This window comes from Phacochoerus africanus, chromosome 4 (assembly GCF_016906955.1).
Source record: "Phacochoerus africanus isolate WHEZ1 chromosome 4, ROS_Pafr_v1, whole genome shotgun sequence".
Classification (NCBI taxonomy): Eukaryota; Metazoa; Chordata; class Mammalia; order Artiodactyla; family Suidae; genus Phacochoerus; species Phacochoerus africanus.
In genome coordinates this window covers 146050619-146122707 of record NC_062547.1, presented here as the reverse complement: position 1 = coordinate 146122707, position 72089 = coordinate 146050619, and positions in this window count along the sequence as shown.

Genomic DNA, 72089 nt, shown 5'->3' with positions numbered 1-72089 from the left:
AAGAATACTATATCTGGAAATATTATCTTTTTAAACTTGAAGAATAATCAAAGACTTTGCCAGGTAAACAAAAGCTGAGTGAATTCATCACCATTACATTTGCATTATGAAAAATGCTTAATAAATTCATTCAAGTTTAAATAAAAGGATGTTAGAGAGCAACCACAAAAGCATATGAAATCATAAAACAAATATAAATGTAAATATAGAGACAACATGAAAATAATGCACTACAGTAATGGAATTGAGAAAACCACTTTTAATTCTAGCATCTAGCTTAGAAGTTGATCAAAAAAAGTATAAAAAACTAATTTAAAAAATACGTAAATTAATCCACAATATAAACATGTAATTTGTGACATCAATAGCATAAATTGGAGAGGGAGAAGGAAATACTAGTTTCTGTATGCTACTGAAATTGTTATCCACCTAAAATAAATTATTATAACTGTAAGACGTTTTAGGCGATCCCCATAGTAACCACAAAGAAATCTATAGAAGATGCATGAAAGGTCATGAGAAAGGTATCAAAGCATGAATTAAAAAGTAAATCAATAAAACACAAAGAAAAGCAGCAGAAGTATAAAAGAGGGGTCGAAAAAGCTATTAGATAGAAAACAGTTAACAAAATGTCAATAATAATGCCTCACCTATCAGTAATTACTTTACACCTAAATGGTTTTAATTCCTCAATCAAAAGACATACAGTGGTTGAATGTATGAAAAAACAAAAACAAACAAATGAAAAATCCAATCATATACTGTTTACAAAAGTCTCACTTCTAAGTCAAACATAGAATGAAATTGAAAGAATGAAAAAAAATGAATGCCAACTGTATTCAACGCAAACTGTAACCTTAAGAGACTAGGGGTGGCCGTGCTTATACCAGCCAAAATAGATTTTAAGTCAAAAACTCATAAATGAAGAGGGACATTATATAACAAAAACAGTCAATTCACAGAGAAGATATACCGATTATGTGTGTGTGTGTATATATATATATGCATTATATATTAATACATCTTATCATATATTATTACTATATCATATATCATGTATTAATAAATCATATATTAATATATTATTATTTAATTAATATTGTTTTATTTCATATATAATATATACTATATATATTAATGCATATGTATGTCATTAATTGTCAAAGCACAAAATGTATGAAGCAAACATATCCAGAATGGAAGGGAGAAATAGACTGACATACGTAATAACAGTAGGAGATTTCAATATCACACTTACAATAGTGGACGTATCATCCAGAAAGAAAATCAATAAGAAAACAGAGGATGTGAACAACACTGTATACCAAGTGGACTTGACAGACATGTACAGAACACTTCCACTCAATAGAGGCAGGGTATGCCTTCTCAAACGCACATAAAACATTCTAAAGAATAAATAACATCAGATCACAAAAAAAGGTTTTAACAAATTTTAGGAAATTAAAATCATACTAAGTATCTTTTATGACCACACTGGAATAAAACTAAAAATAGATACCTGAAGGAAAACTGGAAATTTCACAAGTATGTAAAAACTTAACACAGAAGACTTGGATAAGCAATGTGTTAAAAAAGAAATCAAGAGAATTATAAAATACCTTGAGTCTAATGAGAATGGATGCATAACATGCCAAAACTCATGCTATGTGTCAAAAACAGTACTAAGGGAAGTTTACGGTATTAAATTCTATATTTAAAAAGAATAAATATATCATTAAGCAACATAACATCACACTTAAAAAAATTAGAAAAAAGAACAGGAGTTCCTGTTGTGGTGCAGTGGTTAACGAATCTGACTAGGAACCATGAGGTTGTGGGTTTGATCCCTGGCCTTGCTCAGTGGGTTAAGGATCTGGTGTTGATGTGAGCTGTGGTTGTAGATTGCAGATGCGGCTCAGATCTGGCATTGCTGTGGCTCTGGTGTAGGCTGGTGGCAACAGCTCTGATTAGACCCCTATCCTGGGAACCTCCATATGCCACAGGAGTGGCCCTAGAAAAGGCAAAAAGACAAAAAAAAACAAACAAACAAACAAAAAAAACCAAACTAAACCCGTTAGCACAAAGAAACAAAGATTAGAACAAAAATAAAATAGCCAAAAAAAATTGAAAATATCAACAAACTAGGACTTAATATTTTTAAATTAACAAAACTGACAAAATTTTAGCTAGGCTAAGGAAAAAAAGAATACTCAAATTAACAAAATAAGAAATGAAAGAAAAGATATTACAACTGGTGCCACAGAAATAAAAAGGATCATGAGAGGCTGCTATGAATATTCATGTACCAAAAAAATGGATAACCTAGCAGAATGGACAAACTCCTAGAAACACACAACCTACTAAGAGAGATTCATGAAGAAACAGAAAACATTAACAGACCAAAAACAAATAAGAAAATTGAGTCAGTAACCAAAATCCTCCCAACAAAGAAAAGCCAAGGACCAGATGGCTTCACTAGTGAATTCTGCCAGACATTTCAAGAAGAATTAATGCCACTTCTTGTCAAACTTTTTCATGAAATTGAGAAATGAAGAGTTCTCAACTCAGTTTATGAGGTCAGCTTTCGTTTGACATCTAAGTCAAAAAAAAAGACACTATAGGCCAATACCCTTGATGAACATAGATGTAAAAATCCTCAACAAAATACTAGCAAACTGAACTCAACAGCACATTAAAAGGATAATATACCATAATCAAGTGGGATATATCCCTGGGATAAGAACTGTTCAACATATGAAAATTAATTAATGAGATATATATTATCAGATCAAAGGATAAAAATCATATGATCATCTCAATAGATGTAGGAAAAAATGTGTAAAAAGATTCAAAATTCTTTCCTGATAAAAATGGTCAACAAACTAGGTATAGACAGAATGTACATCAACACTATAAAGGTCACAAATGATAAGCCCACAGCCAATATCATCTTGAACAGCAAACACTGAAGGTTTTTCCTCTATATCAGTAACAAGTCAAGAATGCCCACTCCCACCACTCCTTCTGAACATAGCACTTGAGGTTCTAGCTAAATCAACCAAGCAAGAAAATAAATAAATAAATAAACACCAACCAAATCGAAAAGGAATAACTAAAATTATCTCTGTTTACAGAAGACATAATCCTATAAACAGAAAGCCCTAAAAATTCCACTGTTATAACCAATAAATTCAGCAACAATGCAGGACACAAAAACAACATATAAAAATCAGTTGCCTTTCCATATACTGACAACAAACTCAAAATTGAAATCAGAAGATGTCCTCATCTAAAGGAGCATCAGAAATAATGTAATACTTGGAAACCACAAGTCTATTGGGGGAGGAGGAGGGAGGGGGAGGGAGGGGGTGGATTGGGAGCTGGTGATTAATGGATGCAAACTATTGCCTTTGGAATGGATTAGCAATGAGATCCTGCTGTGTAGTATTGGGAATTATGTCTAGTCACTTATGATGGAGCATGATAATGTGAGAAAATAGAATGTGTACATGTATGTGTAACTGGGTCACCATGCTGTATAGTAGAAAAAAAATGTTAAAAAAGTGGAAGTATAAATAGTTAATAAATATATTAGAAAACAAAAAAAATGAAAAGACTACACTGTATTTTTAATTGCAAAACCATGTCTTTCACATTATTAATTTTCTTACCTGAGATTTTTTTTCTATTTACGACAATACTGCATCTTTTTTATTCACCGTATACTTGTATGTAAAGTCCAAAATAGAATTTTAAAAATGTGTTTTTTCCTTGTAGTAAATCTATTTCAAAGGAAGGCAGCTATGATGGATCTCAGACCTATCCTTTTATTTTGAATTGCAGTATAATTTTGAAAGTATGGTGATTCCTTTTGGCTTCTCCTTGCACAGGGTAGTCCATGTTTACCCAGGACTGACCTAAAGTAGATTTTCCAAATTTACTTTGAGACATTAAAAAAATAAAAAATAATAATAAAAATAATGTAATATTTAGAAATAAACTCACCAAAGACACTGAAACCTTGTACACTGAAAACTCCAAGGCATCAATGAAGTAAATTAAAAGAGATACAAATAAATGGAATGATATTTCACATTCATAAATTGGTAGACTTAATATCGTTAAAATGTCCATACTACCCAATGGTATCTACACATGCAATACAATCCATATCAGAATCCCAATAGCAATTTTGCAGAAATAGAAAAAAGAATCTAAAATTTATATGAAACCACATGGAGCTCTGAATACCTGAAACAATCCTGAGAAACAACAAAGTGGCAGCCATCACATTTCCTGACTGCAGAACATATTACTGAGTTATAGGAATCAAAACAGTATGATATCTGCATAAAGACAGGCATGTAGACCAAAGGAACAGACAAAAGAGCTAACTAATTCATGGAATATAGTAAGACGAAATATGTTGCAGCCACTATAAAAAAATCATGTAAATATTTATTGGCATGGAAAGGCATCCATAGTATTTAACTGGAAAACAGAGTATAAAAATTTACAATAAATCTATAGATAATTTCATCTTTGTTTAAAAAGATATATATAGAAATCCATATTTATGGAAGGTCTGGAATTATAAATACAAAAATATCAATACTAGTTTGAATGGTACATGATGAATACTTTTTTCCCTTCTGTATGCTTTATTGCACTTCTTTGTTTTAATGAACATACATTACTATGAAACTGGGCTTACATATGTGTGGAGGAGGAACAGAATAATGTTGAGGAAACTAACAGTCATGGTTTCGTGTGCATAAGATGATCACAACTTGAAAGACTGAAAGAGGAGTATTATGAAAACCTCTTTGAAATCCTGCCTTTCATTCTTTTCAGCTCTACTTCCCACTCCCCTCTGCCTGCACTGATGCCTCCATGGAGCCCTAAATCTCTGGGATCCTGAACCTCTCAGTCCTCAGAATATCTGTGGCATTTAATATTTGTACATCTTATAAGCACTATCTGTTGCCATCTGTTACCTTGAGTTAACTCTCTCTTCTATACCTGTTTGGCTTCTTAAACTGGTCTGTAAGTTCCTTGAAGACATGTTTTCATGCCTGACGTGAGGTTGACTCCATTGCTTAGAGATTTTCAATAATATTCATTCTACTCATGTGACACATTTCAATTCACATCGAATTATTCTTTGTCCTTTAACTAGTTGTTGGTCTGTGCATATCCATGGCCATGTTCATGTGTTCCCTCATCCTAGAAACTGCCCTCCTCTCTCCTGTCTGCTGGAAAGATTTCTAACGAGCCTTCAAATCCAGCTCAAACGTTGCCATCTTCTCTCCCTGACTTCCCCATCTTGCACTCTTGTCTCTGCTCTCAAGTTCTGTATAACATTCATCATACTGCATTTTAGTTTTATCCTTGGGTGCATGTGTCCTTCACTAGACAAATCTGCTCTGTGAGGGCAAGGTGAGTGCTTTCACATTCCATGCCTCATTTACAGCCAGTATTCAATAAATGTGTGTTGAACTGAATGTGAGTGGAAAGCGACAGACACTCAGAGAGATAAGCGAGCCATGCTTTAGACCCGCCCTTTGCCTCTCTAAGATGTGATTCTCTATATCCTCAGCAATAAATTTAGAGGATGAAGGAGTTCTGATTTGGATGACTTTCAGGAGCAATAATAAACATCCTAGTTTTCACAGTGTCCCTTTTCTTTGGTGTGGTGAGTCTTGATCTGAACTGACAGAGTATCAGACATACTCTTATTAAAATATCTATATCAAAATCTGTGCCAATACCAATGTCATTCTCAAAAAATCTGCTGTTTTAAAGTAACGACTTCCTCCCATTAGTAGAGATCATTGAAAATAAACATTAATGAAAACAACACTTAAAACATGCTCAGAAGATCTGGAGGCATAAAAACACACAAACTGAGCGGCCAGCAGGTGTCCTAATAACTATCATTTCACCGAGATATGTTTATTAGACATCTGTGGATTGCTAAGTGCTGTCAAAACTCTTTCAGGAAGAAGCACTGTTGCCATGTCCCTCCTGGGAAGGACTATGCCAGGAGCAATATTGCTCATGTCATTAGTGTGTGGTGAGCAGATGCTGTGATTCCTCTTTTAGAGGTTCACGGGGAAGTCACTCTGCAATGGTAAAGAGTCCCCATTCTCATTACTGGAAATGCCAAGCAGGGAGGGAAGTGGGTCCGGGCGTCCCTCATGTTCCTTGAGATGACATCATCGGCAGTTTCTGGCCTTTGTCAGGCAATGACCATTTTAACTCCCCTTCTTCTGTGCTGAGCCACATGTCATATGACTGTAAGTGGCACATTTACAGAGCAGAAAGCTTTCTCTACTTCACTCTCATTTCTCTGCTATAGAAAATAATGACCCTTACTTTGGTCTGCATCTTATAATCAACCTTTAATTGAATTTTCTGAATCGTGTCAGCAGCCACTTTGGCCACTTTGTCTCTTTGTCTTTACGCCAGAAAAAAATAAAATGCAGCAGGATGGCAATGTATTTCACTGCTGCAGAGAAAACTGATTCTAAAAGACCCATCAATCTCAGGATCACAGTCAGTCCTCTTATGATATTTAATTCTTTAAAATACAATGAAAATTCTCCAAACTTTTCCTAAAGAGTTTATGTTAGCAGTAAGTATTTTGTCCAGAAGCTTTCCCAAAACTAATTGCTAGACAAAAGATAATATGATCCCTTCTTGAGCAGTTACAGCATCTTAGAATTTGAGGGTTGAAGGCAACTTAGAAATACCCTTAATCAATTATTTCACTTCAAACATGAGGAGAAGGCAATGAGGCAGTCTAAAGAGCCTTCCCACCACCTCTCCATCAGTCAGTGACAGGACTCGGTCTGGAGTGTGCACCTCCTAACTCTCAGCAGAGGCACAGGTTTAATTAGGGTTTTGTGCCAAAGGGGAGAAATCGGATGGAATTCCTAAATCAGTAGAATCATGCATGATATGATCTGATTTTAATTCACAATGCAAACACAATAAACCCATACAGCCAAGAATGAATAAACCCTCTGGCTTCCAAAGAAAAACCACTCACGTTACAATAAATCCTAAGATTTAAGGGTCAAGTTTAGAATATTGGTATGGTGCATATGTTTTGATCAAGTAAATGATTAATCACACTCCATCAGAGTTTGTTATCTATATGATGTATAAAACAACTACTCAATTCAGTAAGCCTGGACAAATCAAGTGAGAAAACAATTCCCAATTGCTCTGTTCAAAAGAATTAAATGCAATATATAACTAGATGGTGTCAGAAATTTTAAAAAGCAAAGGAGAAATGGGAACATAGGATCAGAATCCTACTATAGGAAACCACAGACATAGGCAGGTTTCTAGAAAGGAAACCATCTAGACATTATTTTAGAGGCATGTTTTCACCACGCCCCCTTAATCATTCCTCTCCGAAAATGTGGGCTCTTGGCTTGGACACTTATATAACTAGACCCACTCCCCTAAGACAGGTGACTGTACCAGAACCAAGCTGGGACAATCAGTACCATCGTCTTGGAGTTTAGAACTGGGACTAGAAGAGTCAGTCTCATTATATGAATAAAACCCTAAAAGCCACAAGAGAAGTTATTGTCTTCGGGTAGGCTGAGCAGAGAGGGAGCTAGGTTGACGGAGAGTGAGCAGATTTACAAGCAAATGTGAGTTTATGATTGCGACCAATGTTCTAAGACAAATACGCAGTATCCTGTGATAGAGCATAATGGAGTGAGGGCTTTCACAGAGATGGTCAGAGAAAGCATCTCAGGGGGCGGTGATTTTTAACGTAAGACCCAATGGAGGAGGAGTCAGGCATGCACGGAGAGAGGCGAAAAGTGTTTTAGGTAAAGTATATAACAAGTGCAAAGGCCATAAAGGGGGAAGCTTAGCACTTTTTTGGGGCACGAAAGAGACCAGTGTGATTGGAGCCAAGTTCCTTAGGGGGATGGAGGGTGATTTTTCAGGTAGCTTTCAGCTAGGGTAACCATCTAGTTAGGGTAACCATTAGGTAGGGTAACCATCTGATCCTATTTGTCCTGAAGAGTCTGAGTTTGCACCTGTTGCCCAAACATAATTATTCATAGCATTCCTTTTACTCTCAAAATGCCCCAGTTTGGACCATGAATTATATAGTCACCGTATAATATCCTACCAAATGGTAGGAATTCATGATTTCTTCCAGTCAAAGAGAAACCATTGCAATTTCTTGGCTGAGAAGTGTCAAGATTAGATTTATATTTCTGAGAATTCATCATAGTGAAGAATATGCATTATAAATCATGAAGCAGAAACTATGGATAACTGGGCTTTGGTCTGGCATGGCACTGGTTTCTGTCCTATTCCAATTTCCCGTGTGTACTCAAGCAAGAGTTCCTGGATAGGTTTGTGAAAAGACATGTTGAGAGGCTTAAAACAGTGCATGAGTCTAGCAGCCCCCAGGGGGAGAAGAGGATACAAAACACTCAGGCCACACCAAGACAGAAAAGAAAGTATTCAGGAGCCTGGAATGACTTAAGTAGTTGTCTCAGCTTGCCTCTCTGTAGGAACATTCTCAAGACAATTACATAAGAATGTTCACTCACTTGCATTCCTTAAAAATAATTCCTCTGAGAAAAAAATGCAAGCATAATCCCAAAGCCAAATCAGAGATGAAAGAAAAGATGAGGTGAGAAGCCAGGAAAGAATTCCACATATAGCTGTTGAGCTCTGAATACAATCAAAGATAATTTTGAAATACCTGAAACAGGGGTGCCTTAGACAGGAAGCTTGCCTGGTAATCATCAGTCCCCACAAACAAACATAGTCACAAAGCAAGAAAGATTAACAAATTAAAAACTACTGCTGGGGAGTTCCCATTGTGGCTCACTGGTTAACGAATCTGAGTAGGAACCATGACATTGCGGGTTCGATCCTGGCCTCACTCAGGGGGTTAAGGATCCGGCATTGCTGTGAGCTGTGGTGTAGGTTGAAGACATGGCTTGGATCCTGCATTGCTGTGGCTGTGGTGTAGACTTGCGGCTATAGCTTTGATTAGACTCCTAGCCTGGGAACCTCCATATGCCGTGGGAGTGGCCCCAGAAAAGGCAAAAAGACAAAAAAAAAAAAAAAAAAGCTTTTGCTGGCTTTCAATACCAGAAAGGCTGAATTAAGATAAAGCTGTCTACCTCTTTGCAGTGAGAGACCCCTCTCCATGATACCCACCTGTCTTGGGTGCTTATGAAGAGTGATGAGGAGTTGGTTGGGCAAATGAACATTGCTAAGAGCTCTGTAGGCTTATCTTTAAAGAAGCCAGAAGGTCAAATCAAGTGTGATGGCTATTTACACAGGAAGTAAAGGTCTAACACTGTGGTTGTTTGTAAAAGTATCTCCCCGTTATGGTGTTCCAAATCATGGTCTCTTTTCCTACATCCAATTTATAGGTTTGAATTATCTTAGACACACGCCTTTTCCCTCGCTCAACCTCTCCACTCTTATATTCCTTCCACCCTGTCCCTCAACAAAAGACACAGTATACAGTTTCCTCAAACTTAGCTAAAAGCCTGTTTACTTCATCAGGAACAGTTTTATTTTAAAATGTAGCATATTCCTATGGGATGAAGTGAGAAAAACAGAAATAGTAGTATTTCCATGGTATAAGCTAATATGTGTGTGTGTGTGTGCATACATACACACATATATGTGAATATATATATTTTTCACTGAAAAATGGTGACCTAAAATTGTGATATTATACAAATACTGTTCAACTCAATTAAATAAAGCATGTACTAAGATGCCTTTCACAGCACATGAATTAGGCTAGGCTCCCTGGGAAGAACCTAAAAAATATTCTGTGTCCTTGAGACTGTGGTATATTGGGGGAAAGTGTCTACAAGAAAGAGGGGTGGGGGAAGCATATGTATGTGAGCCCCCAAAGAGATAAAGAAATTGAAGCAGTGTTTGTCACAGTGTGAACCAAACATCACCTGCATGAGAAGCAGGAGGGGTGTTTGCACAAATGCAGATCCTCAGACACCCATCAATCTAGTCAATCAGATGCTCTGGGGCTGGGGCCAAGAATGTAAATGACATTATATCAGTGTCCTGATAAAAGCCCTCTGAACAAAATGCGAATAAAAGCTCACAATGTCATACACGATCTGTCACCTGCTAATTCTCCTAGGTGACCCCCTACCCTGCCCCCTAGGTCCACTCCACCACCCCAAATGCACACATCTCACGCTTTCAGCAGCTTCCAGGTACACAGTATTCTTTCCATCCTCAAATGACAAGCTTCCCCTAGATCATCCTCTGAATGACACATCTTATTTCCTCTTCAGAAAGTTCTCCATCATCACCTTAGCTGGTGCAGCCACCTCATTTCCACCACCACTTTCTATACCACGAATTTACATTATTTTCTTTATAGTACTGTGCTCATTTTTTATTGTTGTGGTAACAAAGTACCACAAACCTGGCTCAAGACATGGCAAAGAGCGATTTGATCATTCTGTAGCAGCCCAATGTGTCTTTATGGACTACGATCACTCTGCAAGCTAGGTTGCATTTCTTTATGAAGGTTTTAGAGGAGAATCCACTTTCCTCCTTTTTCCAGTCTGAGAGGACATCCATCCACAATCCTTGGTTCATGGTCCCTTTCCTTCATCTTTGAAGCCAGCAGTGTTATAGCTCTCTGACCTTTCTTCTGTGTTCATAGCCCCCTCTGTAGCCAGGAAAGGTTTTCACCTTTTCAAGGCTCACATTCAGACCCCCAGATTAAGGCAGGATAGACTCCCCATCTTAAGGTCCTCAGCTATAATGACAGAAAAAAAGTCCACTGTGGCACTCAGGGTAACGCATTCACAGATCCTAGGCATTAGGACATGGGTATCTTTGGGAGCCATTATTCACCCTACTACAAATACTTAAGGCTACCTGAAATTACCTTATTTAAGGAGTTCCTGTTGTGGCTCAGAGGTAATGAACCCAACTAGTATCTGTAAGGATGTGGGTTCTATTCCTGGCCTTGCTCAGTGAGTTAACAATCCAGTGTTGCCATGAGGTGCTGTGAGCTGTGATGTAGGTCACAGATGCAGCTCGGTTCCTGCACTGCTGTGGCTGTAGCATAGACCAGCAGCTGCAGCTCGATTTGACCCCTAACCTGAGAACCTCCATATTTCCATACACCACAGGTGTGGCCCTTAAAAAGAAAACACCTTATTTATTTGTTTCTTTATGCACTTACTATTTTTATTATTCTGCTAAAACTAAAGCTCATCCTAAATACAGACTGCCTAGAGACTAGCATTTGGTAGATGTGCAGTAAATACTGATTGAATACAGTTTAATACCAAAGTCCTGAAAGTTTATTATTTTATATATGCTCTTTTATTTCTTAATCACGTTGCTAGAGGTTACGGAGTCATACTTATCAAGTCTACCCATTTAGTCTAATTTTCTATTGGACTAAATCTCTGATGTAGTCTTATCTATAGTACACGGATGGGGCACCGAGTCTATTTGTATTGCGTTCTAGAAGGGCCTCACCTTTCTTAGAAAGCACATGTAATGGAGAAATGCTTTATGTCTAACAAAAACTCTTTTATGGCTGCTGAAGCTCTTTTCCTCTACTATGGCTTTGAAGAACAAAGAATATACTATTGTCTCAATCACTTCAAGTGATGCAAAATCAAATGATTACAGAGGGGTGTACAGGTGGTAGGAATGAGTGAAGGTAGAAGGGTGAAAGACGATGTACAGTGGTGAAGATTGTGTGTTCTGTAAAAGCCACGCTGAGTTGAAAGGAAAAAGAATTCTCTGTTGCTACAGCTTACTTTTGAAGTGAAAAAAAAAAAATCCGAATTTTCATGTGAAATGTACCAATGCTTAAAATAACGTGCAAGTAAGAATTCTTCAGCTTCAAGCCATTAAGGAGTAGCACATCTCACTAACAGCAACTAAAAATACAAACACACACACACACTTGCACACACATGCACACACAGGCACACCAATCCTTTGAAAGCAGTGAAAACGCCAATGCAGTCGAGCCTTGTGAGATCAATATTTCAGAAAAAGGACACTCACTGAGGTGTGGTGCAAATACTGCATACCACGTTTCTGCTGGAAGAATTTACCATTCTTGCAGAAAATGAGAATCTGAGTAGCCAAAAATCAGAAGGCAGCAACTATACACAGGTAGACAAATCATCAGTGTTTTGGCAGTTTCCCAGGACTGGGAAAACAAAAATTGAAGTTTGAGGCTGCCACAGCTGTAAGTATGAGAGGAAATAAGATGCCTGAGAGGAGGGAGGGTAGAGAGACATAAGACTAAAACCCAGGAGGTTTTTCCCTTGAAACATTTACTAGTGCTTACGCTGTCTTTACATCTAACACAAAATCAGTTTACTGACACACTGAAGTCTTCTTCCTCTATTAAGTCTGAAGAACAGAGAATATCCTATGCTTCCACTTGATTTCAGAAGATAGAAATCAAAAGATTACCCACAGAGACCATGCTGCTGAGGAAAATGAATGAAGATGGTTGCCTGCAGAACAATAGGGAGTGGCGGGGACTGCGGTAAGCTGGGGGTGCATGCTACCGATGAAGATGGCAAACATTTCTGCTTTTTAGGAAAAAGAATTCTACGTGTCATAAAATGAAAGATTTTTTTCAGCAGTTTTGAGTAATAAAATTGGAGTTTAGGATCCCGAGGCAGAGGGCTCATGACAAGAACCCCAAGCTGCCAGTTGGGGGCCCCTAAGACCTACTCCCTGGGAATACTTATCTTTAAACTGACCTTTAAAGGAGCTCTTTTCTGACTGTATCACATTTATATGTTCTCTTCTAGATGACAGGCATCAAAGGGGGTAAATAAATTTATCGAGATAATAAACACAAACTGAAACTTGTATATTGGTCCTAAAAATAGCTAATTAAAAACTACCAAGCCTCTCAAGAAAATTGGCTAAGACAAAAAAGGTAGTAAAACAAACCTACAGGTAAACCATATATTTGAGCTATCAGACACAGGCTGTAAAATAACTGATCAATATGTGCGAGAATATAGGTAACAAGATGGAGAATTTCACCAGAGAACTGTGCTTTAAAAAAACAAAGATATTCTAAAACTGAGAAAAAATGTGATAAATGACATTATTAAACCAGAAAGTAGTTCAGGCAAAAAATTAGACACTCACAGAAAGTGTGTATACACACACACACACACACACACACACAAACTTTAAGTTCTTAAAGCATATATGTAAACCCCCCAACAGATGTATAACTGGAGTCTCAAAGAGAAAAGAGAATGAGATATAAGAATGACTTGAAGTCAAGTGGCTTAGAATTTTCTAAATTTACTCTTAAAAAAAATACACATAGCCTTAAGAAGCTCAGCAAATTCTAGGCAGCAAATTCTCCTGACACGTAATGACTCTTGACTTTTGGAAACTCATATTCAACTGGCTCCTTCCTTCCTTCCTTTCTTCTTTTCCTCTTTCCCTCACTTCCTACTTTCCTTCTTTCCTCTTTTATTTATTTTTTTCCAGCTTTCCATCCTGCCTTTATCTGTTCAAGGTGACTCCTTTTGAACCAAAGCTTTTCTCCTAGAAACTTATAAGAAAACACCAACTTTTTTCCTTTACTATCTTTTGATATTTCATCCTGAATGTTCAGTCTTCTTGAATTTTTTCATGACTCTAACAACTTTCATTACTCTCCAAAGACACATGTTGTCTTCATTATCAAGATTATCCTAGCAACCTCCTACTCACCTCCAATACCCAGATCAAAATTCTATTCTTGAGACAAGACTTTTCTGAATGCCCTTAGCAGTAAGGATTATACGTACAACTTCCATTTCACTTATCAGGTGGTTCTGAAATGGCACGGCAGTATTTCCCTTCCCTGACATCTTTTGATCTCCTCAATGGTAAGGACTGCATCATATTAGTTAGTACAGACCCAGTATGTGCCACAATGCCCAGCACACATTATTTGCTCAACACAAGTTGGCTGAGACAAATGGAAAGGAGAAAGAACAGTGGGTTCTGAACTAACTCTGGGAAGCAAACATTCTTATTTCTCTAAATCATTCTGACATTTCTCTCTCTCCCTTCATCTCCCTCCCCTCCCTTAAGAAATGCTTTATGCATTTTCTGGGATGTAAATTTATGAAAGAATGCAAAATGATAGTGAATTTTTTTCCTATCATATCTTTAGACCATTTAAAAAGTAATTATATGAACTCACAGTGTTATTAGTTATGTTCATTGAATTGGCATTTCCATTATAAATCCATTTTTAATTACATTGGACACTTTTCATCAATATTTCTTCTGAGAGCAGCAGAATGTATAATGGCATTTGCAGAGACACATAAACCAGGCTAAATGAAAAAGTCTACACCTGTACAGTTATGCCAGCCATGACTGGAGATTTAACAAGGCCCCCGAAGAACCTCACCCACTGAAACGTGGTCTACTCTAGCAAACAACAAAGCGGAAATCAAGAGCACATTGCCTTGGTTGTACAGGTTGTTTGTATCATTCGAGACTCCTTCAGTTACCAGTGTCAGAACCCTAAGTCAAATGGCTTTAGGGGAACAAAGGGAATTTTCTGGCTCATGGACATGAAAAGGCAAGGGGAGAGTGTTGCTATATCTAGTAGCTTAAATAAAGTATGCCTTGACTTTTAGTAATACTTTTGCATAAAGAAACAGATAATAAATATTTCAGGCATTGAGAGCCTCATCTGGTCTCTCTTGCATATCTTTTTTTTTTTTTTTGGCTCTATTTGTTTTTAACAACACTTTAAATAAGTAAATAAATAAAAGTGCAAAAACAATTTTTAACTGATAAGTCATCCAAATACAGACTGAGATGTGTTTCGGCTGGGATGAATCTGGTTCATATGCTATAGTCTGCCGATCCCTAACAACGCATGGTCCACATTCAAAATTTTGTTCATTCTCACAGTAAAATCCTTCATGACCTTTGTTTTTCCATGTGTAGAACCCAATTCAGGATAATTAATGGTGTTTAGTTGGCAAATATAACTCAGGATAATGTATTACATGCATTTAGTTCTCATGTTTCTTTTAAGATAAACAGTACTAAAGGTCTCTTTTTTTACCTTCATATTTTTTGAACATCCATGTCAGTTACCTTGTTGAATATTTCTCACTTTGAACTTGTCTAATGTTTACTCACTTTTAAAGTTATACATTTTTATATGAATGCCAATGGAGGGACATTCTCAGTGTGTTATGACAGAAGGTACTTGACGTCAATTTGTCTCAATATTAGTAATATCAAATATTACCTTTGATCACTTGATGAAGGTGCTATCTGCCAGGTTTCTTCACTGTGAGGTTGCTATCTTTTCCCTTTGTAGTCAAAAAAATGTAACTTGTGGGAGGTATTTTGCATTGATGATTTTTCAACTTTCACATGTATTAGTTGTAATCCCATTATAAGAAAATCTTTCCTTATTTGTTTATTATAATATAAAATCAGATAATCTTAATTAATGGGTTATAATTCATTGCTATCATTATTTATTTTCATATTTAAAGTATTCAAGATTTGATCACTGACTATCCATTCAAGCTGGTCCCTGTGTCCTTCTGACATATGTCTTCCTTACTTTATTGATAAACTAAGACATCCCTGGCTCTTCTTCTTCTTCTTTTTTTTTTTTTTTGTCTTTTGTCATTTTTAGGGCCACACCTGCAGCATATGGAGGTTACCAGGCTAGGGGTCTAATCAGAGCTGTAGCCACCAGCCTACACCATAGCCATAGGATCCAACCTGCAACCTCATGGTTCCCAGTCAGATTCATTTCCACTGCACCAAGACGGGGACTCCATCCCTGGCTCTTCTTACCCTACTCTTGGAATCTGCCATTTTTGCAAGAAAACTGGCTCTTTTTAGTACAGAGTAGTATACAACATACATAATAAGAACACCTCTGTGGTGTCGTAAAAGCCATATGGGAAGAGTCATCTTCCACCCTTCCATCATTGTGGGTATCCAAACAGAAGCCTGATGAGGAGTCTGAACTCCTATTCCTGAACCAGCAATTCTGAAACATGGCCCCACTTGCACTGTCAAAAAGGCTGAATGAGGAACTTGGACTTCCAACCCTACCTGATATCAACCAGCTGAGGCTCTAATTTGCCCACGTGGAGTGTCAGAAGAAGCTGCTAAAGCAGAAGATTTAAATTAGATCTATAATCTCATAGCATAATACTCAAAATGTCCAAGGTTCAATAAAAATATCATATACATTACAAAGAACTAGAAAAATCCCAAGGGCAATAAAACATGCCAACACTGAGATGACAAAGTTCTAAAAATTAAGTGACATGGAATTTAAGCAACTGACTAAAAAAATGCCCCCAAGAGCAATTATGAACATGCTTCAAAGTGATGGAAAAATAGAAAATATCAAGAAAGATATAGAAAACAATATAAAGAATGAAATTAAAATTTCAGGACTTAAAAATGAAATAACCAAAATAAAAAACTTAAGGTGAGCTCAACATCAGAAGACAGAGAGAATGAGGGAATTATCAATGAATTTAAGACAAAACAATAGAAACTATCCAGGGAAAACAACTGAGAGATAACAGGCTGAAAGCTGGTGAAAAGTGCCTCAGAGACCTGTAGAACTTTAACAAAAGATCTAACATTTATGTCACTGGAGGCCCCAGAGAGATGGAGAAAGAGAGTGGAGCTGAAAAATACTCAAAGAAATAAATGGCTGAAAATTCCCAAACTTGGCAAATTACATACAGAAATAAAAAGGTGAGCAAACTCACAGTGGATACTTAATAAGATATCATTTGATGAGTAAGCATCTACTCATGTTCAAAAGACTTTAATAGGAATTCCCGTCATGGTTCAAGGGAAACAAATCTGACTACTATCCATGAGGATGCAAGTTCAACCTCTGGCCTCACTCTGTGTGTTAGGGATCCGGTGTTGCTATGAGCTGTGGTGTAGGCCAGTGGCTACAGCTCTGATCCTACCCTTAGCCTGGGGACCTCCATATGCTGCGGGTATGTCCCTAAAAAGACAAACAAACAAACAAACAAAAAAAAAAGTTAATAAAATCTGAGGACATCTATTAGTAACCATCTAATTAGGGGGCCTGTGTTAGGTTAGTAGGTCCACTGGCTGCCTTTAGATCAGATGTCAGTGGCCTCTGGCCAGAAGAGAGGGGGTCTCATGGTTCAAAGTGTGTAGATTTATGTGTAAGGGATCCCTAGAGCTTTGTTGGCCAGGGACCACATGCTATAAAATCTCCCAGAGCACCACGTCTGTTTCACATGTTTAACCTTCAATTATCGTAAATTAAAAATCAGAGCTTTTTGGTAGCCACTGTCCTGAAGCTGAACGAAGTTTCACAGGTTACTTATAATATGCTTTCTGACTGAGAAGCCCTGGACGACACTGTTCGACTCTTAGATGACTCTCCCTGTAGTTTTAATTAACAGATTGCTACCCCGTGTGATAGGCCTCACACTAACTAAAGGACAGATGTTCAAGGAGACAGGATCAAGGATGTACACAAGCTCTTTATGGGAAAACGGTGAGAAGGAGGGCAAAGAATGAAGGCAGAAATTACAAAATAAGTACTGTCTATAGTGCTTGTTAAGGGCATTGGTCACCTCTTAGTTTCAACATTTTTCACTCTCTGTGTATATTCTTGTACCATTTCCCAGATAGGTGGTTATCGATGTGAAAAGAATAACTGAGATATTATTAATGGACTTCAGTTCCAGTGCCCATGGCAACAGGGAAGCACTGCATTACTAATGTGTGAGAAGAGACTGGGAAGGAGGGAGGAGATCAAGGCTGTCCTCTGGGGTATCCTTCCATCTCCCTGGCACCTGCTGGCTTCACCTAGGACATGGAGGAAATCCACAGGATACTTCCCATAGGGCCATTACTCTCAGAGACTCAACAGACATTATTATTATGGAGGAAAATTACTCTCCTTGAGGGAATTATTTTTGTCCATTCATTGAGCGTGACTAAGAGAAAAGTTATAGAAAGAATACCAGGAGCAAAGCTGAAGCTGCTCAATTCTCCTTGGCCATTAGATAGATACCTGCCTTTTGGGGACTAAATAATCTGCTGAGAGATGGAAAGTACATTACTCGTTGAAGGGAGAATATGCCTTTCAAGTATAGCCCTCAGATTGTTCCATCATAAAAACATAATGTAGCACTCTGTAAAAAGGGGTTGCTAAAAACTAATACGAAAAAATTAACACTTATTATATATGAGATACATGTCAAGAGCTAAAGACCCACATCAGAAATTGTAAGAACTTCATATTCATGAACTTGACCATTATTATACAACCCAGTGAAGTAGTTAATATTATATCTCCCATTTTACATAAAAGTACACTAGGCCATACAGGTTATAAGATGTGGAGCTGGGATCTGAATTGGGTTCCATCATCCAAATTCTTAAACAGAACTCATGATCAAGAAAAGTTTATAAAGTCATTATTCAGGGCCAGCTCAAAATGGCTTTGAATACCAAAATAAGGAAGGATTCTGCATTTTATTCTCTGAACACTTGGGAATCACTGAAGCTTCTGAACAAAGATGTGACATCAAACTAGAGGGATTAATGATGATAGAGGGATTAATGGGAGTGCAGTGTACAGGACAGACTGAAGGGAGAAAGAGACGGTCAAAAAATTACTAAATCTACCATTTATTGAGCACTTTTAAATGCCACCTATTTTAATGAAATATATGAGGCCTGATATACATGAAAAGATATTCAACATCATGAATTATTAGAAATGCAAATCAAAATTAAAATGAGGTACCACCCTACACCAAGCAGAATGACCATCATTTAAGTCTACCAGGAATAAATGTTGGAGAGAGTAGAGAGAAAAAAGGGAACCCTCCTACACTGTTGGTGGTAATACAAGCTGGTACAGCCACTATAGAAAACAGAATGGCTATTCCTAACAAAACTAAACGTAAAACTACCATATGATCTGCAATCTCACTTTGGGGCATGTATCAGGACAAAGCCATAATTCAAAAAGATATATGTACCCTCTTGTTCATCGCAGCATTACTTACAATAGGCAAGATATGGCACCCACCAAAATGTCATGAACTTATCTACAAAACAGAGACAGACTCACAGACATAGAGAACAGACTTGGAGTTGCCAGGATGGGGCAGGATCTATTCAGTTTGAGATTAGTAGATGCAAACTATTATACACCAACAAGGTCCTACTACATAGAGTAAGAAACTATATTCATTGCCCTGTAATAAGCCATAATGGAAAACAATATCAAAAAGAATGAAATGAATCATAATGTGTTATTTCTACTATGCAGTAAAGCAATTCAGTTAATTATATAATATACTATAAGCAAGTACATATGTAAGTATGTACAAAGAAAGTATACATGTATTATATAAATCATATTATGTATTAATACATAAAATACATATGTACTATATTGTATATAATAAGCAAATTAATTCAATTATATATATATAACTGAATCAGTTATAAGTGATATAACTAAGTTAGTGATAGTGATATAATTGATTCAGATATATATACATATAACTGATTCATATATATATAAAACTGAATCACTTAGCTGCATACTAGAAATGAACTCATTGTAAGTCAACTAAACTAATAAAATAAATTTTTAAAAATACAATTAACAAATAAAGATATAAGGCCTTACATATACCAAATGTAGTGGGACAGGCTAAATGGACAAGTATAAGAATACAGCCTAAGTAAAATCAGCAGAATTAGCAAATGATTAGAAATAAGACTCAACATTTGACATTCAGTAAGATTTCAAACAGATTTAAAACTGCCCTTTTCTCTTACCTGTAACATGAAAAAAAGGATGATTTCTGCAAAACTCAAAGGCCCTGATGAAATAGGACACCAAACTGTGAAATAATCAGCCCTATTTCCTGAGAAAAGCCATCATGCAATGCAACTAGTGTTGTGGCTCAGCCTTGGCCAGGCTCAATCTGCTACAGTCACAACATGGGATTACAGCCTGTCTTTCACTGATCAGTAAACAGCATTTATTGAGAGCTCACAATGTGTATAACCCTAAACCTGCTGTATGCCTCTATCTATTCTAATAAAATACTCAGAAAGTGGTATATCTTTATTGTGAAATAGATATATGTACATTCAATAATTTATATAGCACCATGAGAATATCTTTATAAAACTTCAGAGCTCACCTCAAAATTCCCTCAAAGAGATTCTTTTTTCTTGGATCTGCACATGAATTTCACAGCATTGGGGCTTTGAACAAAAATGTTCAAAATTTTAAAACTTCATGAATAACTTGGATGTAAAAGATTTTTGAAGCCCACTGAGCTGAACATATTAGAAGATTTCATTTACTATTTTCATTTTAGGGTTGATCCTAATTTACAGGAAATGCTGGCATAATGTCAGTCTCTAGAAACTGAACTAAGTTCTCTGAAGGTTTTTGTTGCCCATCAGATCCCCAGTACCAGCTCTTTGTAGCTCACCTTCTCCTGCCACACAACTTCTCCCCAGGATTGAAAGTGTAGGAAGCAAGATGCATGTCAAGTGTGAAATTCAAATGTGGACTAAGTCCTAAAAGAAGGGGTGTCTTGGAGTTCCCATCACGGTGCAGTGGAAATGAATCCAACTAGGAACTATGAGGTTGCGGGTTCGATCCCTGGTCTCACTCAGTGGGTTAAGGATCTGGCGTTGGTGTGAGCTGTGGTGTAGGTGGCAGATGTGTCTCGGATCTGGCATTGCTGTGGCTGTGGTGTAGGCCAGCAGCAACAGCTCCCATCAGACCCCTAGCCTGGGAACCTCCATATGCCGCAGGTGTGACCCTGAAAAGACAAATAAAGAAGCGAAGATGTGTCTTGCATTAAGGATGAGAGGTTGACCAGATATGGGAGGAAGTGAGATACTGGGCTTAATTAGAAAGGAGAGTGACGTGGAAATGGCACAATAAAAGTTTTCTATGTATTAACTATGAATTATTATTCATTAACTACTAACTATACCCAGAGGTGAACACGTCGTGTTTTTATTTTACTTCCAGGGCCTTCATGACCTGTGTCTGTTGTTTGGAAGACATCAAAAAATCGGTTCTACAGTACAATGGCCTTTCTGAGGTGATACAAGCTAGTCAATTTAACATGGGCCAAAGATCAGTTGAGAAAATGCACACCATGTACAGGATACAAAAAACACTTAAAAATAGTTCTGACACTCCATGAAATTTAAATGTTCTATGTGTCACTCATCGCCTTGCAGCCATGCCAGGTACTGGACATTCAGACTCAAATAAACAAAGTCATTTCTTCCAAGGGGTCCATGCTTCTGTGCATGGATAGTAGGTAGTGCAACGAACATCTTTAACTTAGTTTTATGAAGGGGTACATGCTAGAAGGGCACAGAAGGGGAATGATATCACATTCTGGAGATCAGGAATGCTTCCTTGAATAGATACCTGTCCATCAGACTTCTACCAAAGCAATCAGAGTCTGGGACAGTCACGCAAGTCAGAAAGAGCTTCCCAGTCTTTGTAACGATTGATATTCTGGAACAAAATAAACCCAGACACGTGAAGGCTTTCTAAACTCTAAAAATTACTCTCATTTTGATGGTTTTAAGATCCCTGGAACCTTCAAAAGAACTCAAGCTTCCTTTTAAAAATAACTGTGTTACACAAACAGAAGGGATCTCCTTACCACCCAATGTCAAGGAGACACATTCCTACCCCAGTCGCTCCTATTAACTTTCTCCATTTAATTTTCTTGTAGCACGTACCACCTTCTGTAGCTCCTTTACTTATTTCCTGTCTATTTTTAACTATTTATTGTTACCTTTACTTATTTACTGTCTTACTTACTTACTGCCCACTAGAATGCAAGTACAAAAAAATCAAGGATCCCATATCTTGTTCTCTCTATCCCCAGTTTCTGGAACAGTCCCCGTCATAGAGAAGACACTAAATAGACACTTGTCAAATGAACGAATGGTTGCCTTCTTCAAGTGGAATAAAGGTTAAGAGCATCCCATGTACTTATGCCCTGGCATTTCTAGCAGCATATTAATGGACCACATTTCTTAATTTTAATGAATACTGAGTCATAAAACACCATTAAAACATCTATTCTGTCACATTAGAGCATTATTATAGTGTGAGAATCTGATGAAATGGAATCACTGCCACTGTTTTAAATAGTTTTATGATAGCAATCTACAAATCCTGTACGAGCATCATATGTCCCAACTGACAAGTTTTGTACATAGAGATGCATTTTATAGGCTTCCCAATCTTACGCTAGAACAGATAATACAGAGAAAAACAACTCAATTTATGGGATATTTGTTGAACCGTTATTATGTGTCAAACTTTGAGGTGAAAGAAGTAAATAATTATTCCATGAATGAAGGGCTTTTATAAAGCTTTTTATAAAGCAAATCTGCATCTTTTGGAAGGCCCAACAAAATGAAACAGCATTTCGATTTGTAGACCTGTCTCATGGTACATGAAGGGATTTGAACCTCAGTGAAATAATATTCAATTTTGAATTGCCCAGAGGTATCCCCATCTTCCTACTCATTATTTCAATAGTAATCATACTGATAAAACATAACAGATGATTAAAACACATCAAGGCTCAGACCACATCAGACCCTGTGTATGGAAGTTTCCTTTATCCTCATTATTACTCCATCGGTAGGTAGGTACTCTCATTATTCCCATTTTGCTGTGAAAGATCGAGGCATAAAGAATTTTGTTCTGAAAAGCCATAGATCTATTAAGAGTCAGGATTTGTCAATACTCCACCATATAGCTAAAATTTCTGGTTACTAACACTCTATAAAACTAACATACTTGTTTTTTCATTTCTTATTGATTTGAGTCCTCTCTCTTTTTTTCTTGATAAGTCTGGTTAAGGGTTTATCAATTTTGTGGATCTTTTCAAAGAACCAGCTTTTAGTTTCATTGATCTCTTCTATGGTTTTCTTCACTTCTATTCAATAAAATTAGAAATGAAAAAGGAGAAATAACAACAGACATTACAGAAATACAAACCATAAGAGACTACTATATGAAACTATATACAATAAAACGGAAAACCTAGAAGAAATGGAGAAATTCTTAGAAAAGTACAATCTTGCCAGATTAAATCAGATGAAATAGAAAAGATGAACAGACCAATCACAAGTACTGAAATTGAAACTGTGATTAAAAAACTTCCAACAAACAAAACTCCAGGACCAGATGGCTTTACAGGCGAATTCTATCAAACATTTAGAGAAGAGCTAACACCTATCCTTCTGAAACTATTCCAAAAAATTGCAGAGGAAGGGACACTCCCAAACTCATTCTATGAGACCACCACCACCCTGATACCAAAACCAGGAAAAGATACAACACAAAAAAGAAAATTGCAGGCCAATAACACTGATGAACATAGATGCAAAAATCCTCAACAAAATACTAGCAAACAGAATCCAGCAATACATTAAAAGGATTGTACATCATGGTCAAGTGGGATTTATCCCAGGGATGCAAGCGTTCTTCAATATCCTCAAATCCATCGGTGTGATACACCACATTAACAAACTGAAGAATAAAAACCATATGATCTTCTCAGTGGATGTGGGGAAAGCCTTTGACAAAATCCAACACCCATTTCTGACAAAAACCCTTCAGAAAGTGGGCATAGAGGGAACCTACCTCAACATGATAAAGGCCGTCCATGACAAACCCACAGCTAACATCATTCTTAATGGTGAAAAGCTGAAAGAATTCCCACTGAGATCAGGAATAAGACAAGGATGCCTGCTCTTGCCACTACCCTTCAACATAGTTTTGGAAGTCCTAGCCACAGCAACCAGAGAAGTAAAAGAAATAAAAGGAATCCAAATTGGAAAGGAAGAAGTAAAACTACCACTGTTTGCAGATGACATGATACTATACCTAGAGAATCCTAAAGACTCCACCAGCAAACTCTTAGAGCTCATCCATGAATTTGGCAAAGTTGCAGGGTACAAAATTAATACACAGAAATCAACTGCATTTCTATATGCTAACAATGAACGGTCAGAAAGAGAAATTAGGGAAGCAATCCCATTTACCACTGCATCCAGAAGAATAAAATACCTAGGAGTAAACCTACCTAAAGAGACAAAAGACCTGTACTTTGGAGTTCCCATGTGGCTCAGTGGTTAACAATTCTGACTAGGAACCATGAGGTTGCAGGTTCGATCCTAAGCATTGCTCAGTGGGTTAAGGATCTGGCATTGCCATGAGCTGTGGTGTAGGTTGCAGATGCGGCTCGGATCTGGCATTGCTGTGGCTGTGGCGTAGGCCGGTGGCTGCAGCTCTGATTTGACCCCTAGCCTGGGAACCTCCATATGCCGTGGGAGCAGCCCAAGAAATGGCAAAAAGACAAAAAAAAAGAGGCAAAAGACCTATACTCTGAAAATTATAAGCCACTGATGAAAGAAATCAAGGATGACACAAATAGATGGAAAGACATACCATGCTCTTGCATTGGAAGAGTCACTATTATCAAAATGACCATACTACCCAAGGCAATCTACAGATTCAGTGCAACCCCTATCAAATTACCAAGGACATTTTTTACAGAACTCGAAGAAAATATTTTAAAGTTTGTTTGGAAGCACAAAAGACCCAGGATAGCCAAAGACATCCTGAAAAAGAAAAATGGAGCTGGAAGAATCAGGATTCCAGACTTCAGACTATACTACAAAGCAACAATCATCAAAACCATACGGTACTGGCACAAAGACAGAAATATAGATCAGTGGAACAGGATAGAAAGCCCAGAATTCAACCCACGCACCTACAGCCAACTAATCTATGACAAAGGAAGCAAGACTATACAATGGAGAAAAGACAGCCTGTTCAATAGGTGATGCTGGGAAAACTGGACAGCCACATGGAAAAGAATGAAATTAGAACACTCCCTAACACCATACACACAAATAAACTCCAAATGGATTAAAGACCTAGACATAAGACCAGACACTATAAAAATCTTAGAGGAAAACATAGGCCAAACCCTCTCTGACATAAATGACAGCAACATCTTCTCAGATCCACCTCTTAGAGTCATGATGGTAAAAACAAAAATAAACAAATGGGACCTAATCAAACTTAAAAGTTTCTGCACAGCAAAGGAAACCCTAAACAAAATGAAAAGACAACACACAGAATGGGAGAAAATCTTTGCAAGTGAATCAACTGACAAGGGATTCATCTCCAAAATTTATAAACACCTTCTGCAGCTCCATACCAAAAAAAACAAACCACCCCATCAAAAAATGGGCAGAGGATCTAAACAGACAATTCTCCAAAGAAGGCATATAGATGGACAAAAAACACATGAAAAGATGTTCACCATCACTCATTATTAGAGAAATGCAAATCAAAACCACTCTGAGGTACCACTTTACACCAGCCAGAATGGCCAGCATCCAAAAGTCTACAAACAAGAAGTGCTGGAGAGGGTGTAGAGGAAAAGGAACCCTATTACACTGTTGGTGAGATTGTAAATTGGTGCAACCACTGTGGAAAACACTATGGAGATTCCTCAGAAAACTAAAAATAGAACTACCATTTGACCCAGCAATCCCACTCCTGGGCATCTATCCAGAGAAAACCATGACTCGCAAAGACACATGTACTCCGATGTTCATTGTAGCACTATCTGCAATAGCCAAGACATGGAAACAACCTAGATGTCCATTGACAGAGGAGTGGATCAAGAAGATGTGATATATATATACACAATGGAATATTACTCAGCCATTAAAAGGAATGAAACACTGGCATTTTAGCACCATGGATGGACCTAGAAATTATCATGCTAAGGAAGTCAGCCATACAATGAGACACCAACATCAAATGCTTTCACTCACGTGGAATCTGAAAAAAGGACAGACTGAACTTCTTTGCAGAACAGATGCTGACTCACAGACATTGAAAAACTTTCGGTCTCCAAAGGAGACAGTTCGGGGGGTGGGAGGATGTGCTGGGGTTGTGGGATGGAAATCCTATAAAACTGGATTGTGATGATCATTGTACAACTATAAATGTAATAAATTCCTTGAGTAATAAAAGAAAAAACTAACATACTTTCATTTTTTTTCTTTTCATTTTGCTTTCTCCTTTTTCGGGCCACACCAGGCATATGGAGATTCCCGGGATGGGGGTCAAATTTGAATTGTAGCTGCTGGCCTACATCACAGCCACAGCAATGCAGGATCTGAGCCAGGTCTGCAACTTACATCACAGCTCACAGCAATGCCAGATCTTTAACCCATTGAGCCAGGCCAGGAATCAAACCTGCTTCCTCATGGACACTAGTCAGATTTGCTTCCACTGAGCCATGACAGGAATTCCGCATTTTTCTTCTCAAATGAAAAATCTATTCATCTAGTTCTTAACGAGCTGGTTTATAATTCAGATTAATTTTGGTTATTAAGAGCAGCTTGTCTGTTTATCTACATTGTTATAGGCTTAAATGTATAAAGAATCAATGCTAATTTCTTTGCCATTGAGCTAGAATCACACTTTCATTTTCAAGGGTCCTGTGGGGAACCCTGAAGACAGAGTGAATGTGAAAATGACAGACACCACAGGGCCCTGATTGTGCCTCAAAGCAATTAAAAATCAAAGTCCTATTCACAACTCTTCTTTTGATGACTTTTCCTTACCAGCAGTTGCTGTCATACTCTTATTATATCATGAGAGAGTTAATTTCAGAAACTGTAATATGTTTTCTTCTAGCTGTTAAAGCATCCTCAGAGAAAATATTTTGTTAACCCACTTAATAGTTTCTCTCATTTGTCCTCCTCCTAGGCTCCAGTGATACTTCATACAAATAATGATATGAATGACATTGAGATCAATAATCTCCGAATGATCTGGCTTTGAGCTCAAATCTATGTGTTAAAGAGGCCATTTGTGTGTAGTGAAAAACTCAAAACCATTAGCCCTACACAGACCTTGGTTCAATGGTGGCCCTGCCTCTTACCATCTGTATGTTCTACGGTACATTTTTTTCTCCTTGGCCCTCAGTTTCTTCTTCTATTAAAAAAAATACACAAATAAATTTAAAGCTACTTCTCAAAAGGTTTTTTTTTTTAATTTTTAATTAAAGATCATGCAAGCAGGTGTTCCTGTTATGGCTCAGGGGGTTAAGAATCTTCCTGTTATCCATGAGGATGTGAGTTCGATCCCTGGGCTTGTTCAGTGGGTTAAGGATCTGGCATTGCTGCAAGGTACAGTGTAGGTCTCAGATGTGACTTGGATTCTAAGTTGCCATGGCTGTGGTGTAGACCAGAAATTGCAGCTCCCCCTAGCCTGGCAACTTCCATATATCTCTGGTGTGGCCCTTAAAAAAAAAAAAAAAAAAGAATAAAGTTCATGTAAGCACGATGTTGGCCAGTGTTGGCCATTTTTGGCTATGTCATCAAAGTGTATTACTACTTATTAAGCATAATAAGTAGTAATACACTTTGATGACATAGCCAAAAACAATCTCGGCACGAATCATTAGTGTAAAATTTCCATCACCCTGACCCTGGAGCTCGTTCACATGAAGTATTTAAGGTAGGAGGAAAGAACGGTGAGGATCCAATGAAGGTAGCTCTTTCTCTGGAAAACTCCAATTCCTCCTTTATCTACTATAGTGGCTCCAGCAATAAGATTTAGTCTCTTTGCTCCTATATCCTGTGGTCTAGGCACAGATCTCACTCAAGCAAAACCAAAGAAAGCTCCCTTGCTTGGGCTTTGAGCTACTCAGTAATTAACACATCCATTCTTGGCACTGAGGAGCGAGGAAACTCATATGTACCCAATACTGATGAGGGATGGTTGGCCAAATCTGAGATCTATGAACTGCAGCCAGCAGCTCCTTGACTAGTGAGTGATTAACAGGGGACAGTGCCGAATTTGAGCATCAAGATTCTTAGAATTTCCAATGTTTTCCCATGGGTATAGTTTATTCATACCATCAAGAAAGAATTTGTATATTGTTTCCTTAGAGGATGAGAACTTGACACATTTTTTTTTCCTATGGAACTAGAAGATAAACTATTCGGTTGTATGCATTTCTTTGTTTACAAAAAGAACTTCAAACACATCTTAATTAGAGTTTATTTGGGGAAGAGGAAAATTAAAAAATCTCCTTTTGGGCATAGTGCACCAGAAAGCAAACTGGAAGAAAAAATAATACAACATTTTAAATTGGCTTTTCTTAAACGTTTCAAATAATTCAATTCAAAAAATTCATGTTCATTTCTTTTAATCCCTACTTCTCTTTCAAAAAAATATTAGACCACAGTGCTATCTCCACTGAAGCAGGAAGCATTATCTCGTTCTGCAGCCTCTACTGGTTTCAGCAGAGCTGATGAATTAGAAAGAGGTCAGAGACTGGGCCATATTTACACAGGTAAATGTGAGAATATCTTTAGGTTCTCCAACAGTGGGGCCACAAAGTCTCCACCTCCACTTCCAGATTCAAATTGCTGCAAGGAAATGTGATCGAAATCCAAAGGCATGGGTAAACGGCAGGGAGACTAGATGACTGTGATGTGGTCAAGGGGATAGGGCCTTGCTTGCAAATCAGCAGTTTTGAGTAGTGGTGATTCTTTCTCTTCAAAGTGAGGTTAATCTTGTTAGCTGCTTACTCTCCATTGGCTTCCTTTTATGGGCAAAATAACTCATTTAAAAATGTATGGCTTATCTATTTTTAGTCCAAGCAATCATCTAGCATATAAATGTGCTGCCATAAAATATATACACACAACCATACCCAAATCCCCTTGAATTAATACAAACTATGGAGAACATACAATCCATAGCTGCTAATCGTTCCAAGTTTCACTAATTCACTGGTTTTTGAAGACTTCCTGAAAGTCTTTGTCTCATTTAAGCTGGCCCCATCCTTCTCTGCATTCTCAAAGCAATTTCATTTGGAATTTCAATGTTTGGATAATTATTGCAAACATGACGATGCACAAGCTTAACCTTACTCACCCTAAGTTGACGCCTGCTGTCCGAATGCCTCACTCTGTCTCATGTCTCGCAGAACTTCAGACATTCTACTGAAGCCACCAAAACACTAAATTCCAGAAAAACACTTCATTTTACAGGTTCATCCATTATACAACTGAGTCAATCTTTGTATCAAATGAAGTTGTATTTTCTTTGTATTTCTTTGCATTTTAATAAACTGTTTAATATATACCAGAAGTTTATGCTCTGTTGGTTGAATGCATGAAAAAATGTTAGCCTTGGGAATTTTGAATAACTTGGATACATGATACAGAGATTTCTTAAAATTAAGCTACAGGCACTTTAAATTATCAATTTAATATGCAGATGTAGCCATTTAGTAAGTTAAGTACAAGACAAAAATGATCAATAAAATCCTACTAGAACATTTCATGACCTCTTAACTCCTGCTCCCAGGACCCCTGCACCTACTCTGCCTCTGTCTTACAGGAGTTTTCCCCTCTCTGTCATCTCTGATCCGACGCAAACACCACCTCCTTCACAACAACTTCCCTGCTTGGTCTAGCTTTTGTTGTGCCTTTCCTTTGAAGGAGTCTGTTCTCATAAAAGCAGGAAGGGTCATCATAAACTTATGGATCATTTTAGTTCAATACATGCTATGGTTTACCTACTTCTTTATTTTCCAGCCTAGGAAGTTTAAATAACTACATCAGAAAACAGAAGGAGTGGAAGCAAGAAAGGATGAGAGGAAGACAAACATAGGTAATATATAACCTTTCTTTTATTTTGTTCTTTTATACAGGCACCCTGCAGCTGTTTAATAAAACCATCCCCTTGCAGTGATAAATTACTTGCAAATTACCCCAAATTGCTTCTCAAAGTTTCTAGCTGCTGATGGCAGCAATGTTTTATGGAGTTTTAAACAAGGTGATTTGGCAAAGCAGCATCAGCTCACACTCATACAGCCCTGAAAGCACTGCTTTGGTAGCAGAGAGAGACTGAGAAATGAGGTAAACGTCCCAGATACATAATTTGTCACTTTTCTGTATTTATGCTGCCTGAGTTTGCTGCAATACAAACATTTGATTGTCAAAGATATTAACTTTCATTACCGCTGAGGGGAATATTTGCCTGTATTGTTTTAGTCTAAAGAAAAAAATAATAATAAAACACTTCTATGAAGATGGCTTCTGACCACAGACTTCAGTAGGTTTTTGCTGTTTTGCTGGTTTGTTTCATATGGTGTAAAAATACTCCAGAGACAAAGGTGAGGTGAGAAGTAAGGCTTAAGTCTGTCTGTCAGTCTCTTAAACACACACACAGCCTCTTTGTTTCCAGGGTGAAAGCTTAATAGAAATTTAAATATTCGGTTATACTAAACCAAAGATGAACTGCAATCCTGTGACATTTTTGTGGAGATGCAGACACTGTATCAGTAAAATGTAAGAATTATTAGACTTAGTATCAGATAACACAGATACCTGCCTGGCCTCTTGTCATTTTGGCACTGTCCTTCCCATTTAGCAAAATACTCGGTTAGGTTTCAGGTGCAGGGATTGGGCTGCAACAGCTTGATTCAGATCAGTGTGAAGACTCGTCCCCATGTCTTTAAAGGTACATTAACAAAATATTCCCAACATTTTGGATTTCCTGGAAGCCCTGCAAGAGTAAGTGACGGCTTTCATCAGAAACTGCCTGGCTCATATATGGAAGAGGGGTCTTTTCATGTTTGGGCATCCAGTGTGAAGACAGATGATTCTCTAAGGAAAGCTCCTGTCTAATACAGTACAGATCCCCAGGAAGCAGCTTTATAAAGTCGAGCAAAAACTCTGTGAAAAGGGCTGTTGTGATTGACAGAGCTCTGTGGAAATGTGGCAGAAACTCCAGATGTCCATAATTCACAGATGCAGAACCTAGTTTTCTTGGTTTCACTGACCCCTTGCACTTCATTTATTCATTCATTCTTTCATTCACTCATGTATGCATTTAATGAATAACTCTCGGAATGGTGCCTACCATTCCATTCATTTTATCAGACACTCTAGCAATGCAGTAGGTATGTTAGATTGATTGACTGATCCAAGATGTTCTTTATGGATCTGAAGGGGTTACACCTCAACGGTGACCTGAAGCATGACCAGGTACCAGAGGGAGGAAGTTAGGATTGGTCCAGGCTGAGGCAAGAGCATGTGCATGGATTTGAGGAGGTCCTGGAGAGAAGAGTGTGACAACAAATTATACAGATAGAAAGGCACCATATAGAGCATGGAAAGTAGTCTTATATATTTTTTTCCCCTAAGAGCTGAAGAAGAAACTGCTGCTTTTTGTTTAATTTTCCTTCCTTTTAGGGCCGCATCTGTGGCACATGGAAGTTCCCAGGCTAGAGGTCAAATCTGAGCTGAAGCTGCCAGCCCACACCACAGCCACAACAACGAAGGATCCAAGCTCAGTCTGAGACCTACACTACAGCTCACAGCAATGCTGGATCCTTTACCCACTGAGTGAGTTCAGGGATCAAACCTGCATCCTCATGGATGCCAGTTTGGTTCATTTCTGTTGAACCACAATGGGAACTCCCAAAAAATTGGTGCTTTAATTTACAGCTTACTGATGAGTAATGATTTTGAACATGTTTTCATAGGTTTAGTGATCATCTGTACATCTCTTTCTGCTAAGTGTATATTTGAGACTTTGTTTTGATTATGCATTTTTTTTGTCATTTTACTATTGATTTGTAAGAGTTCTTCATATATCCTGGATATGAGCCTACTTTGTAGCTTACCTATTCATTTTCTTTTTTTTTTTTTAAGGTCACACCTGCAGCATAAGGAAGTTCCCAGGAGAGGGGTCAAATCAGAGTTACAGGTGCAGCAATGCCAAATCTGAACCATGCCTGCAATGTATACCACAGCTCATGGCAACACTGCATCCTTAACCCACTAAGCAAGGCCAGGGATTGAACCCTCATACTCATAGATTCTGGTAAGGTTCTTACCCCCACTGAGCCACAATGGGAACACTGCACATTCATTTTCTTAATGGTGCCCTTTGATAAGTAGATATTTTTAATTTTAATAATACCTGATTTTCAAATTGTATATTGTATGGTTTATGATTGTTTTCTTGTAAAAGAAACCACACTGTCATGACACTTGTAATATACTGCTGCATTTGACTTGCTGATATTTTGCTAAATAATTTTGGCTCCTTTTTCACGGCAATTATTAACCTAGTATTGTCTATTTTGGTTTTTATAATGGTGTCAGAATCATGATGAAACATTTTTCTAACAATTACTTTATTTCTACTGTTTCCATTTGGTACTTTTTAATAGTTTATCATTTTCTGAAATTCTCAATCCATTCACACATTTAGTCTGTATTTTCCATGATGCTTTTTCATATATATATATATATCCTAATCACTTTAAAGTCCTCATCTGTCTGTAATTCAAGTTATCTGAATCATTTTTGCATCTATTGACATTTTCCTTTCTTGACCATGTTTCACATTTTCTTGCTTCTTTAGATGTCTTATGCTTTTAAAAACTCTAATGCTTGATACTGTGTGTAAAAAAAACAATAGAAAGTGAGGTATGCAATATTACACCTGAATAAAAAGGCACGATTATTCTTTTGAGGTTGCTAATGTGACTGACCTGAGTCTGATTTTTATTGCAGCTCAACTAAGATTCAGTTCACCCTTGGTTTCAAATGTTTATTCGGGTAGAAGAAGCACTTTCCCTTCAGCAGGTCTTGGAACGTGGAGTGGTAATAATTCTCCAGAAAACTTCACACAGAACAGCCTATCTTCCATCTTTTTTGGGCTCCTACGGAGTTTTCTCTGCTCTCTCATCCCGACCCGCGATTTGGGAACCCCAAAAACCTATTTCCGAACTTCCCTGGTGGCTCAGTGGATTAAGGGTGCGGTGTTTTCGCTGTTGGGGCTCAAGTCACTACTGTGTCACCAGCTTGATACCTGGCTCAGCAACTTTCACAAGGCGTGGGTTGGACCAAACAAAAACAAAAACAAAAATGACGTCCGTATTCTTGTTCTGTCCTTAGCGCCGAGCAACCACTATCTTACATAAGATGGAATAGAGTGCCTTAAAAGTTCATCTTTAAACCGCCTCAAAAGAAGCAGCTGAGAATTCAGGAGAGAGCATTTAGCGCGTCTAGGAAACTGAACAGAGGGTGTTTTCCAGTGTCTATGTCTTCCCATACTAGACAAATGGAAATGAAAAAGATATTGCAAACTTCCAAAATAATGCCCAAAGATTTTTTAAAATGCTAAGTGCTTTGTGATCAGTGGGCATTCTGCATACATTTGTTTATTTCAGCTGAGTGCTAATGTAATTGGAATTGGGAGATAAAAAGTCAGCAGTTGTCAGACCTCATCAATTTACACTGTAGCCAATTTAGAGGGGGTGTGAACAGACAGTGCATCCAGCAATTGTAGCACAGGTGAATACACACAGCCTGCATTCTTTCCAGTATAAAGGCCTTCCTCATATTTTAAAATAAATATAAACAAAGTATCAAGAGCTCCCTGGAGGCAGATACTGAGCTTGGCCCATGAGCAATGTGTTGCACTACAGGCATTCTTCATTTTGATACTGAGATAGAGGTGAGTAGGTTAATTGAAACTTAGAACATGCTGAAGTGAACATCAATGAAGTTGGATAATATTCTAGCTTTAATAACTCTTGATCTTTTGCATTTAAGGACCACATAATTCACTGTTCTTATGTCAGTTCTTGAGAGATACATGAAACCAGCCTTGAAATGTCTAATAATAATATTATATCAAAAGTGTAACATTGTCATTTCTCCTTGAGGAGCTGTTATTACAATTTAAATTGTATAAGAATCATAAAGATACGGTGCTAAAAGGCACACTCCTTGGTCTCTATTCCAATGGATTCTATTTTGGAAAGTTACAGGTGAGGCTCAGTATCTGAATGTAAAGATGGAGGCAGGCTCTACTTGAAGCAGTTCTTTTCTTTCCCATTTTTTATTTTTTTATTTTTTTATTTTTTATGTTTCCACTGTACAGCTAGGGAACCCAGTTACACATACATGTATACATAAATTTGTTCTCCCATTGTTGTGCTGCGTTGTAAGTATCTAGACATAGCAGTACTTTGTAATAAATCCCCAGTTTATAAGTGTACCAAGTGCCAATGACTTATCAGGCCTTGATAAGGGCTTTCCCAGGCCCTCGTGACTCTAGGTACCACTTATATTGCTGTCTCCTCATTACTTAATTTTCAGTTACACTGTTACTCAGTTTCTATAAAAGTACACGTCCCTTTCTCTTTCCTCTGTCATGAACCTCTCTATTTCTGTCTGGTCAGCTCTATATATCCTTGAGTCTCAGCTGAATTGCCCCCCAGTGCATCACTTAAGGAGGTCTCATTTCTATGAACCACACTTCAGTTCCAATTAGACATTCCTATTAGAACGTGTGCTTCTTCAAAGCTATTTATATCATTTACTTGTATGTAATTAAATATATATATAAATATATAATATAAACATATATAAATATATATATATATAAATGACACTGTCTCTCCCACTAAAGTATAAGCTTAGTGTGGATGGTTATTTTGCTGGTTATGGTCTTCAAGGCTGTATGGTGACTATCTCAGCGCTTGTCAGAAAATAGGCACCCAATAATTACTCACGCACTGTCTGACTTGTAATGGGTGACAAAAGAAACAAAGTCAACCTTTACACCTGGGTCCTGTATTGCTTGTCTGTTCTTTTATTCTAGGCATCATCCTTACTCTTCTTTGTGGAACAGATATGTCCCAATTTCACTCCATCCATTCGGTTACTTTAGGTTCCATCCTGTTATCTAACTCTTAAAACCTCTTTTCCTCACCACAGTTGGTTGATCCAAGCACAGACAATTACAGTTCTTGTATAAAAATTTTTGAAATAAAACCAAGAAAGAGAAGCATTCTCTCTGGTTGATAGATCTATTAGATAAAACATTCAGGGACTCAGAAGCCACTGTGCAGATATAACCATTGGAGAAGTAAGGAAAGCAGGTCTCTAGAGAGAAAAGAATGAAGTAGACGTGCAGAGAGGTACATAGGAGGATAACCCCATTTCCATCCTAGGTTGGGATTATTCCTGAGGCCCAACCACTTCCCTGTCTGAGACAGTTCTGTAGATCAGAAGTTGTACATAGGTCCAAACGGGTGAAAAGCCAAGTGTCTACAGGGCTACATTTCTTTCTGCAGGCCCTAGGAGAGAAGCCAGTTCTTGCTGCTTCTAGATGCTGTCCACATTCTTTGACTCATGGCTACTTCCTCTGTCTTCAAAGGCAGAATTCACGTCTCTCTCTAAACTTGACTGAGAAAGGATCTGTTTTTAAGGATTTGTGTTTTAGGCTGAATTCATCTGGATTATCCCCAAACCCCCTTTTGAGGTCCTTAAACTTAACCATATCTTCCAAGTCCCTTGTGCTAGAAGGGAAGAGATTCACAGGTTCTGAAAATAAGGATATAGACATCTTTGAGGGACCATTATTCTTTCTACCACATTCAAAATCCTTGAAGCAAGTTCCCTTGTGTGTACAAACTAGGTCTGTCTGAATTTCTATAGCCAAAAAAAGTTCCCTCTGTTAAGTCCTCCTGTGTTTTTTATCTAAATTAGTGACAACAAAATTCCTAGATTAAAAACACAGAACTTGGAGTTCCTGTCATGGCTCAGTGGTTAATGAATCTGACTAGAAACCACAAGGTTGTGGGTTCGATCCCTGGCCTCACTAACTCAGTGGGTTAAGAATCTGGCATTCCTGTGAGCTATGGTGTAGGTCGCAGACATGGCTCAGATCCCACGTTGCTGTGATCCTGGTGTAGCCCAGTGGCTACAGCTCCGATTCACCCCCTAGCCTGGGAACCTCCGTATGCCATGGGTGCAGCCCTAGAAAAGACCAAATGAATAAATAAGTAATAAAATAAAAATAATAACACAGAACGTGCTTCAGTATCTCCTGTCCATAGCATATATACCCAGTTATTCAATAAATCTTGTAGAATTTACCCTTAAAATGGCTTCGCTAAGCTTTTTAAAAAATTTCCTCTTTTTTGCCAGTGTCCTAGTTTAGAGTTTTAATCCCTTTTTACCTGAACTACAGGAGCCTTCAATCTGGATTCCCTGCCTATGCCTTCTTTCTTTTCCCAGCCACTCTTCCCACTGGTAAGAGTGTTGTGTTTTACTACTGATTATAGTCACATAATACTACGAATTCCCTAACAAAAAGCATTTTATGACTCTTAAAGTCTTTAAGTCTAGACTTTCATAAAATGACCATGGTATGTTTACTTCTGTTTTGATTTTGTCTGTTCCTACCCTTTCCGCATTCTAAATGACTGTAAATACTTAGTGGCTATCAGTGGCATGAAATGCTTCCTTTATCCATTTTTCAATTATCCCTGCACTGTATCAGATGGTATGAAGGGCATAAAGATTTTTAAGTATAGCCCAGGAAAATGTAATAAAAAGTTTCCATATGGAAGGAATTTGAAGAGTGGGAAAGAAACGGATCCACTACCAGGGAGAAAGACAGAACTTTCTATATTAGAGGAAGGCCTGATGATGGAACACATTAAAAGTTGCTTTCATTTAAACGTATTCATTCATAATTCAAATGTTTTAAAATATTTACTATCATTCTGCATTCCTAGGAAATAGTTGTGAAAAAAAGAGACAAACTCTTATCCTCAAAGTGTTTACAGTCTAGTGGAGAAAACAGAAAATATTTTTTTACAATATACAATTTTGGATAGACTTACTGCAATGAAGAAAAAAGCAGGGTAACGGGTTAGAATAGCAGTTTGGGTAAGAGGCTCTTTAGACTGGGTTATAGGGACAGTCTTGGAAGAAGCAATATTTATAACCAGACCTCAATGGTAAGAAACACCTCACTACATGAAGCCTTTAGAGGAAAAAATTAAAAGTAGAGATTATGTGGGTAAAAGTCAAGTTTTGGAAATAAACGTGGAGTATTGGAGAAATAGCAACAAGGACAATGTGGCTGGAACAAAGAAAACAGAAAGATGTAAAAACAATGAAATAAGAGAAGGAAGAAAGTCTCAAATGGCCTTGTTCATGATGAAACTGAGTTTGAACTGTATTAAATGCAAGAGGAAAACATTGGAGGATTTTAATCAGGCAATCTGCAATCTGATTTGTGTTTTGAGAAACTCAACTTGTCTGCTATAGAGGGAATGGATTTTAGGGAAGGAAGAAAGGACAAAGAGACCACAGCAGAGGCCACAGCAAGAGTCCAGGCAAGAGAGTATGTTGGCTGGAACAAGGAAAGGGCCAGAAGATGTAGTCAGAAATAACTGGAGTTGAGACTGCCCTTCTAGATTCTCATGAATCTTCTGCCCTTCTAGATTCTTATGAAGGGTTTAAGAATTAAATTGATAAATGACGGATTAATAGGAGAAAATCACTCAGAAGTTTAAGACCATATGTACATGGGAGAGACCCAGGAAAACTGAGGGACTTGTCTAAATGGCCAAAGCACTCACCTTAAATACTACCTTCAGCTAATTCAAAATAGCATCTTGGGGATAGTGGTTTGGGACTTCAAAGGAAAGGAAGGCAACACGTGGAACAGCAACTGTGTCATCAATTGTTTGCTGGACTCTTACCTCCAGGCCTTGTCTGTGGTTCCCCCTAGCACACCTGGCCCATATTCTGGGCAGCTCTCTCCGGGGACAGCTGTATGCCAGGCATTCTCTATCTAAGTTCTTTTAGGCATTTGGGAGAAGGTTAAAGGTTTTTCAGTCTTTTGTGCCTTGCTTGACTTCAGTTTGAAATAACTGGCATGTCAAAGACATACATTTAGGAGTGGCAAATTGTGCTCCTCTATAAAACACGGGTTGAAGATTGAACGGACAGATCTTAAGGAATGGATTGTAAAAACAGAAGATAATAGTCTAAGGATTGAGCCTAGGGAGGTTCTCCAGGGTGGCTTAAAACCTGGGACCTAAGAAAAAAAAAAAATCACCAGGGGAGATTAGTAAAATAGTCAACAAAGTCGCCAAAAGAATGAGAGTATCCTGTCTCAGAAGTCAGATGAAGAAAGAGTTTAAGGCAAAAGAGAGGGATTCATCATGGCAAAGGAGGCTGGCATAGCAAGAGGAGAATTTCCAGGTCATTGTTAACCTTAATAGGAGCCTTATATTTTCGGTCAGGACAAAAGCCCTATTGTTGGAGGAGGTTTAAGAGAAAAGATGTGGTGAGGATACAGTAGAGCCAATGTGAATAGCCTACTCTATCAGGAGTTTTTCTGTGAAAGAGAACGGAAAGACTAAGCAGTAAATGAAAGTTCACATAGGCTCAAGTGTGTCTTTTTAAAAATTGATTGTAAGATTCCACATGCCTGTGGAATTTCTGATAATTAGCATTATTACAATGGGATTGACTTTACTACAAATATCATTAACATCTTGGGTAACAGTTCACGTCAAAGTCTAATATTATAGTAGGCAGCATGCATTGTAATTAAAAAGTTGAGCCTAAATAGGAATTATGACCCTATGATACATAAATGTATGAACTGAGATTGGTTACTGAAAGTCCCTCATCCACATAATAAGGCTATTTTTTTGAGGAGGAGGAGAAAAATGTAACAATATATAAAGCATCTATCACAGTCCCTGAGACAGTAAACACTCAGTAATTGAGAAGAATTGCCATTATTAGTATCTCGGGCTTGACTGTTAATGCCTTCTACAATCAGTAATATGACCTAATAGGATTTCAGTGGCACCAAAGAGAAACACTTGCTGTCTTGATTTCCTCTCCCATTAAGTGGATCTTGTTCCAAGGCAGACCGGAATGTCCTTTCCTATTTCAAAGCACCATAATAGATACATAATCAAAGGGATGGGACAGTTCTGTGCCAAGCTCCACACAGAAACAGTTAATGTCATTTTAAACATATTTTTCTTGTGTATCCATGAGGCTGCAAACCTGCCATCTCCCTACCGCTAATCACTAGAGTTAACCTGCAGCAAAACAGCAATGAGGCAGACAAACATGGCATTCTCGTGTGACTGATCATTTACATAGTTCATACAACTTTAGGCCTGCAGGAAGACAGCCCCCTGCTTCTCCGCATTAAATCTAATATGATATTTATAGTTGTACACAAGAAAATTAAGCAACAAACTAGTCCAAAGTTGCAGGTAATCACAATCTAGAGACAACCCCAGGGAACAGGGAATGACACAAATACATCTCTTAACATTTACCTCTCCTCTTAACCCAGGCAATTTGGAAAAGACAACTTCCTAACTCAAGAAATGCTGGCTGAAACTGTAGCAAAGCAGCTTTCATAAGGAAGTTGGGCCATAGCATAGTTTGAAATATATAGTCACCTAAAATTGATACTTGACTTCAAATCTCAATTCTGACTCCTTGCAACTAAATAAATCTGTTAGCCAGAACAATCTGGTACATAAGGGAGGGACACCTGATTCAAACAGCTTAAGTAAATTATTGGTACATTTAAAGAAAAAGCTGAGGGATCAAAGGTCTTCGGGCATGGCCGGAATCTAAGAGATGAAAGTGCATGGTAAGCAACTGGTCTCTCTCCATCTCTTGGGTCCACTTTCCTTTCTGTACATCATTTTTCCTGCCAGCAGTCCCAGAAGAAAAAGAGATTCTTTCTTAGCAGCTTGAAAGCATCCCTCATTCAATGGTGGGCATGGACTCATATGCCCACCATAAACCATTCAGAGTGGCCAGTGTTGTAAAGCTGACTGGCCAGGCCTGGGTCATGTTTGCAACACTGAGGACAGAATGAAGTCATCTTCACCTAAACCACACCAACAGTGAAGACTGGTGATTTCATTCCTGCAGGGAAAATCAGGATTGTTATGATCCTAAGGAAATAAGAGTAAGTTGAAACTAGAAAAGAAATTATAACAGATGCTCGCTATTGCAAATGGTTCAGCTATTCAAAGGTTCAGTTTCCATTTCCTAAAAATATAAATAATACCTATTATTATACTAGTATCTATCTCATGAGATTGAAACATATACATGAATTAAAGGATAAATAATTATGCTTTATCATCAAATTTCTCAAAGTTATTTTGCATCTGTGTTGCTATTGGCCTAAGAACTGATGTGCCTTTCCACTACCGTATTTACAAATACCTTATGTGTTATAAACCAATTATATTATCCTGGTTAGCAAAGAGTTGTTCAATCCTAGGAAGCTAAGTCATTTCCAAAGCCATTATATTACAAGCATGGTTAGAGTTAGCTTTCCAGTCACCTACAACAGAGACATATGCCTCTCCTTAGATGAGAGAATTTTTTGAATTAAGTTAAACACCAAGACTCAGCACTTATAAAACCTCTGAAGATATACCCCACTCGAGCATCAAGTATAGATACAGTTTGTTTGTGAGGTATTATTTGCAATGTCTGCCTATATCATCTCTTGAGAAAAGTTTCCCAATCCCTTGCTATTGGTGTGCACTTAAAATAATTCCATAATTTATAATATCTCACAGAGGGAAAGAGCAGTATTTCCACAGACTCTTCCTTGAAAATAATATAGAAATTTCTATTATGATTAGATAGTTAGAAAATCACAAAAGATTTTCATCTTCAAACCTAGAAATCTAAATTAAGACAATAAGCTATGACATCACACCAAAAAGGAAAAAAACAAAACAAAACAAAACATCTATGAGAGAGCTCAGGATGCAAAGAAGTCTTAAAAATGAACAAAAAACAAAAAATACCCTAAAATTATAGAAAGTCAGAGTTCCCGTTATGGCTGAGTGGAAACAAACCTGACTAGTATCCATGAGGTCATGGGTTTGATCCCTGACCCTGCTTAGTGGTTTGCAGGAGCCAGCATTGCTGTGAGCTATGGTGTAAGTTGCAGACTTGGCTTGGATCCCATGTTGCTATGGCTGTGCTATTGGCCAGCAGCTGTAGCTCCAATTCCGGCCCTAGCCTGGGAACTTCCCTATGCCACAGGTGTGGCCCTAAAAAGCAATAAATAAATAAATGAAAGTAGCAATTCCTTCATAGAGAAGAGATGGATGGAAACAATTAAGAAAAAATAAATGCTAGAAGTAAGATATTAGAAATGGATAATTCATTTGGTGGGCCTAATAGCAAACTAGACACAGCAGAAAAAGGCAGAACTTGGAGAGTGGTCAATTAAATGTATCCAAAGGGAAACACCAAAAGTTGGGACAGAGGATTAAAATTAGATATTTATGGGACAATGTCAATTGGTCTAACACATATGTATTTAGAGTTTAAGAAGCAGAGAGACAGAAAGGGGCAGAAAAATATTTGTGCAGATAGTAGCTAAGGATTTTCTAAAATGGACAAATGACCTGAACCCATAGACACAAAAAGCTCAGGTGAGAATGAAGCAAAATAAATGCGAAGAACCTCACATCTAAACCTATCATCGTCAACTGATAGAAACCAAAGACAACAAGCAAATCCTCAGAGCAGCAAGAGGACAAAGATACAATCTTTAAATGTCAGCAACTCAAATCTAAAGTAACTAAATGATGCTTACCCATGAAGGCAAGTTTAGTTCCACATGTGAAAATGAGTCAATACATTTTACCTCAATAAAGAATAAAGAACACAAATCATTTAATTATATCAACACATGTAAAAAAAAAAGCTTTTGACAAAATTCAGCATCCATGTATTGTAAAAATTCCCAGTTAATTAAAAATCAAAGGAAACTTGCTCACTTGAAAGAGGAAAAAATCCTGAATTTTTTCTGAGAAAAAATCCTGAAACCTAACATCATGTGTACTAGTGAATTACTGAACACTTTCATTTTAAGATAGAAACAAGGCAAGAATGACTGTTGATTTCTATACAGAGTTTAGCGGGGTCTTGCCCAGCATAATAAATCGACACTTAGAAAGATGTACAAATGTTTAGGTGACATGATTGAATATGAAGAAAAATTCTGTAAGAAAAATAAATAAATCTAATAAATGAGTCTAGCAAAAATAGAAAATACATGGTCAACATACAAAAATCACATGAATTTCTGTATATCAGCAAAAAAAAAATAGTTAGGAACTTTAAAAATTACCATTTACCACAGCATCTAAAACACAGAATATCTAGGAACAAACACAACAAATGTGTGAGACTTGTAAAAAATATTCAAAATAAAATCCCTGCAAAAATTCAAAACCTAAATAAATGAAGACAAATATTTCTGAATCAGAAAACTCAGTATTATTAAGATGTTTATTCTTTCTGTTTGAACTATAAACAATCTGTATCCAAATTTCCACAGACCTTTGAAGAACACATTGAAAGGTTGAGTCTGAAATGTACATAGAAATGCAAAGGATCTAGATGAGCTAAAACACTAAAAAGAAAAAAAAAAGAAAAGAAAAAGGAAGAGATAAAGGAGAAGTTACATCATTTTATGTAGTGACTTACTACAAAGCTATAGTAACAAAAAACAGTGCTGAACTAGCTAAAGATAAACAAATGTGGGTTTGGGGTTTGTTTTTGTTTTTGTTTTTGTTTCCTCGTGGTTACTGGAGTTAGGGGTGATTGGGAAGAGTATCAGAATATCATGTACAAAGTGTCCTGTTCATCATATAATACCTGGGGCATGTGCTATTAGCATGACTTATCAGCAAGGACACAACTTTGATCACCTGGCAATTACAACATCACCAGGCTTTTCCACTGTCGTTTCCCCATTCCATACGCTATCCATCGGAAGCAAGTCACCAAGTCCAGCCCATGGCTCAAGGGCAGGGACGAGACTGACCCCTACCAGCTGGAGCAAGGAGGGTTTACATACATTTTTTGGAATTCTTCTGTATGGAAAACTTATCACCTTTCCCCCATTTATTCATTTAGTTATTTAAGGTTGTGTGAGGATCCTATATTACATTGTTAATCTTGTTAGTCATCGCTCCAGCTTTGGCCATTAGGATCTTCTCCATATTTGCCCTTGTGCATCTTCAACAAGCCCCCATCCTTTTGATTTTTGAACACTTTCTTACATTTAAGTATTCTGCAAATCACCAGGTTCATTCTGTATTCGGGTTTTTTTGTTTGTTTGTTTTCTTCAGCCCTAGAAACAACAATTTCTCCAAGAGACCTGGGTCTGTTGGAGAAAGGCTTGAAACCAAGAAGTGGGCACTAGGTAGCCTCACTGCTATTTGGCATGTGAATAGTTTTAGGCTCTGTTGCTAGACAGGACTAGGATATACTACATATGTGTAACTAACCCATGTATACGTAAGTATCTATAATCACTTCTGGTTCTCTCCACCTGTACTATGGTGAATTAAACATATGCTAACATTAATATCTCCTACTCAAATCCAGTACCATATAATCCATTCCATCCTCCTCCCTGCGTATCTGTAACTCTGCTCTCTAACAATGAGAAGTCTCTCACCACCACCCATAGTCATTCATTTTCTTTTTACCTCAGTATAAAAGTAAGGCATTTCTATATTATCTCATTTTATTTCATTTTTTGTCTTTTATGGGCTGCACCCACAGTATATGGAACTTCCCAGGTTAGGGGTCGAATCAGAGCTACAGCTGCCAGCCTACGGCACAGCCACAGCAACGTGGGATCTGAGCCAGGTCTGCAACCTACACCACACCTCACAGCAATGCCAGATCCCTGACCCAATAAGCAAGGGCAGGGATGAAACCTGCATTCTCATGGATGCTAGTCAGATTTCTTTCCACTGTGACACAACGGGAACGCCCTAAGTAAAGCATTTTTAAAATTGTTAAACCTAAGCCCCCATATAAACAACTTTACCAACTAGAGTTGTGTTTGTGTTCATTTAATTCTGTCTTTAGCCTTACAGATTCTAGTTAAAAAAACTATTTTCCACAGTTACCCAAGTCAACTCCTATTTCCTCATCCCTTTTCCATGAAGTCATGTCATAAGATGCAATACAGATTATCCTTTTGCCACAGTCAACATTTCATCCTGGGATTTTCTCCAACCTCCTGGTTGATTTTGAATTGAATTTGCTTACATTAAACTCTACTCTCTGGGACGTTAACTTGAGTGGGTTTTGGCAAATGCACAGTCATGTCTCCACGATACCATATACCGTATCACCCTGAAATTTCTTCTTTGTTACTTTTTGTCATCAACTCTCCCTTGCCACAACTCTTGGCAACTGCAGATCTGTTTTCTGTTCTCGAAATTTTTCTTTTCTCTAATATCTTGTAAATGGATTCACTTGAAATGTAGCCTTTACGCAAAATGCACTGAAGACTCAACTGTACAAGAGTCTGAATCAGTAGCTCATTCCTTTGTATTGCTAAATAGAACCCCAATGTATGGATATGTATTCACGCACCTCTCAAAGGACATTTTGGTGGCCTCCAGTTTGAAGCAATTATGAATAAAGTTTCTATAAATATACACATCTAGTATCTGCATGAACAAAAGTTTATAATTCAAATGGGTAAATATATAGGCATATGGTTTCTGGGTCATCAGGTAAAAGCATTTACCTTTAAAACAAAATTTCAAAATCTCTCTCAAAGTGGCAGTACCACTTTGTATTCCAACCAGCAATATATAAGAGTTCCTCTAGATCTATATCTTTACCACTACATGCTATGTTGGGTTTTTGTTGTTGTTGTTGTTGTTGTTTTGGTTTGTTTCCTTAACATTCTGATCCAATACAGGGATCTGCATATAGCAAAAATGAATAAATGTAATTCTATCACTCTGATTTAGGTAAACTATTGATTAGGATAATTTAGGAAAATGCAAGTCCAAATTAGTGTCAGGAAATGTGCTTTAAAATGTTTTAAGCAATTAGGTTTCATTAAGAGGAAGCAGAGTAATTTGGGATAGAAACGGCAAAACGGTTCACCTTGTGATAACTTCGATCAATCACTAGAGGAATACTTGGCACTTTCCATTAGGAAGGATGCTGAGGCTGTATTAGGCCTCGATGAAAGAGAATGTGGTGAGCAATTAGCAATTAGCAATGCCAATGTTCTAAGCAGAGGACAAGGCACTCGGGTCAAAAAAACACTTTGTTCCTAAGGTCTGGACTGCTTCACTGCTGCCTCACGAAGGTCCTCCAGAAGGACCGGCTGTGGCTGGTAGACTAAGGACCTCCAGTGACATCCATGCCGCTATCCCCAGAACCTGGGGACATATGTCACATGCCGAGGGGGAATTAAAGGTGAGGATGGAGTTAAGGTTGCTAATCTGAACTTGAAAGAGCTGGACTGTTCTGGATGGTTGCTTTGGCCTACTAGGCTCTTTAAATGTGGAAAAGGGAAGCAAAAGATTCAGTGTCAGGGTGGTGGGATATGAGAAAATCTCGATGGGCTACTGCTGACGTTAAACATGAAGGCGGCTATGAGCTAAGGGAGGTGGCAGCCTCTAAGAGCCAGAAAGGCAAGAAAACAAATTCTTCCCTAGTTCCTCCAGAAAGGAATATATCCCTCCGAAGGACCTTGATTTTAGCCCAGTGGGACATATCAGAATTCTGACTTAGAAAACTGTAAGATAGTATCTTAAAAAGACAGCAAGTTTGTAGTCACTTTTAATTGGGGCCATAAAATACAAATCCACCTACTTTAATAATTAGAAAGCAAAGCTTAAATGTTAGTATTAACTTTTTAGCTTAAAAGCAAAAACGATTAATGTTTAAGGTCCTTAAAATTCTTCGGTGGATTAAATAGTTCTCAGGAGTCTATTTCTTAGGGGACTGTGAAAAAGTAAATTTAAGACATTCTTACTCCCTTAACAATTCAGAACCAGTGTGGTATACAATCATTAGATTTTCTTATACTGCCAAATCAAGGCATCTAAAGCAGCCAAAAATTTCCAGAGACACTGTCCAAACATCTGCAGGAACAGGGACCACGTATCATTGGCGGAACATCTTCCCTGCTGCCATGGCGTGAGCGCTCCTCTGTGATGGGAGAAGTGCACGTGCTGGGACTCGGTCTCTGCTTCCGCACCCAGCTTCCAGAGAGAACAGCACACAGTTTTGATCTAGACAACCCTGTCATCACTTTGATGACCTCTTTATCTTATTTATGACTCTGGACATATTATGAATGCTGCCATCATTTTCCAACGTGTTCATGGGTCCTGCGTGCCTCATATGAGTGATTCATTCTCCACCCTCCCTCCCCTCTCATTCCGCACCTCCTTATGTGCCTCTTTGAATGGCACTGGAGGTGAGGTTAGAGGCAGGATCATGCTGTGAGCATGTCTTTCTTTTCTCATAGTGATGAGCAAGATCTTTTTTTGTTACATTCAAAATTGTACCAGGGGAACAAACACAGCATCATGGATGGATAAAAGAGGGGCTGTAATAGAAAATAAAGTCCATGAGCTACAAACAGTGGTAAAAGGGTATCTTTATGGAAACGTTAAAAAAAAAAAAGAAAATTAAACCCAGAATAACCTCAAAATCACAATGGAAAGCTATGTCCCAAAAAGTTTTACGTAGAATCTTAATACTTAAAATGAAAGGAAATAAAAGGAAAAGAGGACTCCCCCCCGCCCAACAAGGCTAAAAGAGTCCTTTTCACCTCCAACAAAGCCCATCAAGAATAACAGGAGCATTAATATAGCCCCAAAGAGAACTCAGGGCGGCACAGCAGAAAGCATCAGGGGAGACCATTCCCTCTGGGAAGCAGGAAGGAGTAAGAGGGCCTGAGGACCAGAGGCGCATCCCACAGAGCTGTTAAAAGCTACTCAGAGAAGAAAAACCATCTTCTTTTGATCTTACAGAAATACATTCCCAGCTACTGTTTCTTCATTTTTTGACCAAAGCATTCTTGCAAAAATCTTTGCCCTCATTATATACCCCGTTTCTCACTGCCGTTCTACATCCTCGATGAAGAAATGACGGGTCCTCTTAGCGACGTGGATGGACCTAGAAATTATCCTGCTAAGTGAAGTCAGACAATGAGACACCAACATCAAATGCTATCACTGACATGTGGAATCTGAAAAAAAGGACACAATGAACTTCTTTGCAGAACAGATACCGACTCACAGACTTTGAAAAACTTATGGTTTCCAAAAGAGTTTGGGGGGTAGGGGATGTGCTGGGGGTGTGGGATGGGAATCCTATAAAATTGGGTTGTGCTGATCATTGTACAACTATAAATGTAATAAATTCACTGAGTAATTTTAAAAAAGAAGAAATGACTGGTCTTATAATAATATCATACAATTTAAACGGTTGCCAAAATACCTAGCTATAGTGCATGTTACATCTGTAAGTGTTTAGTATTTAGAACCTTCAAAAGCATCTGGTCCCAAGGAGCCATTCTGCAATGAAAATGGCAAGGGACATGGGCTTAGTCATCAGATGCCAAGGTTAGGCAGCAGGCAATACAAACATCAAGAGTCTTGATCTCCTCACAAACTAAATGGGGATAATGATGCCCACTTCACAGGGGTTTACTGAGAAGATAATATACACGAGTGCAGGGCCCGGCATATAGGAGATGTTTTAATACATGGTGTTTATTTTTATTATTATAATCATGTCCATTGAAGGAATATGTCCTGAGATGCCCCCCATCCCCACCTGTGTCTAAATTAGAGCTCCCCTCTTGTCTCCTTTCACTCCTTGTAAATTGTCACCGAGCCTCTACGCCTTCTGATTTGGTGTCAGCACTTCCCCCTCTCCGAGTAGGGTCGAGCGCTTTAGCTGGACCAGCTTACCCTTCTTGTCTCCTTTACCACCATTCACACTGCTGGCAGACCCCTCGGCTTTTGCCCTAACCCCAGTTTTCACTGTCCACTCAGAAGGCATTTCTGCTCCTAATTCCAAGTGTCCCTAATCAGGGACATCCTGGATGTTGGGACACACGGGACGCTCTGGCCCTACTTTACTTTTATGACTTTACATGAAATCCGTTGTTAGTATTCCCAGCTAACTTTGGTTATGTTTACCCTCTCAGCATCCTTTGCCTTTTATTTGGCTAATAAGGTGCTAGCATACCAGTTTTCTTTCAAGGATCCACGTGTCCTCCACTCCTGGCCTTGTGACATGAGTGGACACTTCCCCACATTCTCTCATTTTCAAGAGGGAATCTGAGATTGCTTTAATATCCACAAAAGAAAACCTTGAGAAGAGAGCTAAGCAGAGGGAGAGAGAGGTAAGAGACTGTGACCAAGAGCCATTTGCAATGACATTGTTGGAGCCCCTAGATGAAACCATGCCTGAAAGTGAATTGCCACTCGGTTTGATAAGTGACATCCACCGATATTTTCCTTGACAGCTTAATCCATGTTTAATGGGTTTTATGCCATTTAGAAATATATCTTAATTCTCTACCTATGTATACAATTCTGTTTGCTGTGATATTTACACTTTTATGGGGCCCAGATAGACCACTTCAAGAATCTAATGGAAGCTATAAACTCTCCTTCACTCACTAAGTACATAATAGAGAAGCAGAAACACTGGAAATATTTTCAGGTTGTTTAGGACGGCCTGGAAACCCAGATGCAGTGTTAGGAGAAAAGAAAATATCATAAAGCAACTTTTGAGAATGAGATAATTATTTCATAACTTGGTGTTGGATGGGTCAAGATGAGATCAATTTTTTGGAGGGTACGTGTGGTTAATCCCTTTTATAAAATCTATCAGAGCCATCTACTTGAGTCAGAGACAGAAAATAGATGGCAGGGCTGAGATTGCAATCTGTTCTGAAATAGGCTGATTAAAATATATAAAAATTATATCAGATGCAGTATTATTTTCTGTTATTCTTACATCATTTAATTTTTACAGAAAACTTCTAACCCACACAAAATAGGCAATAGTACATGAAACCCTCTTATACCTATTATTAAACCATAGCCAATATTTTTTACCCTATATCATCACACACATTTTTCCTATTTTTCATTCTTTATTTTCTAACTTAGGTAAAATTCACATAACATAAAATCAACCATTTGAAAGTGAAAGTGGCTTTAGTATCTTCCTATCACTGTGCAAACACCACCTCTATCTAGTTCTGAAACTTTTTCATCACCTTGAAAGTAATTCTGTGTCCCCTGAGCAGGTGACCCCACTCCCTGCTCCTCCAAGCTTTGACACCCACCAATCTGTGTTCTGTCTCTTTGGATTTATCTATTCTAAGCATTTCATAAAAATGGAATGGCACAACATGGGTACTTTTACATCTGACTTTTTTCATTTATCATAATGTTTTCCAGCATCACCCATATTGTAGCATGTATCAGCACTTCATTATTTTTATGGCTAAATAATATTCTATTCTGTGGATTTACCACAGTCTGTCAATTCATCCCTCATCAATGGTCATTGAAACCATTTCCACCTTTTGACTATGCTACATGTTTCTACTTTGAACATGTGTGTACATGTGCTTGTCTGAACACCTGTTTCCAATTTTTTTGAGCATAAACCCAGGAATGGAATTCCTGAGTTATATGGTAATTCTATGTGTAACTTTCTGAAGAACTACTGTTTTCCATAGTGGATGAACCATTTTTACAGCCCCATTAGCACTATATGAAGGTTCCAATTTCTCTACATCTTCAGCCAACACTTGTTATTTTCTCTGTGTGGATGTGTGTGTTATTATAGCTGTCTGGGTGGGTGTAAAGTGGTACCTAATTGTGATTCTGATTTGTTTTTCCCTAATGATTAATGATGTTGAACATCTTTTCACATCTTTTCTTGCCAGTTGTACATCTTCTTTGAAGAAATACCTCTTCAAGTCTTGATCTATTTTTTAATTGAGCTGTTTGTCTTTTTGTTGGTGAACTATAAATTTTCTTTAGTCTTGATCCTACAAACTTATCAGATAGATGATATGCAAATACTTTCTCCTATTCTGTATCTCTTTTAATGTTCCTAATAATGTCCTTTGTTTCAAAAACAAAGATTTTATGAAACTATTTATTTGATGTCACATTTTATGTAGTAGTCTCACATTTATGATGCTATGATCCTAATACCCCAAAATTATTTTATTCCTCATACTTTTCATATTATACCTAAGAATCTGTTGCCAAATCCAAGTTCATGATGATTTATCCCTACATTTTCTTCTACTCATCTTATGGATCTGGTGCTTACATTGAAGTCATTGACTCATTCTGCAGCTACCATTTTCAGCACTTATGTAGCAGGAACGTCACATGAATTATCTCATTTAATCCTTATAAAGATCCTCAAAATGCCTTTGAGTTGTTATTTTATTACCTCTATATTATATACAAAGCAACCGTGGCCTAGAGAGTTTAAGAAATGTGCTCAAGCTCACAGAGGCTAGTAAGCAGAAGCCAGCAGTTGAACATATAGCTATTTAACTCCAGATCCTCAATTCTTTACCACTTCCAAAAAAAAGTAGAAAGGGAAACAGTGGAAAGGAAAATCAAATTTCAATCCGTTATTGCTCACTTTTTGATGTGTTTTGAGCTCCCTTCCTGTTTTAAACCCTGAATTAAGCGATAAGGATACGCGGGAGGCCTCGAGATCTCCCTACTCTTGTAGTAAAGTTCAGGGAGCGTATTCGAACCAAGAAATAGTCTAGCATTTAAAATGCTAAGGATCCTGGCACCCTGAAATTCTCACCTTGGACCCCTGCGGCCTCTATAACTGTATAGTGACTCTCCGTCGGGGCCCTTTGATCATTGTCCACCTCTCCTTTCCCTCCTCCATGTCCTGGGGACTGACCTTTATGGATCCAGTCACCTGGGATCTTTGGCCCTCTCAATTCCACTTGGGTTTGACAGACTATCAGAGGATGGGACTGCGATATTTCTTCCCCCGTGTCCTTTTCTTGCTCCAGCATTATTTTATGGCAGTGGCAACACCTTGTTATCACCTCCCTTCCTTTGGGTGGCCTGTGGTCCACATGCCAGCTCTCATGGGGCACTAATAATGTTATTTCCTCACCCTGCTTGTTCAGGTCTAGAGAGGGAACAGGAACAGGTAATAAAGAACTCTAAGCACAGTGCAGCTTATTTTCTGATGCAGGTAGAACAAAGTTGGTGAGACGTGAGAAAACCACATCATCGTTTTTGTTACTGTTCCTATGGGAACTGATGTTCTGTTTCTCAAATAATAAACATTATGAGTGAGCTTCTAGAAGTTAATCCGTTTGTTGGTTCAAGAGTCCTCTATTACTTGCCTCCCTCCCCTTCTTTTCCTCAGCAACCTGCAGGAAAGAGTACACTGCACCTTCTCCAACAAGAAGTGGCTCCTGCAGAGAATGAGCTTGTCATACGTCACTATTTTATGCAGTTAGAAGAAATTCTAGCATAGCGGTTAACTTTGGGACTTTAGCTGGTTCTAAAATTAACAGACCTAAAAGGAAACATGACAAAGCACTCTAAAAATCTGGGAGTAGAGAAAACCTTGTTAGCTATGCATCCAACATTCTAGAAGCCATAAAGGAAAATGAAAGGATATTTAAAATGTTTCAAGTCTGGCATAGAAAATAAAACATTGTCAATAAAGGGGAAAACATGTGACACATGGGGGGAGGGACTGAAATTTATAGTTGAGACAAATGATTCCTCTCATACAGAAAAATCCCTAGCTAAAAACCAAAAAAGAAAGCATGACAATCTGAAAGAAAAAAAGGGCAAGAAACATGAAAAGACTTTCCACAGAAACATATGTTCCAGCTCATTTGTAACAAGAGAAAAGCAAACTAAGATACAGTAAAATGACTTTTGAACCAAAAACAGTGGCAGAAATCCGTAATCACAACAATATACTGTATTGACAAGTCTATGGAAGATGTGGCAGATTGCTTGTTGAAATGGGCACAAGGATCCCTCTGCCTACAGCTCCTCCTCTTTGCTGTGACTTTGCAACTCCTCCCATCCAGATGTCCCTCCCCCTAATCTGGGCTGACCTTGTGGCTGTGACTGAGTTTGACGAGTAGAATACAGGAGAAGCAGTATCTAGCCAGGTCTTCTCTGAGCCTCAGACAAGCTTGACTGCTTTCACTTGTTCTCTTTAGCCTTGACCCAGTCAACACATGAAATAAGTGAGCTTTTTAGATGGTAAGAGACACTTGGTTTCATCACCTCCTTTCAACTCAAACAAGAGCCAACCAATCTCAAAAAGTGACCTCAGAAACATGACAAAGCCCCTCAGAGAGACCAGACCGACTTAGTTATGTCTGTGAGCTAATTGAATTAAATGGTAATTGACTTAAGTTAGTGGCTTTGGAGCATTTTGTTATGCAGCACAAACTGGCATAAGGGAATAGACATGTTCAGAAATAGCTGATAGGACACTTCCCTGGAAAAAGGAAATGTGGTGCTATCTAACAAAAGCACATGTGCATTTACCTTTCGACCAGCAATACCACTTCGAGGAATCTATACTAAAGGTATACCTGCAAAATTCCAATATGAATTGTGTATATAAAGAAGGTTATTAGGCTGCATTTAAAAAAAGAGAGGAACTAATATGTATGCATAAATGCTCTTGCTGGAGAAAAGAATCAGTGAAAAGATAAATCAAAAACTAATAAAAATGTTACCTATAGGAGGTGGGAGAGTTGGGATAGTAGCAACAGAAAGGGAAATGAGAATTGTCTGAAACTATCATTTCATGCAGTGTATACTCTTGAACTATAAAAGTATTTTATATATTAAAAAAGAACCAAAAGAGTGAATAAGAAAAATACCCTAAAAACGCAGATAGGGCCCCTTTAGGATACAATTTCTGAACTGAATTACATAGTGAGATATATACTAAGAACCAAAAAAAATTTGCAAAATGATAAAATTAATTTAATACTTTTAAATGTACTCTAGAAATGTTTTACAGACCTGGTTAATGAAACTAAATCTATAATTACATTACTGTAATTAGAAATCACAGGTTTTCAAAATAATAAAAAAGGAGACATGGAGTTCCCGTCTTGGCGCAGCAGAAACAAATCCGACTAGGAACCATGAGGTTGTGGGTTTGATCTCGGGCCTTGCTCAGTGGATTAAGGATCCTGCGTTGCGGTGAGCTGTGGTGTAGGTCGCAGACACGGCTCAGATCTGGCGTTGCTGTGGCTGTGGTATAGGCCGGCAGCTGTAGCTTTGATTAGACCCCTAGCCTGGGAACCTCCATATGCTGCAAGTACAGCCTAAAAAGGAAAAAAAAAAAAAAAGTGAGGCAGAGACATGAGTATAAAATCAAAGAAATTAATAAAAAAACTTAAAATCGAGATGATTTTGTTTTAACACAAAAATATATGTATATATTATATATTTATTTATACATATTTAACATTGTTTACTAAAAAAGCCTAAAGGCAATGCCATTCCAGTACTGGATTTTGGTTTCTAAACACAGTGCCTAGAAACAGAATTTGAGCTCCTTGGAGAAATAGTTAATTCTAGCTCTGAAGAAGGGCAGGTCCTAGATGTACTTGGGAAATCTTTTGCCTGAAAGCAATAAAATTTTCACAGACTAATTGTGTTGTGTTAAAAGATAAAGTTGATAGCTGGAAGGAGATAATTCAATTGAGATAATCTGAGTATTAAAAAGAAAACTATAATTTACTGGAAAATATCATTACATTAAAATTCTTCATTCCAGAAATACACTTAAAAGAAGGAGCAAAAACCAAAAAAAAAAAAAAAGCACATAAAAATCTTCATTTTCCGCCAATCACTACTTTAAAAAGTTGTGCTTAAAGGGAAAGGGTTGTTTTTCCTGCCTTTACAATGGATTAAGAATTGAAGGTAACCAAATAGCCTTAGATTTTGGTGAAAGAGTTATTTTTCAATGATGAATTATAATTAATAAATGAAAAAAAATGATAGAATTAGAAATTCAATGCCTAATAAAGAACACTGATGAATGTTTAAACAATTAAAAAGTAATTGAAATTTGCATAGTTAAAAAAGATGTAAAGTATCAGCCACAATCATTCCAGGTACAAAGTGGGGAATGAAGTTCTAGGGACAGAAAGAGTCAATAGGGGAAATCTAGCCTTGACTACCTAAGCCCATTAATGAATCACACAATTACTATTAATTGTAGGAAAACCAGGTATTGAATGCCTCTTAATACGATGCGTTATGAAATAGTGTTGCTGAAAGCATTTCTGCCAAAAATTTTATCTGAATTTAATCAAAACTTTAGACAACATACATTTACAGGATGAGCAAAAACAAGATAATGAGACAACCTGGAAAAAATCAGACAAATCCATAAAGTGGGTCACTTCTAAAATATAATAGGGTGGGGTAGTCAAGGATGGGGGAGGAAGAAGACTGAAGAGAGTGTTACAGACAAAACTCTTAAGAAATATAAACAAATGCAGTGTGTCACCAATGACTGCATACTGGTTGGAATAATCCAGCTGGAGTCATTTTTAAAATAATTATGAAAATATGATTTAATTAAGTATAATGTAGATTATGTAGGAAATATCTTTATTTTTAGATGCAGGCTGATGAAATTAGACATGAAATGTTATAAATTCTATAATTTATATTGAAAAAACTTCAGTATACATATATATATATACAGTATATATATATATATACACACACACACAAATATTCACATGCATATATGGAAAACTGTTCAATCCAGAGATGAATCTATGAGTAATAAATTCTGTTCTTTTCTCTAGTTCCCTGTATATCTAATATTTATAATAAAGATACATATACATAAAACAAATATATACATACTATACATACAACAAATATGTAATATTGAGTTGGATAAAAAATGGAGTGTTTTTATCTAGCACTAATTTGATGATGTCCCATGCTACTTATAAAATTCTACTTCTAAGGGGCTCCTATGGTATAATGATATGTAATAAGATTTAGTTTAACCTTAACCATATGACCTTAGATAAGTAAAATTTCTAATATACAGTTTCTCAGTTTTGAACTCTTTTCACATAATTCATTAGGATTAAATGAGATAATACTATGCACTTAGCACATGGCAAGCATTCAATTAATTTTAGCTATAATCATTATCATCAAGATGATTCTGCCAACTGCTCTGTCTTCCACTAGATATGCTATTTAGCATATCAAATAGATAAATGAATCCTGCAGACATTTGCAAAGGTAGATGAATTTGCCAAATGGCTAAATTTAGCACTAATTCTCTAGGCCATTATTTCTCAGTGTTTACATTCTGCATAAATCTAATTTTAGGAGATATGAGTACATGCCTCACAAATCAAAACAATTCTACCAGAAACAGACATAACAAAAAAATCTATGTTCAAGTTATATGGGAAAAGACTAGCTCTAGTCCCTTCCTGAGATTCACATTTCATGTTAGTTTATTGGAAGCTCTTAGAAGTCTACAATAAAGAAACCTGAACATTTGTGTTTATCTGCATTTAATTCACTGTTTTTAAACTTAGAAAGCATGGAACCCTTCCCACATTTCTCACTTACTAATATCGTGGCGGCAGGTGATCTGTGAAGACCAGTTTGGGAAACAGCTCCACATGAGGACTGCATGAAGAATGCAAATTTAGTTGTGAATGAGAGTTTCAGAGGGGTTCATTTTCTGGGTGTTCACTGCCTACAAAGCTCTAGTAGCTTTAGTTCCTGGCATCCACGAAACTGATTTCCAGGATCAACCATGAACGTGGATCCACTGAAGTGTCTATCTTGCTGCTCTCATTGTTTTGTTTTATTTTTTAATTGTGGTAAAAACACTTACCATGAGATCTACTCTCTTAACCAGTTTTGATGTGCACAATACTATATCATTAACTATAGGCATAATGTTTGGGGGCAGATCTCTAGAACTTTACACTGAGCAAAAACTTCCCATTTTCTTCTTCCTCCTTCCTGGAAACCACCATTCTTCTCTCGGGTCCTATGTGTTTGACTACTTCAGATAACTCCTAGAAGAGGAATCATGTAGAATTTGCTCTTCTGTAACTGGCTTATTTCACTTAGATAACGTCCTTCGAGTTCACCTATGTGGCTACAAATGGCAGGATTTCCCTTCTATTTTATGGTTGAGTAATAACCCACATTGTGCATAAACCACATTTTTTTTTTTTTTTGGCCATTTCTTGGGCCGCTCCCGCAGCATATGGAGGTTCCCAGGCTAGGGGTCGAATCGGAGCTGTAGCCACCAGCCTACGCCAGAGCCACAGCAACGCGGGATCCGAGCCGCGTCTGCAACCTACACCACAGCTCACGGCAATGCCGGATCGTCAACCCACTGAGCAAGGGCAGGGACCGAACCCGCAACCTCATGGTTCCTAGTCGGATTCGTTAACCACTGCGCCACGACGGGAATGCCATAAACCACATTTTCTGTATCCTTTTATCCAGTGATGAACACTTAGATTGTCTCCATGCTCTTATTTTTAATCAATCCAACATCCAAACCAGCTTCATTTCCTTTATTATTATTTTATACATATATGCACCTATTCATTCATTTATTAACCTTTATCTGAATAACCATTATGAGACAAACACTATGCTAAGAGGCCCACCAAAATTATAAAAATGCATGATTTATTCTCCTTCTTCTGGAGTCTGCAATCAAGTTGTTTTTGCCCAACTGATACCCTGTAAGTGTAATTTATTTTATTTTTTAATTCAATGAATTTTGTTATATTTATAGTTGTACAATGATCATCACAACCCAATTTTTATAGCATTTCCATACCAAACTCCCTAGTCCATCCCTCCCCCCACAAACTGTCTCCTTTGGAAACCATAAGTTTTTAAAATTCTGTGGTTATTATCTGCTCGGCAAAGAAGTCCACCGTATCCTTTCTTCAGATTCCACATTTAAGTGATATCACACGACACTGGTGTCTCAATAACTTCATTTAGCATGATGACCTCTAAGTCCATCCATGATGCTGCAAAAATGCCATTACTTCATTCCTTTTTACGGCTGAGTAATATTCCATCGTGTATCTATACCACATCTTCTTGATCCACTCCTCTGTCTATGGACATTTAGGTTGCTTTCATGTCTCGGCTACTGTATATAGTGCTGCAATGAACACTTCAGTACATGTATCTTTTCGAGTCGTGGTTTCCTCTGGACAGATGCCCAGGGGTGGGATTGCTGGATCAAATGGTAATTCTATTTTTAGTTTTTTGAGGACTCTCCATATTGTTTTCCATAGTGGTTGCACTAATTTACATTACCACTAACAGTGTAATAGGGTTCCCTTTTCTCACATCTTCTCCAGCATTTATTGTTTGTAGACTTTTTGATAATGGCCATTCTGGCTGGTGTGAGGTGTGACCTCATAGTAGTTTTGATTTGATTTCTCTAATAATCAGTGATATTGAACACATTTTCATGTGTTTTTTTTTTTTTTTTGGTCATCTGTACGTCTTCTTTGGAAAATTATCTGTTTATATCTTCTGCCCATTTTTTACAGGGTTGTTTGTTTTTTTGGTATTGAGCTTCAGGAGGTGTTTATATATTTTGGAGTTTAATACCTTGTCAGTCACTTCATTTGCATCTATTTTCTCCCATTCTGGGTTGTTTTTTCATTTTGTTTAGGGTTTCCTTGGCTGTGCAAAAACTTCTAAGTTTAATTAAGTCCCACTTGTTTATTTTTGTTTTTATTGTCATTACTCTAGGAGGTGGATCTGAGAAGATATTGCTGTGTGTAATTTTATTTTAAATGTCATTTTTCCTCTCCTATTACATATGAATGCATTGGGTTAACCATTCATAATGCACACAAAGAAAAAAGAAAATCTACACTCATTCCAATAAATGACTTTAATATCGAAGTACTACCAACAAGTAACCTGGCAGAAGAATTTCTTCTAGTTTTTGATGTTATTGTTTGTTTGTTTTAATGAGCAGGTAGTTTCTTTAATGTTTGTGTAACTAGGTCTGGGAATTTTTCCACCTAAATTTATGAGCATTTTCACAATATGTGATACACATCCTAAATGTGCTATATAGCAAAACAAAAGGAGAATATATCTCCTCTCCAAATTCCAAGCTCAAAAATAAATCCTTGAATCCATCTGCTTTCAACCAAAAAGCCACAATACCTCACAGCTCAAAAAAGAAGAGGGAAAAGGGTTATTTTTAAATCTTCACTAACATTAAATAGCATTCTTCCAATTACTCAAGATATAGGCTATGGGAAAGATTGGGAAGAGAAATTTATGGATTGAGAAACTTAGGTAATTTTTTAGATTCCACATATTAATAACATAATACAGTATTTGTCTTTGATTTATTTTGCTTAGTATAATGCCCTTCAAGTCCATCCCTGTTGCTGCAAATGGCAAATTTTTGTTATTTTTATGGATGAGTAGTATTCCATTGTGTGATATATATATTATATATAACACATATATGTTATATATGTACCACATCTTCACCATTCATTGCGAATAAAAAACAGAAACAAAAAAAGCAGACTCACAGATATAGAAAATAAACTAGTGGCTACCAGTGGGAAAAGGGAAAAGGGGAGGGGCAAAATCTGGAAAGGGGGAAGAGAAGTACAAAATATTACATATAAAATAAGCTACAAGGATTTATTTTACAATACACGGAATACAGGCAATATTTCATAACTGTACATGATGTATAACCATTAAAAATTGTGAATCATGACACTGTATATTTGTAATCTATATTATTATATATCAACTATATTGAAATAACTAAAAGAGAAACTTAGGTAAACCCTTGTGTCGTTTCAGAGAAGTCGCTTCCTTCCTCTGTATTTTTCAGTTTAGTCATAACATAGATAAAAATCTAAAACAATATTGATAAAAATTGCAGTTCAATTGTGTTTTCTTTGCAGAGATTTGCTACAATAGTCTGAATCTTCCATTGGTCTCACAATAATAATGATATAATGATACTGGGATAATAGTGTTATTTTGCATTCAATTTGATTCTATTGGTTTAGAGTTCAACTTACAGTAGCTACTTAGTAGTGAATGCTACAGAAGCATTTCACTGGAGACAGAGGAGTCTTGATTTTTAATTGAAATTTAAAAGCTTTATCCTCCAGTTAAAAGATAATAGTGAAAGCTGGTTGTAAAACAAAATCATAATTGGTTTCAAGATAGATAGCTTCTCATCAGCCAAATGTTTCTTGTAGTGTTGGAAGGTAGAAACTAATCATCAAACAATTTAATTTTCATGAGAATATAATGTACACCAGGTAGTCCTATCCTAAACGTTTGAATAATACGCATCTAACCTGCATGAATTTTTAGGAATATTATATATGAAGAAATGCTATGAATAAATTGGAGATTTTCTATTTTCCAATTAAGATACAGAATGTTCAAGGTGGGGAGATTTGGGAGGAGGAAAATGCTCTTCATCAAGAAAACAAGTTTCCAAGTTTTCTGTATCTAGGAATCCTCATTTCCCTCTGTAGTAATTGCATGGTACAAAACCAGTGTAAAACCCCTGTTCTGGTGAATACAAGGTTTGCATGCAAACTGGGTCATAAAAGCCTTAGCCTTCAACAGAGGAGAGGGAAGGTAGAGAGGAAAGGAATATACATCCATTAAAATCTTTCTACATGCCTTACAACAGACCCTGTTCAACCCCCAGTTCCATTTAAAGAACACGTCTGTGCATACCTTATGTATGGAACTATAAAGATAAATAACACTGCATTTTCCTTTCTCCCCTTGGGGTCCTATCCTTAGCAATAAAACACACATTTTTAAAAATATTAGTAATGCTTATGATTCCTTAGGAAGCTGGTAGAATTTCCTGCATAGAGTTCAAAGAATTAACAAGATATTGTGGGAAATTGCATTAGGATACGTGATGAGAAATTTCAACAAAAATTGAATTTGGAGTAAAATTTTTAAAGATCCGTTATAATCTAAATATCTTCAGAGTTGATCATCATATACCATAAAAAACACATGTAAGTAAATATCATATACTATGAAAACAACTTTCTAGCTCTCATGAGGTGGACATAAGTTGGGATGACTGACAAAATTTCCAAAGCTGTGACACAACCCTATTCCTCATAGCTATTTCTAGCAGTACACTCAAATCTGTCATTATAGGGGAGGGTGCTGACCCAAACTGATAGGATCATTACTCATTCCTCCTTCTCTCAGCAGTTATTGGTCCAATGCGTGGGCCTGTGACCAAATCAAAGCCAATCAGTCTCCGCCCAGAATTTTTCAAAATCAAGCTGGGACTGAGAAAATTCTCCCTAAACAGATGGGAACAAGAAGCCATGGATCTTCCTTTGTAAACATCTATCTAGAGTAGAAGAGATTAAAAAGATAAAGTTCAGAGATCATCAGAGAAGGAGGTAGGATGCTGACCAAGTCCTACTTGTCCTTGACATCAGCTCTCTGCTTACAAACCCCCAAGAACCTAATTCATGTTTGAATTCTAACACTTGCAAAAAACAGCATCCTGTCTAACATACTCAGTTTAGAACTGCCTATCAATATTGGCTAAATCAAATATACATTTGAAGCATTTCTCTAGATTTTTTTCACAGAAACCTGAGAGTTGATTCATCGTCAATAGTAATTAAATTCATAGGGAAATCTACCATCACAGCTAATTAAAAAATTTAATGATAACTTCCATCATCATCTATGTATTTCTGCTTTTTTTGTTACACTCATTATCTCAATTCTCCACACAATCAAGGTCTTGTCACTTTTGCTCAGTCTGATCTATACACTTAAGTCATTAGACAATTAGTAATAATATAACAAATTAATTATAGCATTATTAGCAGCTAGTATAATGAACATTAACTCTGAGCCAGATACTTGCCAAGTTCATTTTATGCCCTGTTGGATTGTCTCAAAACCCTTCTAAGCCAGTTATTATTAGAATCCCACATTATAAATAAATTGAGGCATGGAAAAGATAAGTAATGTACTCACATTTGCTGCTAGGAAATGTAAAGGAGCTGAGATTAAAACCCAGGCCATCTGACTCCAGAGTTAAAGACAGCTTATTAAAACATAAAGCAATGCCTGCAAGACTGATGGGTTCTGAAGTCACAAAACTGTGGAAAATTCTATTTGTATCACATGAGGTAGGGAGAAGAATAAAGGCAGGACACTGTCATCAACTCCTAGCCATACTTCCAGCCCAGAAGAATTAGCAAAGTGATGTGGGCATTTACTTAAAATCTCTGTCATCCCCTACAGTTTCTTAGTTTCACAGTATCCATAGTGCCTGGCATGCTATCTCAGACACAACACTCACTTAAGAAAAACTAAAGGTATGGAAAAGAACAGAGTCATTAAATAAATGAATTGATAATCTAGGGAAAAATCAGAGTTGGAACAAGAACTACGCATAGAAAATTTAAATAAAGGATCTGTGAAATCTGTGCAGAGCATTGCGGAAAATCAAGTATCTCCAAAAGAACCCAGAATTAGATTGTACTCCCATTCCCCCTCCAATCCCCACCTTGAGGCCACTATTCTATGTTCCCTCCTCTTTGGAATGTTGAAGAGCTAACCCCCCCTCCCTTTTTGCCCCCAGCACTTCATTAGATGGGAATGACTGTGTAGAGGTAGTGTGCCTCTTTTAGACACTGCTCTCTTGCTTCCCAGCTAGAGGCTTCTGAAGACCAGCTTGTTTCTTGCACATTTAATAAAGCCCACAGGCAAGTGGAAAAACAACACAGAAAGGAGGTCAGACCAAGATCTTTCTTTCTTTTTTTTTTTCCGCTCCATTTAGTGGTGTGCTTTAACTGCGATAACTAAGAGACGAGTAAAATTTTAAGGTGCAGTGTCCTTTTCTATGTCCCTTTTGTAACTTCTCTGCCAAGAAGCCATGAGTGTTAAAGATCTACTCATTACTGGACTTCTCTTCTTCACTTGTCATTTGTGGGACTGGAGACAGAGTATTTGGAGTTGGAAGTGGGTGGAGAATGCAAAGAAACTTAGCTCAGGCAACACTGATTTCTCAAGTGCTGATATATTCTGAGTTGCAACACACAAAACAATTATTTATAAACCGGATTAACCATTGACTTCTCTGCTTTCTGTAGATTGTTCCAATTAAGTGGTTTTTTTTAACCTCCAAAATCAGAACTTAACATTGGTGGTCTATGCCCTCAATCTAGTGTGTAGATGTGTTTTGTTTTCATGGTATTGTCTTAAAAAATACTGAGTCAACATTTTAAAATTAGAAATTTTTCCCCCACCAAGATACACAAAGTAAAAATATTCTGCTTTTTTTCTTTTTTTAAACATCATACTCAATGTACTTGCATGCAATAAGACAATAAAAGGTGATAAAAGTCATACAGATTGAGAAGGAAGAAACAAACTGTCTTTGCAGATGATGAGATTGTCTACATAGAAAATCTGAAAGAATCAATGACAACAACAAAAAAAAACCCTCCTGGAACTAATAAATAATCATAGCAAGATTGAAGAGTATATGGTGAGTATACAAAAGCTAGCCACTCTCCAATATACCAGCACTGAACATGCGGAATTTGAAATTAAACACAATATGGCATTTAACTTAGTATCCAAATAATGATGAAATACTTAGGTATCAATGTAATAAAATATACGCAAGATCATATGAGAAAAACTACAAAATGGCTAAATTAAATTCAATAATTAAATAGAGAGATATTCCATGTTCATGGATAGGAAGACTCATCATTGCCAAGATGTCATTTCTTCCCAATTTGATCTATAAGTTTCAATGACATCCCAATCAAAATCAAAGGAAATAATTTTGTGGATATTTACACACTCTTCTAAAGTTTATATGGACAGGCAAAAGACCCAAAATACTAGCAATATTTTGAAGGAAAAGAATGAAGCTGAAAAACTAAAACTACCCAACTTCAATAATTACTATAAATCTAAACAAGACAGTACGTAAATAATATACAAATAGATCGGTGAAACAGAATACAGAGCCCAGAAATAGACCTTCAGGAGTTCCTGCTGTGGCCAGTGGGTTAAGTACCTGATATAGTGTCTGTGAGGATGCAGGTTCAATCCCTGACCTCCCTCAGTGGGTTAGGGATAAAGTGTTGCCATAAGCTACAGGATAAGTCGCAAATGTGGCTTGGATCTGATGTTGCTGTGGTTGTGGAGCAGGTCTGCAGTTGCACCTCAGATATGACCTCTAGCCCAGAACTTCCACATGCCATTGATAGTGGGGCCATAAAAAGAAAGAAAAAGAAAGAGTGAAATAGACTTTCATAAACATAGGGAACTGACCATTGACAAAAATGTAGCAAAGATCTCCTAATCAAATGGCGTTGGAATAATAGGATATCCACATGCAAAAAAAAAAAAAAAAGGAATCTATGGAGTTCCCGTCGTGGCTCAGTGGTTAGCGAATCCAACTAGGAACCACGAGGCTGCTGGTTCCATCCCTAGCCTTGCTCAGTAGGTTAAGGATCCGGCGTTGCCATGAGCTGTGGTGTAGGTCGCAGACACGGCTCGGATCCCGCGTTGCTGTGGCCCTGGCGTAGGTCGGCGGCTATGGCTCCAATTCAACCCCTAGCCTGGGAACCTCCATATGCCATGGGAGTGGCCCTAGAAAAGGCAAAAAGACCAAAAAAAAAAAAAAGAAAGGAAAAAAAACAATCTAGACACAGACATTATATACATCATAAAAAATTAACTCAAAATTGATTATAGACCTAAAAAATAAAAAAAAAACAAAAACAAAAACCAAACCAAGAAAGCCTAGATGATAATATAGAAAACCAAAACCCTAGATGATCCTGGGTATGACAATGGCTTTATAGGTGCAACAATGAAGACACAACCCATGAAATAAATAAGATCAACTTCATCAAAACCAAAAACTTACTCAGCAAAATAAAATGTCAAGAGAATGAAAGACAAGTCAGACTTGAAGATGATATTTGCAAAAGACACATCTGATAAAGGACTTTTGTCCGGGATACATAAAGAACTCACAAAACTCAACCATCGACCCGAATATAAAAATGATCCAAAAACTTTAATAGACACAGCTCACCCTAGACATACAGATGCCAAATAAGGGTATAAGATGCTTTACGTCACATGTAAGGGAAATTCAAATAGAAACAAGAAGCCACTATATACCTATTAGGGTGTCGAAAAAGCACAGTACCAAACGCTAGGGAGGAGGTGGAGCTAAAGGAACACTTGTTCACTGCAGGTGGGAATACAAAATAATACAACTACGTTGGAAGACAATTTGGTGGTTTCTTGCAAAAGCGTACATATGCTTCCCACAGAGTCCAGCATCACTGCACTTCTTCATATTAACTCAAAGGCTTTGAAAACATGTCCACACAAAAACCTACACGTGATGTTACAAAAACTTGATTCCTAAGTGCCAAGCAATCGAGATGCACTTCAGCAGGTTAATGGATAAATAACCTGTAGTGCATCCAAACGTAATATTATCCAACACTAAATTAAAATGAGCTATCCAGCCATGAAAAGACATAGAGGAAACTTCACAGCACATCACTAAGCAGAAGAAGCCAATCTTCAAAGGCTATGTACTGTATGATTTGAACTATATAAGATTCTGAAGAAGGCAAAACTACGCAGAAGTAAGAAAGATTAGTGGTTGCCAGGGGTTAAGGAGAATGGAGTAATGAATAGGCAGAGCACCGAGTATTTATTTATTTATTTATTTGGTCTTTTTTTGTCTTTTCTAGGGCCATACCCAAGCTAGGAGTCTAATTGCAGCTGTAGCCACTGGCCTACACCACAGCCACAGCAATGCCAGGCCCAAGCTGCGTCCGTGACCTACACCACAGCTCATGGCAACGCCAGATCGTCAACCAACTAAGCAAGGCCAGGGATCAAGCCCACAACCTCATGGTCCCTAGTTGGAGTCGACAACCACTGAGCCACGACGGAAACTCCGTTAAGGTAGTAAAAATACTCTTTATGATACCATAATGATGGATAAATAAATGCATTTGTCCAAAATATAACGTACACCACCAAGAGTGAACTATAATGTTCACTAATATCGATGTGGGTTATTACAGATCTACGGAGGTCCATCAGTTGTAAAAATTATGCCACTGTGGTAGGTGATGCCAATAAGGGAAGAGCTATGAGTATGTGGTCAGGAGGAACATGAAAAAAGCAAAAAACAAAACTGTAAATTCTTTTCAATTTTGTCGTGAACTAAAGCTGCTCTGAAAAATTATCTTAATAAAAAAGTGGCAAGTTTCACCTATAACCCCCAAATTCTAATTATCTTCAAAAATCAATCCTTCTTCTCTCGAGAAAGCCTAGCAGTCCCTGGAAATCCAAGCGAGGAGTCACTTGTCATTCATTTGTTATCAAGCTTACAAGGATTTTTTTCACAGCAGAGATAAATCTCTGTCTCTATCTCTCTCTCAAAAGTAGGGCTGAGAGATGGCAAAATGACTCTTATGCCTACCTTACCTCACTCACATGTTACCTGCTAGCCCCTATAGAATACTGAGTTCCTTAGCCTTCGTGATGGATGGTAAAACGATGCCTATTCACACGAACGCATTATAAGTCACAGTGATACCAATAATCTATAGCATTCAATAGAGCACTCACTTTTTCCTGAGTGCTTTATACACAATACGTTATAAATGCCATCATAACCTTCATTTTACAAATGAGCAAAGTAGCAAAGTTATGTAATTTCTCAACAAAGAACGTATTTGTCATTGATTTAGGAATCTAATCCCGGATTCTTTGATATCTAAGGCCATGATTTGTTTATACATATATATGTAATTTTTGTATATGCATATGCACATGCATGTATATACTGCATATATGTATATATGCATACACCCACACACACATATATATATACACATGTACACTAGCTCCACAAAATATAAAATGTTCAACTTAAGAGAGACTATTACCCTTCATAAATTCATATTAATGATGCTGAGGACTCTTCTCAATAAGACTCATACATGAACATTGCGAGCGATAGTTATCCCAAACCAGCATGCATAAAAACATAAAGCATCAGAAATAAATAATAAACAAGTTTCCAATCTAACTCCTTTGCATGATTATCTACTGGTTTGGTTAGTTAGGCTTCCTATGATGTGTTTGACTGGGTTACCAGAACTTCAACCTGAACTCTAAATAGCTTTTTCTAGAGCTATCAGTTCTGGGATATTATTTGATATGTGGTTAGATTTCTTGGGTCAGAATCGAACAGCTGAGGATCTTTGAATACTGCAGGCTTAGACAACTAGCCAGAGAACGTGAAAATGCATTTCTCTGTATCATGTGGGATCCTAGGAAGAGACAGATGGTATACACAAAAGGACATCTAAGGAGGGTCGTACTTGTAGGCAGAATATTGGGGGACCATCATTATCATTCTTAAGGTACAACTGCAAGGTAAAGAAGCAGTTACCAGAACCTGGAGTTTCAGAGAGCTCGGTGGAAAGGGTCACCTGAGGCTTTGGTTAAATGAAGCAGTCAGCACTGGCAATGGCACAGGAGTGGACTCACACCCTCTTCTTCAGGCCTCCATTCCCCTCCCAGTTCTTGGCATATGACAGAGAGAACGAGAACTCACTGCTTCAATCTAAGAGCTCAGCTCTCCTAAGGCACCGAGCAAGGTGGAAAATGGCAGAGAGCATAGCTGGAGTGGAGATAGATACCCAACACACAAATCCTAGCTAAAACGACTGATTTTTAGGCTGACAGATTTTTTTTTTCAACACAAATCAGGGCAAATCATTAAGTAACCTGCATTTAACTGTCAGACTCAGAAATAATGCAAAAGGCTGCCACAGAATTTTAACAGAGGAATAAACATAGAGATCTAGTTCTATACCTCTTCTAAAGCATGAGTCACTATGAACAACACCCCCAAAAAGTGGTCTCATCATTCCTCATTTTGAGCATCTGAAATGGTAACTCACTGATCCCTGAATCAAACCAAACTCCTAAGTTGCAAGTGGCAGAAATCCACCTCAGACCACTGACATAACTGGGAATTCCAAGTGGGGCATTCATGCAAAGCTGTTCTGGGGGCTCAAATAATACCATCAGGTACTGTTATTAGTGCCATTTTATGAGGCACAGAGAGGCTAAAGTGCTCTAGATTATTTAATTAATAAATAGGATATGTATAAACAGTTTTGCTTCCCGAGTTTGTACAATGATCTGCTACAAGAATCAAAAGGCACAGCAGTGATATATAAACCTTTGAGGAAAAAAATGTGAACCATTCTAGTAAGCAAAGAAATGGAAGGTCTTCCAATATAAGAAACTACTTTCAGCTATCAAATTGGCATGTTTTAATAATAATAATATTCAAAATTAGTCAGTAAGAAACACAAACTCTCTTATGCTGCTAGTGGAAGCTGTTTAACAATATTGCAAAATAATTGGCATTATGTAACCAGAGTCTTATATATTCTTCAGAAACATAAAGCCTATAGATGTATTAAAGTATGTAAGTGCAATAGTTACATATTTAGTACCTAAATACTATTAATAATAAGTATCAGAAACAACCTATACATGAGCACTTAGAAATTGGTCAAATAAATATTTAAGACATCTGCCCAATGGAATACAAAGCAACAATTAAAAGTGCTATTATACGATGGTTAATAATAGACAAGCATGCTTATTTTATTTCACTGAATGAGGTAAAAAAAAGTAAAAAGCAAACTGAGAGAAATTGGAAGAGAAGGGGCTAATTATCTCTCACAGATTCTTAATAGAATTAATTTACATAGCAAACTCCCTCAAGAATTCAATTCACAGAAATTTGACTCCTACGAATCTAGAAAGGAGTCCATCTATGACAGAGGGTGAGTATATCTGAACTCAGTGAGAGTTCTAAGTTCCTGCAGCCCCACACTGGCGATAGCCATTATTTATCAGCCTGCATTATGCTCTGGTGGGAAGCGCATCAGTAATAAAGGAAGATCCATTGTCTACCTTGATTCAGCGTCAGAAAGTCTCTGGTAGATCTTCAGCTTCCTCACTTCAAGTCCTTGAGAAAAAAGCAAGTGGAGGTCTCAAGGCCATGACTTTTGCCTTCACTCCTCTGGGATCTTCCTCATTTTCTCTCTGAATTTAGTTGAAAAGTAAACTCCCAGCTATATGTACAGAGATTTTTCTCCTCTGCTTTGTTCTTGTCGAGCCATGCAACATGGGGCACTGTCTATTTTTTATTAGAGTATAGTTGATTTACAATATTGTGGCAATTTCTTCTCTACAGCATGGCGACCCAGTCACACACACACACACACACACACACACATTCTTTTTCTCATACTGTCTTTCATCATGTTCTACCCCAAGAGAATGGACATAGTTCCCTGTGCTGTGCAGTAGGACCCCACTGCTTAGCCATTCTAAATGTAATAGTTTGCATTTACCAGCCCCCAAATCCCCATTCATCCCACTTCTCTCCAGCCCCTCTACACCCCCAGCAACCACAAGTCTGCTTTTCATATCCATGATCTGTTTCTGTTTTGTAGGTATGATCATTTCTGCCACATTTTAGATTCCACATGTGATATCATGTAGTATTTATCTCTCACTTTCTGATTACCTTCTCTATGTATGAGAACCTCTAGTTGCATCATGTTGCTGCAAATGGCACTAATTTGTCTTTTTTATGGCTGAGTAGTATTCTGTTGAATATATGTAAAGCATCTTCTTAATCCATTCATCTGTCAATGAACATGTAGGTTGTTTCCATGCCTTGGCTATTTTGAATAGTGCTGCCATGAACATACAGGAGCATGTCTCCTTTTTTAATGAAACTCTTGTCCAGATGTATGTCCCAAAGTGGGATTTCTGATCATATGGTAGTTCTATATTTAGATTTCTGGGCAACCTCCACACTATTTTCCAGAGGCTTTGTATTTTTGTATACAAAATAACACCATGTGCATTCTAGAGCATATTACAAAATAAGACAAACTTTTCTAAAAAAAATGAAAAAAAGATAAAATAATCCTATGACTTATAGTACCACTTTTAATATTTTTGTGCATATATTTCTAGAATTTTCCCATGGAAATATATACCTTTTTTTACACACGTGAAATCATACTCTATCCAGTGCCATAACACTTTACACATGCTGAAATACCATAAATATCTGTACCCATCACTGTATATCCTAAAGCAGGATATCTACCACTTGGAATTTGTTATCAAAAAGAAAAGCTAAGGGTTCTCATGTGAAGAGACAAGAAAGCAAGAGCCTTTAACGCTGTTGGTATGTGCTGATGTTACGGTTGCCACTAGACGCAATTAAGGATGACGGATAAAGAGAGAACAAGGAGGAATCTAATATTTATTATTAACAAGACCTTCTACTAAGTACTTTGCATTCATGGGCTCATTCCAATCATCATCCCTGGAGGCAGGAAGGTTTATTCTCCATTTCCCATGAGAAGAAACTGAGACACTTTGAGGTCATGTGCCTTGCCCAAGGTTGTGCTACTATAAAACGGGGAGGGTAGGACCAAACTTGCTGATTCTAACTCCCAGCACCTACTAGAAAACGACAGAACCAGGACACAAACTCAATTATGCTGATTCCCAAACTATCATGCTAGTACCACTGTACCACTGTCTCCTGAAATTTCTTTATAAAGTTCATTTCTTGCAGGGGACAAGTATCTATTGAATGCTTGCTATTTCCCAGGTCATGGGTAAAGAACTGTGCGTGCAAAGCAAAATAAGCCAGAAATGCTCCATTCGTGATATAGCTGATGTGACAGAGGGGAAGTTAGGAAATGGACAAGAAAATAAATCAACAACTAATACCAACAAATAGGCCCTCCCACCCAAATACCCCCACAGAAAATGAGGTCCCAAGTTTGGGCTTTTATAGAAGGGGTCTCTGCATCAAATGCTGTCCCCTGGAACCACTAACCAGGTAGTTTAGACTTCAGGGCTTTCATCCAGACAAATCCTTAGCTCTTTCATTTAGGGCACGGTATTGGCAAATGATATGCACTCCCTATGGAGCTCATACCGTGGAACAGTTTTCTTTCCAAATCAATGGTCATGAGACTTTGGGATCAAAAAACAGGAAAACACCACAGCTCATATTGTCAAAGTACATTGCACACTGCCTAAAATGATGAATTCTGGAGCCAGAGTACCTGGGTTCAAAACTTTCACCAGTTACTAGTTGACAGTGCTTGGCCAAGCTATTCAATTGCTCTTGGCCTTGATTTGTTTCCCTGTGTACAAAATGGGAACAACGACAATAGTAATACTTATCTCACAGATACTGTGAGCACTGAGTGAGTTGCAACATCTAGAAAACCCCAAACAGGGTCAGGCACATAAAAGATGCTTTGTCAGTGCCATTATTATAGCATCTTAATATGATGCCCCCAGAGCCAGGGCCCTCAACGTGGGAGGCACTGGAGTCAAACACATCTTGGCATCATTTGGGCCATATCTCTCACAGTCCAGGAATGCTAAACATTCACCTAAATTTATTTTTCTCAATCTTAAAAATGTGGATTTCAATGGTCCTACATTTGGAGATGGTTTTCAAAATAAAATGAGATAATATAAAAAAAAAAAGCACTGAGATAATATGAAAAAAAGTATTGTGTTTAGCCTATGGTGAGATCCAACAAAATGGATCTTACCATTTTGTAAAATTAAACTTATAGTTTAAGTTTGATTAACTATGATTAAACTTATAGTCACAGAACATGTTAAAAATTCTCTTTTCCATCACCACTCTAAGTTAGTGCTCTTAAGGAGGCATCAGGGTCTTTGGCCTTAATTCACTGAAACCTCCTGTGGTCAGGATAAAAATCTCATTTTCTGTCAGGTGAGATGCTTACTCTAAGTAAGGCTAAAGAAGAGGTGGGACATATATATGGTGGAATATTATTCAGCCATAAAAAATAATGAAATAATGCCATTTGTAGCAACTAGCATTTATCATAATAAGTGAAGTCAGACAGAGAAAGACAAATATAATATCACTTACATGTGGAATCCAAAATATGGCGCAAATGAACTTGCAAAACAGTAACAGATTCACAGACTTTGAAAACCTATCATTACCAAAAAGGAAAGGAGGCGGGGAGGGATAAATTATGAGTTACAGATTAACATATACACACTATTATATATAAAATAGATAATAAATAAGGACTTATCACACAGCACAGGCAAGTCTACTCAATATTGTATAATAACCTACATGGGAAAAAAATCTGAAAAAGAATGGAAATATGTGTATGTATAACTGAATCACTGTCCTGTACACGTGAAACTAACAAAACATTGTCAATCAAGTATATTCCAATATAAAATAAAATCAGATTAAATTGAAAAATAAACAGTACAATTTTGAAAATAGGAGGTAAGGCATGAGAATCGCGTTTGTGCGTGCGTATGAACCTTGCAGTCTAAGATTGCACCTATCTGCTTGAGGACTTTCCTCACATTGTGCTTTAGATTGTCATATCACTTAACATTTTCCTCTGGATTATTAGAGTAGTGGAATTTTTTTCCTCTTTCAATTCTCTAGAACAATTGTGCAAAAGAAAAAAGAAATGAGTTCTGCAATAAGAATCACTGTGGTTATTTTCAGGAGCCCTCTTAAAAACATGTTGCACTAAAGCTCTGGGCCATTTACCCGCAGAGTCTCAGCCTGGACTGTTGCTTTCCCTGCTGTCCTATTATACTAGGAATGCATCTTCTCCTAGAGAGCCAGAGCGTCTCTGTTAACTGAGCAAAGTCTATCTCTCATTTCGCCTGTTTAGTAATTTCCACGTTTCGGCACTGATTCTAAAGTATGGATGCAAATGAAATGGTAGAAAACTTATTTTTACATGGATGGATTAGACACACCTACTCCCACCTTATTTTCTCCTCACTGCAATCCTTCTACGCACATTTAACAAGGCTTCCTATGTGCCTAGTATGTGTAATGCACTGGCGATTCAGCATTGAAAAAGACAGGTGAGTCCTTGCCTTACTGATTGTACATTT